The 72,089-nt window shown below is 41.8% G+C and overlaps 1 protein-coding gene, 1 long non-coding RNA gene and 1 pseudogene across 3 annotated transcripts; all 3 read right to left on the reverse strand.

Annotated features, from left to right (window-relative positions):
- Window positions 1-290: 290 nt before the first annotated feature.
- LOC117529776 (tripeptidyl-peptidase 2-like) lies at window positions 291-48,441 on the reverse strand. Of its 2 annotated transcripts, XM_034192635.1 has the most exons (29): window positions 48,187-48,441; window positions 41,234-41,362; window positions 40,884-40,979; window positions 31,974-32,078; window positions 31,741-31,865; window positions 31,460-31,623; window positions 27,217-27,371; window positions 27,002-27,078; window positions 25,459-25,586; window positions 24,952-25,200; window positions 24,723-24,838; window positions 22,353-22,524; window positions 22,057-22,214; window positions 21,897-21,973; window positions 21,704-21,810; window positions 21,415-21,569; window positions 19,403-19,519; window positions 19,210-19,310; window positions 19,038-19,134; window positions 18,806-18,943; window positions 18,438-18,682; window positions 15,347-15,425; window positions 8,720-8,758; window positions 8,126-8,277; window positions 6,815-6,911; window positions 5,904-6,034; window positions 5,383-5,632; window positions 2,725-2,844; window positions 291-2,460 (listed from the first exon to the last, which is right to left on the reverse strand). In XM_034192635.1, the coding sequence occupies exons 1-29, from the start codon at window positions 48,349-48,351 to the stop codon at window positions 2,371-2,373; spliced, it is 3,834 nt and encodes a 1,277-aa protein (XP_034048526.1). In that variant the 5' UTR covers window positions 48,352-48,441; the 3' UTR covers window positions 291-2,370. The 2 variants fall into 2 exon arrangements, with proteins under 2 accessions (XP_034048526.1, XP_034048533.1); XM_034192642.1 differs by lacking the exon at window positions 8,720-8,758.
- Window positions 48,442-57,582: 9,141 nt separating this feature from the next.
- The window catches only part of LOC117504088, a 25,700-nt pseudogene continuing 11,193 nt past the window's right edge, over window positions 57,583-72,089 (reverse strand).
- Window positions 65,317-69,397, reverse strand: LOC117529787. Its single transcript, XR_004566102.1, has 3 exons — window positions 69,260-69,397; window positions 65,697-65,803; window positions 65,317-65,391 (listed from the first exon to the last, which is right to left on the reverse strand). It is a non-coding gene; the product is annotated as an uncharacterized LOC117529787 (long non-coding RNA).

The raw sequence follows: 72,089 nt of genomic DNA on the forward strand, positions 1-72,089 counted from the left end.
TGACCCCTGTACAAACTGAAATGGACCTTTCTCACCATTTTTACCTCGTAACTCCACAGAATTTAGTCATTGATAGTCCAAACTATACCTTTTAGAAACCTTTATGATCAAACAAATAATGAGGTATGTTTTAATATGATTGGATCATTTTTAAATTTTGACCCCATGTAAATCTTCAACTGACCCCTATCTGGCTGCCTACTGAAAATTCAAGTGGACACCCTGCCTTTTCAAAGGAGTAATGTCTAAGGTGTATTTGTGCCAAATTTGGTGCTTGCATCACCATTTGAAGGATTACTCTGTAAATATTCTCTTACCTGCTGCACTAGTACAAATGGCCATTAAAGAGTTGTTTCAAACCAATCTGTTTTCAAAAACATGCGACTTCCACTTATAAGATCAGTAGAAGTAAAAGCAGAAGCTGCAGCTATTAAAATCTAAAGGGATGATTTGAAACCTATTCTTCTAGACTTTGTGATGGGTATATCACACCTGTTCTGTTATTTTTAAAAGGTGTTTTTTTTTTTATTTTGTTTCGTTAAGGAAATGATAAAGTGGGTAAATGCTCTGATACTGTTAAAAATTAATTAATGGCCCTCGTTTATTCAGCTCACATCTGTATATGTTGTCTGCAGAAAGAAAAACCCTAAAAATAACTAAGTGGTTCATTTGGGACAAAGGGTAACTGTATAAGATATCCTTGCAGGTCAAACAAAGTCCAACAAATGCACAGATGTGACAGGGACAAGTCCAGAATCTAAGAATGCCTTCAAGCAGAATTAAACTAAAGTCTGTTTCCAAGTAGAACTGTTTTCTTTCTAACCTACCAGACATGCATATATGCAAAATACATCAATTACAATATATGTTTTATATTATAAACCTACTGCATCTTAATTTTTTTTCTTATGTGTATGTACATTTTTACGACACTGTGTACAAACGCAATATTTTTCCGTGGTGCTGACAAACATTTCTGGCGCTGTGTGAAGTTTACACAATAAAACGTAAGCAACTTGAGTGAGGTCTGTCCGACGGTTTGCAGAGCTGAACGGTACGAGGCGAGCGACAGAGATGTGTGCTTTAGTCTTGGCGTCGCTGCCAGTCTGTGCGCGACGCGTGGATCCACCACACTGCTGAATTTTAAAAGCACGCAGACACCACAGGCTGACGACGGATGTGTGGAAGAGGCCGAGTGCACTTTTGCACGCTACCTACAAACCCATCAACCAATCACAAAAACAAAAAAGGGTACAAGTAGGAAGGCACCTCAACACTACAGAAAGAAAATCTGCCCGGTGCGCACAAACGCGCTGGCAGCGGCTGGAAAGTTAAGTCAATCCACTGATGTCTTGGCTGAGAGAGACAAAAACAAGTCTGCTGTTGCCAGCATGTGAGCAACACGATTCTCCCGTAGCAAAGGGAGTTGCAACTGAAGCCAATGGTCAAGCATTACACACGGCCTTTTAGCAGACGCACAACCAGCCCTTTGATATTGTGACCAAACAGAGACACGTGTGTGTGTGTTTGGGGGGGTGAACTTAACTTTTGCCTTCAACAATAAACAACATGAATCACTGCAGGTGGAGCCATGAAAGACTTTGTTTTGCCCCCTTAAGATCCACCGGTGCCTGAAACAATATATCTACTATCTTAGCTTAACTTAAAGAAATAAAGGAGGAAAAACAAGAGCTTCTAACTAAAATCGTCCTTTCAATCAAGAGTTCTCACACATCCCATCATCTCCATGTAGCAGCTCCTTCTCACTGGCAGTTTCTCCCTCAAAGGTAAGAGCAGGTGAGGTCACAGCTGTTTGAAGATTTGCGATTTTTTTTTTTTTTTTTTTTTTTAAGGTGTCTGGTATATACACGAGGAAAACAATTATACTGAAACAACATGGAGTTCAGAATGCTGGAGCCCGTTTAGTCTCCCCAAATGTTTAGATGATACTAAATGAAAAGAAAAGACACGAGTTAAAACAAAAATCTCTTCAGTGAGTACAGGATCAGTCCTGGTGGTGAAGTTAACAGTTTGTAGCTTCTCTGTCACATTCAGGACAGCAGAACCACTGAGGGCGTCTGACGTGTCAGAGTGGCGACACTCGCTCACAGAGGACCTGCTGCTTGCCGTGTAGCTCTGTGAGATGAGAGCAATCCTCAACTTGTTTTTTTTAAGGTGGCAAGTGCATCAAACCATTTACAGTCTGGTTCGTTTTTGGTAATCACGTGCACTGCATCAATCAAAATTTGCAGGAGACAGTCGCTTGGTCAGAAACGTAAACCATGTGACCATGAAGGACTCGCAGTCAAAGCGACCGTGTGATGGACTGAGTTTGACCGTGTCTTGTTTGTCCGGTTGCAGTGTCCCCGCCTAGAACGGCGTGTAGTCCGTAGGGTACATCACAGGAAGCCAGTTTTCACTGAAGGTGGCGCTGTGTGTCCATCTGAGGTGCCACATAAGCTGAAGAAGAGGGGGGTGTGGGGGGTGGGGCAAACGGTCACTTTGTTTAATTCAAAAGAATTTTGAGTTTTCTATTAAGAGCAAACACACAGTTATTTCTGTTCACCCCAAAAAGTGGGAGGTTTGATCCAAAAAGCACAATATTCTATGACGTCCAAATATAAATATTAAGCAGTATTCAAAACTGTCTTTTTATAATCACCCTTTGATCTCAAACCCAAATGTCTTCAATGTGCAGCAAAAACACAAGAATTGCTCATTTACCTGAATACAGTTTTTCATGTTCTCTTTGGTGGCCTTCTCCTCCATCATCTTTGAGGCGAATTTTAAGGCTCGGCCGTACATCTTGTTGGCCAAAGCGTGTTTGTATGAAAACATCAGCACCTGCGCAGGACACAAGAGACCAGATGAAGAAAAACAAGCATAATTCTAACTGTGTGGGTCCTAGTACTTCCTGTCTTGCTGTATGGTTGTGAGACGTGGACGCTAACCCGTGTTTGAATTCAATGACTGGATATTTTTGGGACTATGTGTCTTCAGAAGATCCTTGGGTGCCACTGGAATAACTTTGCATCAAATGAGTGGTTACTTAGAGAGACTAAGATGAGGAGTATCACTTGCATTGTGAGGGTGTGTCAGCTTCAACATTTTGGCTATGTGGCCTGTTACTCTGTGCATGAGCCAGAGAACAGATGCCTCAGTCTTGAGGACCCCAGTAGGTGGAGAAGGCCAAGGGGATGCCCACGCTGCAGCTGGCTGTAGCAAATAAATGGTTCCTTTAGACATGTGGGAATGGCTGCCTGAGTGGTTGCCGTGTTGAGGTAGTATGATGCCATGATCCCGAGCTAGCCAGATTCTAGCCATTGAAATTTGGCTGCCCCCAGCGTGCATATACATCTCAAAATCAAGATAATTCTTCTGCTGAATGCGGCTTTTTAGTGGAAATGTGACATTATCTGACCATCAGAGCCCCAAATCCACCGGAGACTGACGGATTAAGCGAAATTTACCTAGGGACAAATTACTTACTACTTTACTTCATCAGTCACAGAGTGACTGTGACGACACACACACCAACCTTCTCAGCATCAACAACACCATAGTCTGACTGTGCAACTGCTGCCATGATATTTTTTTTTTTCCCCAAACTGGAGCCGAGCTGACTAATGACTGTAGCCAAACAAACACTGGCATCATGTCACCCACACAGGCACACAGCTTTGTCCCTAATGCAAAAATCTAATAAATGTTGACATTGCAATAAATGCATAAGACAGCATGAAGTCGTACAGTGTGTATTGAAATTGCAATTATTATGACAAAATTGCAATGCGTGGCAGCTGTGTAACAGGGAAGTGCTTCACGCAGAAGGCAGAGCTTCACCTCACAGGTTTACACCCTTTATTCAGAGGACGTCTGTTTTGAAGCCAGACCACAAACGAAGGCAGAGTTTGGAATTGTACTATAAGAATGTTGTTGTTGAAGCCAGACTCTGTTCAGACCGAGTTTCTGCAATCTGCTTTACCTTCTGCTGACCGGCTCACACGGAGTGTTTTCAAACAGGAAGGAAAGAGTGAGTCCTAATTCCTTACTGAACAACAAACACGCTTCTACTGGCTCGTTTGCCTTTATAGTGTATATACGTCTACGACACATAGCTTACAACAAGTAACAATTAAAAAAAGAAAATATCTATATAGTTTGTGAACCAGGGCCAAATGAGGATTTATTTTTATTGATTTGGAAAGGTACATACCTGTCTACATATAAGGTCCTACAGTTGACAGTGCATGTCAGCACACAAACCAAGCATGAACTCAAAGGAATTGTCTGTAGACCTCAATACAGGATTGTCTCAAGGCACAAATCTGGGGAAGGGTACAGAAACATTTCTGCTGCTTTGAAGGTCCCAATGAGCAGAGTGGCCTCCATCATCCATAAATGGAAGAAGTTCAGATCCACCAGGACTTTTCCTAGAGTTGGCCGCCTGTCTAAACTGAGCGATCGGGGGAGAAGGGCCTTAGTCAGGGAGGTAACCAAGAACCCAATGGTCATTCTGTCAGAGCTCCAGCATTCCTCTGTCAAGAGAGGAGAAACTTCCAGAAGGACAACCATCTCTGCAGCAATCCGCCAATCAGGCCTGTATGGTAGAGTGGCCAGACAGAAGCCACTCCTTAGTAAAAGGCACATGGCAGCCTGCCTGGAGTTTGCCAAATGGCACCAGAAGGACTCTCAGACCATGAGAAACAAAATTCTGAGGAGACAAAGACTGAACTCGTTTGGCAACGGTTCCCTGAGCACACAGCCAAGATATCAAGGGAGTGGCTTCAGGACAACTCTGTGAATGTCCTTGAGTGGTCCAACCAGAGCCCAGACCTGAATCTGACTGAACATCTCTGGAGAGATCTGAAAATGGCTGTGCACCGATGCTCCCCATTCAACCTGATGGAGCTTGAGAGGTGCTGCAAAGAGGAATGGGCAAAACTGCCCAAAGATAGGTGCACCAAGCTTGTGGCATCATATTCAAGAAGACTTGAGGCTGTAACTGATGCCAAAGGTGCATCAACAAAGTACTGAGCAAAGGGTGTGAATACTTATGTACACGTGATTTCTTAGTTTATTTTTAATAAATATGCAATTTAAAAAAAAAAACTTTTTCATGTCATTATGGGGTGTTGTGAGAAGAATTTTCAGGGAAAAATGAATTTACTCCATTTTACAATAAGGCTATCGCGTAACAAAAAGTGGAAATAGGGAAGCGCTGTGAATAATTTCCTGATGCACCTGCACTGCTCACAGCCTGAATAAGTCGTGTTTCAAGTTGAAATCAGACTCTCCATTGGGGAAAAATGAGGCTAACTTTTTCCATGCTCCTGTCACTCTAAAATACAATCACTTTATCTGGTTTCCACATTTACTTACTTTGGAGTCAGTGAGCTCCGCCCACTTCTGCACTTCCCAGAATGTATCATTGAGAGATTTTGCTACATCTTGCAGGGAGTCATCAGAGCTGCTGGCGGCCTGCTCTCCAACCTCCTCTTCTGCTGCTTGTCCTGTGGCAACAGCACCAGCACCATCCTGTGGAGAAGGAACCAGCAGGAGCTGGTCAGCCAGGGCGCACCCTTTCCTACACAGCGCATCCAGCAGAGAGGTCTTTTGCTTTTCCATGTCACTGAAGCACAGTAAGACAAATCCACAATGTGTCAGAAGGATGTCTGTTGGGATGATCGACTATGTATTTTGTGTCAGACTTTCATTTTCCATGATAACTTTAAGCAAAATCCTCAAAATGCATTGTGCTGAGATCTGTCAAACCTCACAGATTTGTTGATTTATAACAAATACTTTTAGTCATGAGCTGCAAAAATTTACTTTCTGCAATTTATCTACTTTGGTGTTATCAGTAAAGATAGATGAGAAACAATCTACAGTGTGTGACATACATTTTGATGGAGGCGGCATCTGGTCGTGGGTCCGTCTTCATGGAGAGGAAGACGGCCAAGGTGGTTTGGTCAATGTGAGAAATGACCGTGTCAGCCATTGACACCACCTCTCTCAGATGTTTGACACGTTCCTAACACAAACACAGCACGAGCAGTCAGGAGTCTTCTGTTTCCTTCTACATTTCATACGCAAGTATTTCTGATATTCAGTCAATTTAACATACATTGAAGAAAAGAAAAAAAACACAGGGTTATACATGTTGAAATGACAGTTTAATTTGTTGATGTGTATGTGTGTGTGTGTGTGTGTGTGTGTGTGTGTGTGGGGAGGGGGACAACAATTGCAACCAAACACTTCTGCTCTCTCACGGTCTTTCAACCACTCTTCAATGCAGACCTACTGTAGTTTAGCAGGAGGGTTTTTAATCCTGAACCACACTTTTAACATTCTGTCACCTAGTCTCAAACCAGAACCATAACAAGACAGCTCCAATATATATATATATGTGTGTGTATGTGTGTGTGCCATTCAAATTCGGAGTCATTCAAAAGACTAGACTGATGACTGAACGTGGTCCTTTAGCATCTTCAGGTAGAGTACAGAATTTGTGTGCCCCTCACAACAGGCACCCCCAGACCCTGACACCAGAAAGCATTTCCACCACCATTCCAGTTATTCTTGCAATTTGCTACATTTGTAACAAAGAACAAGCATTTTCATCAAGGCCTATATGTTTCTATTGGATCGTTCTTTCACTTCTCTGATAACTTTTATAAACAGCAACTGCATATGACACTTGATTTGACTACTGGGAGCCAGTGGTTCCAGGACAGAACGCAATCATGAGCTTGAAAGTTAGCCTTTTCTGGAAAATTTTTTGTAATAATAATAATTTGAAAGACCAATTTACCTTTTCAGAGTCCAGCTGGTGCAGTCTCTGTACATGCAGTGGAAGGTATTCTGAATAGTTTTCCTTCAGTTCATCATAAATGGAGCTGGAATCCAGCCTGGGCAGCACAGAGAACACACCGCACATCATTAAGGAAAAATATCAATACTGAAGGCTGTTTTATGCTTCCTCTTCTGCATCTTGCAAAGGTGTACAGGGTATACTTCAAAATGTACAATGGCTCACACTTAGTATGCAAAACAAGATTAAAAAAAACTGGCTGTAATGCTCATGACAACTGTCAAACAAATGGCACTGCTACATTTATATTTTGTATCTGCATTTGCAGCACTTATGACATTTGTCTGAAGAGTGACACGACAAACATGACTTGCTGAACCCCAGTGCCATGTCTAGTTTTAACTGCACTGCGCTTTTTTGTCAACTAAGTTGCTGTGTCCGAGACATCGCCTAAAACCCGCTGGAGGTCACTGTGTCTGAAGCACAAGTTACACTGGATTCTAGCAAGGTTTAATTTAAACCATTCTGTTTGAAGGAAGAACTCTTCATACCCTCTGATCCTTAAAAATAAATAAGTCATCTACAAGTGGAAAAGCTTCCAGTGTACAGGATTCATTTAGGCCGTGATTATCAATGTTAAACTATTTAATGCCAAACTAATGTAACAAAATGGAATAAGAGTGTTTTTTTAATGTTTTGGTTTCCTGTTTCTTCAGCTTTGTACCTGTTAGAATGGACTAAGCAGAGGGTCACCCCTTTGAGTCTGGTCTGCTTGAGGTTTCTTCCTCAATATCAGAGGGTTTTTTTTTCCCTTACCACTGTCGCCTGTGTGCTTGCTCTAGGGGTTGGTAAGGTTAGACCTTACTCATGTGAAGCGACTTGAGGCAGCTTTGTTGTGATTTTGCGAGATATAAAATTAAATCAATTGGGGGGAAAAAAAACAAAAAAAACAAACGGAAATTGGAATGACATTTAAAAGGTATAACATTTTTCTCAATTCATTTTTGATGCTAGAACGTGAGATTTGTTTGTGTGGTTTAAGCTGAGCACACACTGAACTGAGCATGCAGCTGAGGACTCCCGAGACCAGCAGAGCAATAATTAATTTCTCTGGTACAATCAGGTGGAAAAGTGTAATTTGGGAGGTCAACACATAAATTAAAGAGACCTGCACCAACGCATGGTGCCATAGAGCCATAAACCTCCATTTTGTGCACAGCTCCAGGGGCATTTATGTGCACGTGCACAGAAGCATAAAACAGCCTTAGAGCACAAGCAACTCATTTTGAACACATGAGCATCTATGCACACTTTGTCATCCACTGAATCTTCAAATCTCTCAAGGCTTCTGCAAACTCCTCCATCACATCTTTCTCCTTGTCTCCTTCCTTGTCTTTCTCCTTCCCTCCGTTCTTTGTTTTGTTGGCAGCAGGAATTAAGTGGTAGATGACTGGAACAATGTCCTGTGTAAACACAAAAATGGGAGCAGTCTCAACACATTCACCAATACATCTGACATCATCCATGTTTTCAACAAAACGCCCGTGTCCCATGACTCCATATTGCAGTTGGTTTATGTCAGCCAACATGTTTTTTGTTTAAGATTTGTTTACTCATTATCTTACTAACAGGCATTATAATATATGCACTTGTTTTAAATAGCTCTTAAAGTTGATGAAAATATTTCTATTTTACTGACCACTACAAAACCTAAACTGTTTGCACAATACTCTATTCGAAGCAGTTACACATGTGAAGTCTGACATCTAAAGTGCTGCACATTTCAATAGTGGAATAGTGACATGCTTTGACAGAAGTAATAAGTTTATGTTCAAAATAAACCATTTGTATATGCTGAGATCTTTAAAAACTCTGTATTGTACAGTGATTCTATCTCATCAGTACCTTTTTAAACTTTCCTTGTCGTTTTGCAGAGGCCTGCCCCTAGTGGTCAGAATAACACAAAGTAAGGAAAAGACAACACAAACACACCAAAAAGGATTCTCGCCCTTCAGTTTCCTTTCAACCTGTACAAGACAGTCCACCGACCTTACATACAGTTGGATGCAAACGTTTGGGCACCCCTGATGATTTTCCTTTATAAATCATTGGTTGTTTGGATCAGCAACTTCAGTTAAATATGTATATCATATAGCAGACAAACACAGTGATATTTGAGAAATGAAATTAAGTTTGTAGGATTTACAGAAAGTGTGCAATAATTCTTTAAACAAAATTAGGCAGCTGCATAAATTTGGGCACCCCAACAGAAAAAAAAAAAAAACATCAATATTTAGTAGATCCTCCTTTTGCAGAAATAACCTCTAAACACTTCCTATAGCTTCATATGAGAGTCTGGATTCTGGTTGAAGGTATTCTGGACCATTTTTCTTTACAAAACATCTCCAGTTTGTTGGTTTCCGAGCATAGACAGCCTGCTTAAAGTCACACCACAGATTTTCAATTATATTCAGATCTGGGGACTGAGATGGCCAATCCAGATGTTGTACATGTTCCTCTGCATGAAAGCCTTAGTAGATTTTGAGCAGTGTTTAGGGTCGTTGTCTTGTTGAAAGATCCAACCCTGGCACAACTTCAACTTTGTCACTGATTCATGAACATTATTCTCAAGAATCTGCTGGTATTGACTGGAATCACCCTCAACTTTAACAAGATTCCCAGTACATGCATTGGCCACTCAACATGATGGAACCATCTCCAAATTTTACTGTAGGTAGCAAGTGTTTTTCTTGGAGTGCTGTATTCTTTCTCAGCCATGCATACCGCCCCTTGTTATGTCCAAATAACTCAATTTTAGTTTCATCAGTCCACAGCACCTTATTCCAAAATGAAGCTGGCTTGTCCAAATGTGCTTTAGCATACCGCAAGCGATTCAGTTTGTGGCGTGTACGCAGAAAAGGCTTCCTCTCCATTACAGCATCTCCTTGTGCAAAGTGCGCTGTATAGTTGAACAATGCACAGAGACACTATCTGCAGCAAGATCACGTTGTAGATCTTTGGAGCAGGTCTGTGGATTGACTATGACTGTTCTCAGCATCCTTCGCTTCAGCTTATCTGAGATTTTTCATGGCCTGCCACTCTGGGCCTTAAGTAGTAAGTACTGTGCCTGCGGTCTTCCATTTCCTCACTATGTTCCTCACAGTGGAAACTGACAGCTGAAATCTCTGAGATAGCTTTTTGTATCCTTCCCTAAACCATTATGTTGAACAATCTTTGTTTTCAGGTCATTTGAGAGTTGTTTAGAGGTTCCCATGTTGCCACTCATTAGAAGAGATGCAAAGAGGGGAAACATTTCCAAATCACCACCTTAAATACCCTTTCTCATGATTGGATTCACCTGTGTAAGGAGGTTAATTCAAATTAATAAAATGACAAGGGTGCCCAAATTTATGCACCTGCCCAATTGTGTTTAAATAACTACTGCACACTTTCTGTAAATACTAGAAACTTCATTTCACTTCTCAAGTATCAGTGTGTTTGTCTGCTATATGATATATTTAACTGACATTTCTGATCCAGACAACCAATTATTTATAAAGGAAAATCATGAAAATTATCAGGGATGCCCAAACTTTTGCATACAACTGTATACTTGAAAAAAAAATGCTGATGAAAAGTGACATTTGCTCAACACAAGCTTTGCAATTATTTATCTCCAACTCACATACACAAATAAATGAATACCCCCCACCACCACCACGACTTGGTGAAAAAAACCCACCCCTAAATACAACCCTGCCTTGCCACCACCACCAATGTTTAGCTTTCATACATTGAAACTTACTGTAAATAATACAGAGAACAGCATCAATGCAAAGATGAAGAACAAATTTTTAAAAACCTATTACAACCCCAATTCCAATGAAGTTGGGACGTTGTATAAAATGTAAAAATGTGTTGCTCCAAAACCTGGATGTACCTTTCAGCATTGATGGTGCTATAACAGATGTGTAAGTTGTCCATGCCATGGGCACTAACACACCCCCATACCATCACAGATGCTGGCTTTTGAACTTTACGCTGGTGACAATCTGGATGGTCTTTTTCCTCTTTTCTCCAGAGGACACAACGTCCATGATTTCCAAAAACAATTTGAAATGTCCATTTCGTCTGTCCATTTCAAATGAGCTTGGGCCCAGAGAAGACGGCGGCGTTTCTGGATGTTGTTGATGTATGGCTTTTGCTTTGCATGGTAGAGTTTTAACTTGCACTTGTAGATGTAGCGACGAACTGTGTTAACTGACAATAGCTTTCTGAAGTGTTTCTGAGCCCACACGGTAAGATCCTTTACACAATGATGTCGGTTTTTAATGCAGCCTGAGAATGTGATTTTTGGCCTTGCCACTTACGTGTAGAAAGTTCTTCAGATTCTCTGAATCTTCTGATTATATTATGGACTGTAGATGGTGGAATCCCTAAATTCCTTGCAACTGAACGTTGAGAAACTTTCTTAAACTGTTGGATTATTTTTTCACAATGTTGTTCACAAAGTGGTGATCCTTGGCCCATCTTTGCTTGTGAATGGCTGAGCCTTTTGGTGATGCTCCTTTTATACCCAATCATGACACTCACCTGTTTCCAATTACCCTGTTCACCTGTGGAATGTTCCAAACAGGTGTTCTTTGAGCATTCAACAACTTTCCCAGTCTAGTGTTGCCACTGTCCCAGCTTTTTTGAAATGTGTTGCAGGCATCCATTTCAAAATGAGCAAATATTTGCACAAAAACAATCCAGTTTATCAGTTTGAACATTAAATATCTTGTCATTGTAGTGTATTCAATTGAATACAGGTTGAAGAGGATTTTCAAATCATTGTATTCTGTTTTTATTTACATTTCACAAAACATCATTTCACACAGCTTCATTGGAATTGGAGTTGTACATTACACATGTTCAACTCCAGATGTATAACATACATGACACAATGAAAAACATTCAGACATTAGTATTTTAGACCAACACAAAACAAAGCAAAAAGAGAATAAAACCAAACATTCTCTTACAGCATGAACTGAAATGTATTTTTACATCCAGCCAAGGACGTAATAAAGTCATCGGGGTTTATTTATTGATTTGTTTGTCTGACTGACTTTTAGCAGGATTGCGTCTAAACTACTGCACGGATTTTAATAAAATTTTCACCACAGATAGATATGAGGGCATGGAAGACTCCACTGAATTTTGGAGGTGATCCAAATCCGGATTGGCGAATGTCAGAAATATGTGATTGCTCTTGTTTTCCCTCTGTACTCACCAACACAGATCATGTAAACTGACAGCTTATCATAGACCAGTTGTTGGTCTATATTAACAGTTTGCAGCTTGAAATTGACAGCCAGTGATAACACAGTTCAGATGCAAGAAACCAACTGACAGAACAAGGATGCATTCCAACTTGACCGTGTCAGTAACTACAAATAAGGTAAATGGTAAATGGGCTGCATTTATATGGTGCTTTTCCATCTGTATCAGACGCTCAAAGCGCTTTACAATAATGCCTCACATTCACCCCAATGTCAGGCTGCTGCCATACAAGGTGCTCACTACACACCAGGAACAACTAGGGGATTAAGGACCTTGCCCAAAGGCCCTTAGTGATTTTCCGGTCAGGCTGGGATTTGAACTGAGGATCCTCTGGTCTCAAGCCCAAAGCTTAACTACCAGACCATCACCTCCCCACCTAAATGATTTTGTTTAACAGTGGATAACTTGATGTTTGGCTTTCAGCTGCCCCCGTCTGTTCACGGTTGCTACAGCGGAACCAGTACAGATCCGCTTTGGGGTTTGGCACACGTTTTACACCAGACGCTCTCCCTGAGACAACTCAACCCCTGGTCTGCCTAAGTAAGGTCTCCCATCAAAATACTAACCAGGACCCACTCTGGTTAGCTTCTGAGCTCTGATGGGATCAGGCTTACACAGAGCAGACTAGCTGCTACATAGGATGACTTCATAATAAAAATACTAATAAAACAAAACACAAACATCTGATTTGTTCAGAGCTGACATGGACAATTCTTGGACTGCCAAAAGAAAAGGAACGCAACATAGAAAACCAAAGCTAAACTAAAAAAAAAATAAATAAATAAAACACCCACATGCATCAACCATAACACCATCAAACATTTGCCAAGCCAGAAAAATGCTGCCTGCCTTGAAAGTAGTGAAATACATAAACAGAACTTTAAAACTGTAAGTGCTAGAGTCACTGGAGCAGTCAGCATCAATCCTGATCCTCAGTTATGAACCCCGGCCATGTTGCTGTTGTCCTTTCAGCTGCTCTCATTTAGTTTGGCGTCAACACAGTGGACACAACCAGATCCACATTGGTATATGGCACAAGTTTTATGCCGGACGCATGTCAGGGGTGGTGGCCAAGTGGTTAATGCGCTTGGTTTCAGTTCAGAAGGTTCTGGGTTCAAATCCCACCCCTGCCACATTTCTCCATGTAATGTGGAGTTGCTTCAGGAAGGGCATCCGGCGTAAAACTTGTGCCAATTCAACATGCAGATCCATCTTGGATTTGCTGTGGCAACCCCGAGTGCAAACAAGGGAGCAGCCGAAGGGGCTTACTTTTTTAATGAAGCCCCAGCCATATTCAATTATAAATGGTTATTGAAAACAGATTTTGCACAACATGAGCTATGTCCAGTCTGTCAGTTAAAATCAGACTTCTATTTCAACATTGAATCCAGACTGATTTTTTAAAGTTTTATCAGCCCCCCCCCCCAAAAAAAGCACATTAGATTTTCACAAATCTGATTCAAATCACATTTGGAAATGGTTTGAAATATGATTTCTACAGATTTCTCTTAGTTTGAGTTCCCTGGAAACTGGAGTTGGATTTCAAGTGTCTTTTCCTGTCACTTACCACAGTCTGGGCTTTGCAGAGCACTTTGCCCAAGGGCCCTGAGTGAGCTCCTAGTCTGACAAGGATTTGAACAGAGGATCCTCTGGTCTTAAGTCCACTAGACCAGTGTTTCTCAAGCACTGAGGGCCAAGTAGTGGGCCAAGCATTAATGGGCCAAGTAGCTCCATCTTTTTTTAAGTTGAAGCTGAATTTTAGTATTGGATATTATTAATAACATTAATATTAATCTCATCTTTTAATTTAATCTATGAGGGAAATTAATGTTTTAAACACCATACAAAACCTATAAACAACAACTATTAAAATAATAAATAATACATGATTTGTTCAACTTCAAACATCACCAATTTGAGACTTGGCTTGATAAACTGACATTCTATGTTGTGAGGTAAGGATAGCCAATCTGGGGCTATGGTGGTGTGAAAATGTTGGAAGTTGTGCACCTTCAAGGTGTGTGGATTCTGTACCTTCATTCAGCTGCTCCCATTCAGGATTCAACAACAAAAACATCCATCTCCAACCCCACAAAAATTCAATGCAGCTACATAGTTAATGACACCTATGTAATAACCACAGCAATCCAGATGGATACACACCGTCAGCAAATGTGATGTCTATACGTACCAATCTAATTTGACCACTTGCAAATAAGTGTGGACAGTCTGTCACAAAAGACCTAATTTGATTTTTTTTGGGGGGGTCCAAATCTGATTTAAGCCTGGGTCCCACCGAATAATGAAGGATGAAGAAGGAGCCACGCAGCATGTTTTCTTTACTACGAGAGGGTTTCTTCAACTATCGTGGGAGTTTCATGGCTCTGAGTGGCTCTTAGAGGCATTATCGTCAGTTAACGAGGCTTAGAGGCATTATCGTCAGTTAACGAGGCTCCTCTCTGAGCGTGGCGCTAATTTCAAGAAGTTCAAAATTTAACAACAACAGCATGGCACAGTTTGTGTACGAGTTACTGCGACGGCTTAGAGGCAAGGCATTTGCGTGGTGATTACGAGTCTGCTAAAAGCCCATTATCTGTGCGCCTGGCAGTTACGCAGGACCTGAGAGGCTATTTTTGGAACGGCTCTATTGCGCACACAATTCCACCTGCTCTGTGCGCTGAGCTCTATATAAATAATGTAATCATTTTCTGCCAAACCTTGGATGCTGAAAACACCTCTAATCACTTCTGGAATCACAGAGGACTGTTTCATCTGGATGCTTTTTTTTTCCCTCTCTTTCCTGCTCCATGTGGGATATATTTTGAACAGCTTAAGGTAACTATTTTTAATGTTTTTATAGCTTGATAACATCACGCTACACAGCACTGCGTGGCTCATACGTGGCTTAGCATGGCTGATACGAGCCATTCGAGGCTCTAATGACCTGTTGGTCGGGGCTTCTACGTGGCACGTGCAGGGTACAGAGAGGCACCTTAGTAGTGGATATGTGTTAGATGAAAACGTGGGTCATTATTTGAATAATCACTCCACACCCATGCGTGGCTCATTATTCAGTGGGACCCAGGCTTTACCTGCAGTCTAAACATAGCCACGATTCCTTTAAAAGCAACATCAATCTGAACTCTTAGGATCAAGACTGACCATGACTTTGAATGACAGAAATGAACAACAAATAGGGAGACTTACTGCTTTCTTGCCATACTCGCTTTTGGGGACAACAAGTGAGCCTGAAAGATAGCATCCTGGACTTGTACCTTTAGGGATCCTAAGAAAGTATAAACCAGAGGGGACGACACAGACAGAGAGAAGAACAACTAAAATAATTACATACAAACAATTCACTGTGTCAACATACACTTATTAAACATGGCACTGATGTGGAGAGTGTCGAGTAAAGTACGTCAACAGTAATTTTCTTGCACTGTTATGGACAAAAGCCCTTTTTTAATTGTCCTATATATAGAGCACCTGTCTGTCTATTCCTCTGTGTGTGTGTGTGTGTGTGTGTGTGTGTCTGCAGTCCATATATTTGTAAAGAGGTGGAGCGTCCTAAGACGCGTCACCTGGGCAGAAGAAATTAAACCTAAGGGAGGTTCTCGTAACAGTTTTATTTTGGTGTGCCCGTTAAAAATTAGGACCCGCTTATTACCTCAGTAATCATAGATTAACTCGACCTAATGTCTTCAAGCTACTGTAAGAGTTGGAAATTCCCAATAACTGCTACAAATGCTAATGCCATTAGCATCTTAGCAACAAGCTCAACTAAAAGGCTAACCTCGATTCTGGGGACTGAGGGGTAGTTCTCATAATATAACGGATTTGCTTTGGTGTAGGCATTAAAACGAATAATCTGCTTATTTCCCCAGTAATAGTGGATTAATGACCTAATATCATGAAGCTATGGACAGCTGCTACAAATGCTAACACCATTAGTATCCAAAATTACATTACACAGTAATTTCACTGATGCCAATACTGGCACGCACATCTTAATGACTCATAAGCACAAATAAATAAATAAACAGACAGACATTCACTCAAAGCGGCTAAACCCCTAACGGGTTAACAGAACTGGGCTTTGTTGTATAGCGAACATGATAATGCACATGATGATTATGTCTGAAAAGCAATAAATATTTAAATTATATCACTGGATTTTATCTTTCATATATTTTGGTTTAAGAGCTTTTCATTTCTTCAACTTGTTTCTCGTTTCCCACAAAAAAAATGACAGCACCAGTATTTACAGTCTTTTTCAAACAATTCATTCTAATTTAATATGGGCACTGCATTTATTGTTATTTTTTGCATTATGCATCTTAGCCAACGGTTATTTCTGCTAGTTAGTATGTCAAATATGTTACTGAACATTATTAAAAAGTAGCATACTGCAGAGCCGTCATTTTCCAGCTGAGATCTCCAAATCAGATGGTAATGTTTTGTTCTGGTCTTCAGTGCCACAAATCCAGAAGGGTGCTTTAATTTCCCTGGTCAACGGCATCACTTATTTTGTGGCATCTTCTGGGCTGCACAGATATAAGCTAATGTCATGCTGGTCACATAATGCTCCACAAACTTTCTCGTTTGATGAACATGAAAGTTGATGATGTGGAACGCTTTGCTGTGTATTTTGAGGGCATTCTTCTACAGTCACGATGATGACGACTCCAACATCCATGACATCAGTGCCCCATATTTAGTCAGTATTGCCAATTTACACAAGAAAATACTTTCAGCAAATTAAAAATGTGATGAGAGCTGTGGGAGTATAAAGGCTTTCTGGCAATGACGGATATTTGCTTGGAATTAATTAAAGTTGGTGTAATGTCTGATTTTAAGAAAGATATGTTGTTTTGACAGACATCTGACAAGACTGTCATGGCTTCTCAGCTGTTCAACAAAAGATGAAGCATCAGACAAAACCCATACTTGTTTAAAATTCGACCACTTTTCTGTATGAAGTGCATCTGTAAAATGTGTGCATGTATAAAAGCAACACCTGTGAAGTGACACAGTGGGAGAACAACATATGAGCGCTTTCACAAAGCTTTACACCAAAAACTGGTCAAGGAGATCTCCAATGCACGTAAGGAGGATATTATCATCCATCCATCCATTTTCTTCCGCTTTATCCGGGGTCGGGTCGCAGGGGCAGCAGCTCAAGCAAAGCCGCCCAGACCTCCCGATCCACACACACCCCAAGGCGTTCCCAAGCCAGCCGAGAGATGTAGTCCCTCCAGCGTGTCCTGGGTCTTCCCCGGGGCCTCCTCCCGATGGGACGTGCCCGGAACACCTCTCCAGCGAGGCGTCCAGGGGGCATCCGGAAAAGATGTACGAGCCACCTCAACTGACTCCTTTCGACGTGGAGGAGCAGCGGCTCGACTCCGAGCTCCTCCCGAGTGACCGAGCTCCTCACCCTATTTCTAAGGGAGTGCCCAGCCACCCTGCGGAGGAAACTCATCTCGGCCGCTTGTACTCGCGATCTCGTTCTTTCGGTCATGAGCCAAATCTCATGACCATAGGTGAGAATCGGAACGTAGATCCATCGGTAAATCGAGAGCTTTGCCCCCCTACTCAGCTCTCTCTTCACCACGACAGTCCGATACAGCGATCGCATCACTGCAGATGCTGCACCGATCTGTCTATCGATCTCACGCTCCATCCATCCCTCACTCGTGAACAAGACCCCGAGATACTTAAACTCCTCCACTTGAGGCAAGGACACTCCACCGACCTGAAGAGGGCAAAGCACCTTTTTCCGGTCGAGAACCATGGCCTTGGATTTGGAGGTGCTGATTTTCATCCCGGACGCTTCACACTCGGCTGCAAACCGCCCCAGTGCACGCTGAAGGTCCTGATTTGACAAAGCCAACAGAACCACATCGTCCACAAACAGCAGAGACGAGATTCTGTGGTTCCCAAACCAGACCCCCTATACACCCTGGCTGCGCCTAGAAATTCTGTCCATAAAAATAATGAACAGAACTGGTGACAAAGGGCAGCCCTGGCGGAGGCCAACGCGCACTGGAAACAGGTTTGACTTACTACCGGCAATGCGAACCAAGCTCCTGCTGCGGTCGTACAGGGACCGGATAGCCCTTAGCATCCGGTATCATCTAATTATTATTAGATATTATCATCTCCAAATGAAAAGAAGGAAGACTGAAGTGGACATTTATGAACTGCACTCTGTTTCATGTTCTTTTGTTGGCGTCAATGTCTTTAATTTCATAACATAATCATCTATTGCCAGTGAAACATTTCTAACTTGACTTACTTGTCATCTGGCAAAGCCGTTATGTAGAAGGGCTGTGTCGACCCCGGGGACAACGTAACAGAGTTTGCCTTCTTCTTGCCTATGAGCGCAGCACGGTGCGTCTCATAGATGTCCAGATTCAGAGTAGAGGACAGCCGATGGGAAATCACAAATGGCAAGTCCTTAAGTCGCTCCAGCTCACTGGACTGCTCGTGGCGCACCTGCAGACGCACCGTGTAGTCCCCCTTTTCCAGCTTCAGAGAATACTAAAGTATTAAAACAGGATACAAAATTCAAACGTGCAAGAACACAATCTGATTTTGCAGGTGTTCCTCTGTAAAACAAACTCAGCTTCAGAGCTGGACTCTTCAGACGGGCTGTGGGTGTACCTGGTGTGGGTAGGCGTCTCCTGAGCCCAAGAGTCTCTTGTTCTGATCAAACAGCATCCACAGCTGACTGTCAAACTCAGATTCATACAGGAGCTCGCACAGCAGGGGGCAGCTGGGGGTCACCTCCCCACTCTTAGGCTGAAAATGGAGCAAAACAACGTTATACACAGACATGAATGAATGAGTGAGATCTTCAATAGGGTCTCAAATTGTTCCGACTGTGTGTGTGTACCTGGTGAAAGGTGTAGGTGAGAACAATCTCACTGATTTGTCTGTTGTTAGGTAAGATATCCCTCACTCCCAGGGCTTTTATTTTAGAACTCACAGGCCTACAACAAGAAACATTAAAGAAATACACCACAAAGACAGGGGACAACAGGATATGCAGGTGACTGTAGCCTCACCTGAGGGGCTGAACCCAAGACTTGAGGGTGATGGTGGGGGACACCTCCTCATACCTCAGAGGTGATGAGACTTCAAAACTCGTGACTCCATCTGAAGCGTGCTGTATTAGAGAACACAAAAACATTACAGACAGAAAACTAACACCATGCTAAAGCTGTACTTGCTGGATGCTCTTGTGTATCTTATACTTACTACATGCAGAGGAGAAGGAGAAGTGGACAGTCCATGGAATGAGATGCTGTAGTCCACCGTGATGTCATGAAGACTCGCCCACCAGCGTGCAATACAGAGCTCGACCATCTTACCTGACTAGAGTAGAGTGAAAGCACAGAAATAAACACTTTACCTCATTTTCATACATATGCATAAATGCAAGAAAATGTCAATAGTGCATCCGGAAAGTATTCACAGCGCTTCGCTTTTTCCACATTTTGTTATGTTACAGTCTTATTCCAAAATGGAGTAAATTCATTTCTCTCCTCAAAATTCTACTCACAACACCCCATAATGACAACATGAAAAAGTTTTTTTTGTTGCAATTTGTTAAAGATAAAAAAATAAGATATCACATGTACATATGTATTCACACCTTTTGTTCAATACTTTGTTGATGCACCTTTGGCAGCAATTACAGCCTCAAGTCTTCTTGAATATGATGCCACAAGCTTGGTGCACCTATCTTTGGGCAGTTTTGCCCATTCCTCTTGGATGGGGAGCCTCGGTGCGCAGACATTTTCAGATCCCTCCAGAGATGTTCAATCGCATTCAGGTCTGGGCTCTGGTTGGGCCACTCAAGGACATTCACAGAGTTGTCCCAAAGTCACTTCTTAGATATCTTAGCTATGTGCTTAGGGTCATTGTCCTGCTGAAAGATGAACGGTCACTCCAGTCTGAAGTTAAGAGCACTCTGGAGCAGGTTTTCATCACCTGCATTAATCTTTCCCTCAATCCTGACTAGTCTCCCAGTTCCTTTTGCTGAACAACATCCCCACAGCATGATCCTGCCACCACCATGCTTCACTGTAGGGATGGTACCTGGTTTCCTCCAAACATGAGCAGCAGAAGACTGCCCCTCCCTGAGCCTGGTTCTGCTGGAGGTTTCTTCCTGTTAAAAGGGAGTTTTTCCTTCCCACTGTAGCCAAGTGCTTGCTCACAGGGGGTTGTTTTGACCGTTGGGGTTTTACATAATTATTGTATGGCCTTGCCTTACAATATAAAGCGCCTTGGGGCAACTGTTTGTTGTGATTTGGCGCTATATAAAAAAATTGATTGATTGATTGATTGACATGACATATGGCATTCATGTTTATTATTAATGATAACAACACCAACAACAATAATAATAATAAGGCCCTGCGACAGACTTGCGTCCTGTCCAGGGTGTACCAGGGATAGTCTCCAGCCACCCGTAACCCTTAACTGGAGTAAGCGGGTATGGACAACAACAACTATTTCAAGATGGCTTTTGCAGGAATCAAAGCTCTAAAACAAATAAACTCCATTCAAAAGAAAAAATGCCAATAATAAATAGTACACTACAATAATGCACAAAAATCCTAAATTAAGAAGCTGATAATACAGAAAAAAAAAAAAAAAAAAGGTACGACATGTTGTCTTCCTCTTCAAGAGGCATTTTTTGACAGGTGTGACTTAAATAATATAGTACACGTGCTATATCATCATAGCAGAAACCCAACAGTCAAACATATTATTTTATTAATGATGGCCATTATCAAAGGCCAGCTTCATGTTGACTGACAGCTCTGATTGTACCTGCCACAAAACAGAATACACACACGACACGCTGCAGTTCAACAACATAGTTGCCATGCACATGCAGCACATCTGATGTGCAACAGGCAGCAAACCAACAGCGCAAAACAGGTTTTCAAACATCATAAATGAGAAGTGATTCATCCTTTCACCAAAAAAACAAAAAAAACAAATGAGCACAAAACACACACTATCACTTACAGCTTGTTAATGCATTAAGAACATGCATTAGAAACTTAAAGAATATATATATATATATATATATATATATATATATATACACATATACACACACACACACGTCACAGCTTGTGCTATTAAAAATAATGATAATTAAAAAAAAACCCTTTCCAACTGTGATTTTACATTTAAAACAATCTTTTAGCTATATCGCTCTATAATTAAAATCGCTGTAAGAGGAATTTACGCACCAGCACAGGAAATGCCTCGGTTAACAAGCCCCTTTCCAGCAATGAGGAGAACTTGTAGAATTCATTAGCTCTGTACGCTCGCTGTTTGACCAGGTGCACTGCATGGAGAACAAACTTTGAAGACACGTCCCCTGAATGCGATGTTAATGTGACCTCTGTAGGTGAAACACAAGAATAAAATCAAGAATAAAAGTCTTTGTGTTAAGCATTTCAAACCACATCCCTTCAGTTTTTTTTTTTTTTTTTTTTTTGTAAAACACGCAGTTATCACACACTCAGAGATTCTGACCTGCCCACGAGGCTCCCTGAGGGACACTGATGAAGTGGCGTCTGATCTGTCCAGGTCTGAAGTGGACGTCTGAGAAACACACCTCATGATTACGAGTGTTCGTCACTCTGTCGGAGGGAAGAGAGTGAGTGAGAGCTGTTAGAGAGAAGCAAACACAAACACCTTACTGGAAGCACTGTGACAAAACACTTACTTGGTGGGGATAATGACTGTGATGGGAACCCTGAAGAGCGGCCCACAACTGGGTGCTGCTGTGTCGTAACCACACACCTATAAAAAGCATTGACGGGGTGAGCATGAATGTGCACAATATGAAGGTCAACCTTTCCTCCTCCTCTCATTTGTGTCTGTACCTCACTGTAGTGCACGCCCTCTCTCAGGCCAACAGGATCGATGCGGACATTGACGTGTCGACACTGGTTCATCAGTGCTAAATGGGACGGACACTGCACCCACGGAGCAGCACAAGTAAGCGCCAAGTGGAGCTGCAAGGAGATTCGCTCAGAGTTTCCTTGTTACAGAACATGCATGAAATAAGAGAGTAGAAAGAGATGAAGAAAAGCTGTCGCTTAAAAATCACTTGCTGGAAAGAAGGACAGAACATACGGAAAGTGTTTGCGATGACTGTGTTAATGCGCACACTTTGCACCTGTGTTCTCTGGAAATATGGGTTCAATTCCAACTCCGTGATCTGACGGTGCAAGAATTTGGGACGGGTCCCTGAGGTAGATGCCTCTCTGTGATCCCACAGTAACCGAAAAGCCAAGGCGGCTTGTGGGTAGAGACGCGTGCTGAATGAGGTAGTCTAGTGCCCTGTCCACCTGAGATGAAGACAGGGAGAGATGCTGCAGATTACTACAAGTACAACAACACAAGAAAAATTACTGAAATAAAAGAGGATAAGGAAACTTTTGCCAGTCACCCTGGAAAAAGTAGACACCGCTGAACGCAGGGCAGATGAAATGACCTAAAATTATCATGGTATTTTTCACTGGACACTGGATTACTGCATAATACATACAACCCCTTTAATAATGATCTTTTTTGCGACAAAAGGTTTAACCTGGACTGTATTTATTTACAAATCTGTTGTTTCAAAGTTAAAATCTGCTTGAAAAATGTAATGATTCAAATATTTTTAATGTCTGTGAGTGTGTTAATTAAGGATTAGTAAGACATGAGTCAGCTGCATGATTATTGTGAAATTGTCAATTGTGTCTGTAGCATGGCCCAAGCAGAGGGTCACCCCTTTGAGTCTGGTCTGCTTGAGGTTTCTTCCTCAAATCATCAGAGGGAGTTTTTCCTTACCACTGTTGTCTGTGTGCTTGCTCTAGGGGTTGGTAAGGTTAGACCTTACTCGTGTGACACGCCTTGAGGCAACTTTGTTGTGATTTGGCACTATATAAATGAAAATAAATTGAATTTAAAATTACTTTGCATTGAGTTATGTCTGTATGAAAAGTATTTTCACTCAGCAGAACATTGTGGGGACGGGGTTTCCACCCACCCCTACTTTAATCTACCTGAGTATTTTGACAAAAATACATTTTCAAATTCATATATCCACACATCAACATATCTGTGCCAACACAAAAACCTTCCACACATTCTGAATATGAAATCTCTGTTCAAGTTTTCCCAAGTAATGAGTGTTGGGGAAAAATATTTAATATGCAAATATAAACTCCAAAGAATGACAATAAGCTAATGAACTCCTTACAGGGTATAAATGGTATAAATACCAAGCCTATACCATGTATTCTTACAGAACTGTGTTCACAGGAACATGTGCAAGCACACACACACACACACACACACACACACACACACACACACACACACACACACACACACGAAAGACAACATAATGTAGCACAGAAACTACACACTGTGCTTTAGCCCCTTTCACACCAGGGCCAACATAGAGCTGCGTATTGGGGCGGAGGGACACGCGAGATGGACGCAAAAAATTAAACCCATTCAACTTTTTCTGCGTAGAGCACTGGACACAGAAAGTGCGCAGTTTTTAAGCAAGCCTACACAACATTTCACAACTATATGTAAATCTACACAACTGTACACCAAGCCTCCGCAATTCTACACAACACTATGCCAGGGTGAAAAAAAAAAAAATCCTTTTAGGTTTTTTCAGTACATACGTGGATTGATAGATTTTATTCATCCCGCTGGACTTCGCTGGCAGTGAAGCTTCAAAACCACAGAAGAAGAAGAGGCAGGCCAAGCTTTCACTTTCAGAGGACATGTCCACATCAACTCCTTATGGACAGATCGCCAGCAAGAGGACATGTCTACGTCCACTGTTCACTCCTCATGGATGGATCTTCCACGCCATCACTGCTGTAGTGCTGCACCTTTCTTTTACCTCCAAGTTCTCTCCAGATTGTGGCAAGTTATATGAAGTCCATTAACTCCTGCTCACAGACCAATCGCCAGCGAGAGGTCATGTCCACCATACACTCCTCATGGACAGAACGCGTGCAATTGCTGTCTGCTGTTCCGCTGCACTTTCACCTGCTTAAGTTCTCTCATGACTATGGCATGTTAATAAATCCATGCCCAGACAGTCTAAACAGCCAAGCATTTCCCCTCTGTGCGCAAGATGATTCTCTCTCTCTCTATCTCACTGCAACTATGCAGCCATGACGAAACAGCAACTTGAGTCCCGCTGTACATCAGTGCCATTTTGAGAACAGAGCCCATTTCCAGAATGCCAAATAAATAAATAAATAAATAAAAATAGGCAGGAGTGGAGTGTGAGAGGCAGCAACATAGCGGTGAGGGCTACATACGTGGCAGTAAGCAACCATATGCAACTGTAACCAAGACTAGGAATGCAACCATACGCCACGATACACCAGCATACATAGGGACTACGCCAAATCTGTGCAATTTTCCAGTGTACTCCGTACGCATCACAGTGCAACTGTATGTAAGCCCGGTGTGAATGGGGCTTTTGACATGAAAAGATAATACCTTTGAGTAGCAACAGTCCACCTACCTGAATTATTCCATTGCCCTGTGCAAACACTTCTATGTCATCAACCTTCAGAGCCGTGTTTTCCAGCGCTCTCCTCACAGCATGAACAGAGGGGTGCATATCATTCTGCTTCAGCCCTTAACAAGAATAAACACAATGATATGCTTGCATCAGCAAAACCAGAAGGTCTACATTTTCACATCCTTTACAGCCACACATGCAATGTATCCATGAGCTGAAACCCACACACCTGAGAGGATTAGCGCGATGCCTCCGCAGGCATTGGGAGATGACATGGATGTGCCATTCATCAACTGGGTTCCACGAAGGGTCCAATTAGGTACAGACGCAATGGCGCCACCTGGGGCATTGATGCTGACTCCCAGTGCTCCATCTGTACTGGGACCTCTGGATGACCAAGTATACTGGTTAGGAGGCAACTTTTCCCTCAGGGAATACTCTGCCACCATCATGTCAGGGGTCACATATGCTCCAACGCCTGAAGGGACAAGGTAACAGGACTGTTAGTAAAACTGGCTAAAAATTAACGTCTTATCTGAGTTTTTTTTTTTTAACCAACACTGCATCATTCAAGTTTTTTCACCTTGTAAATTTGTGTAACTTTTCCTCATACATTTTTGACTTTAACTCCCTCCCCATCTCAGTTTTTTAAAACCTACTATTGCCCAAATACACCACTGTAATTTTCTTCCTGTAATTAAACTACATTAATAGCAAATGATCAGTTGTGCTGTACCGATCACACTACTTGTAGTTCCTCCAGGGCAACCAACTGTAGACAGACATGGCCCGTTGTTTCCTGCACTTGAAACAAATATCACGTTGTGTTTCTGCACAGCCTCTGTGATCACCTCACAAATCCTCCTGAAGAACAAAGGGAAAACACTGAGAACACTCGACTACTCAACACGAACATACGAGGGCTGTCAATAAAGTATAGGTCCTTTTTATTTTTTTCAAAAACTATATGGATTTCATTCATATGTTTTTACGTCAGACATGCTTGAACCCTTGTGCGCATGCGTGAGTTTTTCCACGCCTGTCGGTGACGTCATTCGCCTGTGAGCACTCCTTGTGGGAGGAGTCGTCCAGCCCCTCGTCGGAATTCCTTTGTCTGAGAAGTTGCTGAGAGACTGGCGCTTTGTTTGATCAAAATTTTTTCTAAACCTGTGAGACACATCGAAGTGGACACGGTTCGAAAAATTAAGATGGTTTTCGGTGAAAATTTTAACGGCTAATGAGAGATTTTGAGGTGATACTGTCGCTTTAAGGACTTCCCACGGAACGAGACGTCGTGCAGCACTCCCAGGCGCCGTCATCAGCCTGTTTCAAGCTGAAAACCTCCACATTTCAGGCTCTATTGATCCAGGACGTCGTGAGAGAACAGAGAAGTTTCAGAAGAAGACGGTTTCAGCATTTTATCTGGATATTCCACTGTTAAAGGAGATTTTTTTAATGAAAGACGTGCGGACGGGTCCGCGCGTCGGGACGCAGCCGGCGCTGTGCGGCGGCACAGGAAAAACACCTCCGTGTTGATAACCATTTGTAAAATCCAGGCGGCTTTTGATGGCTTTCAGTGGAGTGAGTATATGAGAAATTGTTTAACAGCTGGACATGTTCCAACAGAGGTGTTTTTCCTGTGGGATGGAGTGTCGCGGCGGCTGCGTTCCGACGCGCGGACCCGTCCGCACATCTTTCATTAAAAAAATCTCCTTTAACAGTGGAATATCCGGATAAAATGCTGAAACCGACTTCTTCTGAAACTTCTCTGTTCTCTCACAACGTCCTGGATCAATAGAGCCTGAAATGTGGAGGTTTTCAGCTTGAAACAGGCTGACGACAGCGCCTGAGAGCGCTGCACGACGTCTCGTTCCGTGGGAAGTCCTTAAAGCGACAGTATCACCTCAAAATCTCTCATCAGCCATTAAAATTTTCACCGAAAACCAGCTTAATTTTTCCAACCGTGTCCACTTCGATGTGTCTCACAGATTTAGAAAAAATTTTGATCAAACAAAGCGCCAGTCTCTCAGCAACTTCTCAGACAAAGGCATTCCGACGAGGGGCTGGACGACTCCTCCCATAAGGAGTGCTCACAGGCGAATGACGTCACCGACACGCGTGGAAAAACTCACGCATGCGCACAAGGGTTCAAGTATGTCTGACGTAAAAACATATGAATGAAATCCATATAGTTTTTGAAAAAAATAAAAAGGACCTATACTTTATTGACAGACCTCGTATATGACTATGCCTACGTTCAACAATGACACGATACTTACCCTGAATTGGGCCAGTGGGTGGCCTCCCCGTAACTATAATTAACCAGGTCACACTTATGGTTGATGACCTCAATCATCTTTGAGTAAAAGACACATGAGAAAATAACCATTCAACATGATGAAACAGTAAGTGTTCACTCAAAAAGGAAAATTAAAATGGTGAATGTCAACTATTAACGCTAATCCTGCAATATGAAAGAGTCTGCAAGGAATACCGCACGGATGAGTCCTGTGCCTGTTTCCATAGTGCTGAGGCGTGTGTCACCAATCTTCAGAGCCAGGATTTGGGCACCAGGGGCGACACCATTGCGCTCTGGCTCCTCAGGAAAGTATCCTGCTGCAATACTTGCTACATGTGTCCCGTGAGCCCCTGTAAAACAAACAAACACAAAAGAATGTCACACCGGATCGTACAAGAGGTTCAGCGGAAATTTAACACATTAACACTAATGTAGCAGTCGCCAACACTGCAACTGGAGACCTTGTCTTGCATATTTTCCGTCGGACCTACTCTCCTCATGTCGCTGGCAGGCATCAGACTGAACTAATCAGGTGTGAACTGAGCAGTAACGGAAGAATAAATAAAGGTGCAGGTGATCACCAGGATCAGGTTAGTGACTTCTGCACAAATTCATAGCTTGGTAATTGAGTGACCACAGACCGTATTACATGCCTTCTTTAACGTACAGTCAATAACCACAAAATGTCGAGTTTCCTCCCGTGACATAGCTTGCCAGATAATTACTGCAGCCTCCTTCAGTTGCTGCTTGATTTGGGGAATTTATGCCTTCGGTTTTGTCTTCATTATATGAAAAGCACAATCTATTTGGTTGAGCTCAGGTGACTGACTTGGCCATGGAAGAATATTCCAATCCTTTGCCTTGTGCCGCTCTTGTGCTACTTTTGTAATATATTTTGAATCATTATCCATCTGTACTTTGAAGCTTCATCCTCACAATTTTCAGCATTTGGCTGACTGAGCAGACACTTGAGACTTACACACATCAGAAGTCATTATGCTGCACTCATCAGCAGTGCTATCATCAATAAACCCCAGTGACCCAGTTCCACTGACAGCCATCCATGCCCATGTCATAACACTGCCTCCCCCTATGTTAAACAATGACGTGGTGTAGTTTGGATCATGAGCTGTTCTTTTCCTTCTTGATAATTTTCTCTTCCCATCATTCTAATACAGGTTAATCTTTATATTATTTGTCCAAACAATCTTGTTCCAGAAGGGGGCAGGCTTTTTTCTTTTTTTAAAGATGTTTCCTAATGTTATCTAATCCTGTTCTTCTGCATTCCAAAAATAGTTGACACCAGGCTTACTTTAAGAACAAAACAAATGTGACTGGATGACTTATGGCTCTACCAGGTCAGCCAAAGGGGAATTCCCTACTACAGGGCTTGACATAAACCAATTTGCCCCACTGGCCCACAGGGCCAGTAGAATTTAGAAGTTAGTGGCCCACAGTGTAGGAGCACTGGCCCATGGTTTTGTGCGCGAGAGTTCATGATATTCCACCCTGAAATCCTGCAAATAAAACTGCCTATATAATATAAACCAATCCAGAAAAAAAACATAAAATAGTCTAGGAACCATGAAGTTAAATAAAACAGAATTTTTCAGAGGGCATTCTCAAGTGTAAAAAATAAAGTCACTCCCATAAAATTTAGAGGGCATTTTTTAGGAACCCTCAGAGTTGGCTAACTCAGTCAGAAATGTAAAATACAGATGTAGGTCCATATCAAAACTAAAAAGTATGCCTTGTCTGGACTGGAGTTATAGATCTAAAAATTAAAAAAAAAAAAAAAAAAAAAATTATGCTTGGCTCCTTTGCTAATGTTGTCACCGTGGGGTTTCCACAAAGAACAGCTGGTTAGACTTTTAAACTAGCATCAAAACAGCCAGGGTCTACCAGGACCAAGCATATACTTTACTTACTTGTCAGCATACGATGGATAGACCCTGCAGATTTGGCAGAAATCCTCATTCTTCTCTTAGTCATGACTAGGGAAGGGTATTGATAAGTTTTTATCGATATTGATGCCATTATCGATTCTGCTTATCGATCCGATTCCCTATCGATTCCCTTATCGATACCTCTTGTTAATTTTGTACTAAAAGTAGGCTTTACAGGTTTTCTATGTATTTCATTGAGTCTTAAAGTAAATAAATATGAAATTGGTCACTGTACCCTTGATCTGGACATAAATAACAATAAACAAAACGGTGTTTCGCTTTGAAGTTATTAATTCAGACTGGATTCTATCATTCTAACTTGACTCATCAGACAGCCGCGCAGCGTTTGGAGCTGTGTGAACAGAACGGAGGACGATTCTTGTTTCTTTCTTGCAACAAGACAGGAGTCCCAGTTAGTAACTTTAATCCGCACAAACGTGAGTCACGATTGACATATTCAGGGATGAAAGTGGTGAAAAACAAAAAAAAGCTGAAACCCAAAATTACCCCCCAACACCACCTGCACGAAAATGTTTGAATTCTAGAAGCTCTGAAATGTAATCTGGGACTATTCCAGACGATAAACTGCAGTGAGTGCAGCATCCATTTAGTGAGGAAAAAAAAAAATACAACTTTCCTTATTCAAATTCATTCCAGTAGTATTCTGCTCTTATAGGATGCAGCAGTTTTCTAGTTTGGCAGATAGTTCTGGAGGAAATCACTGAAAAAATTAACACATTGAAAATATGGTTTGACCGAAACAAACTGTCATTAAACTTAAATAAGACAGGGATGAAATGGAGGTGTAAGAGTCACTCAGTGTTCACAGGAAACATTTATTTCTGTATGTATGTATGTATTTATTTATTTATTTATGTTCATTAGTTGCTATTATATATTTTCTGTTGTGTTTCTATTCGGGTTCTTTTTGTCTCTTTCTCTAAAATTGTATATAATAATAATAATAATTAGATTATTAATATATAAACAAAAATAAATTTAAGAAATATTACAATTTGAAAACAAATGCACCCAAACGTGATGACAGCTGGAGCTGCGTAGTGCTAACTTTTGACATTGAAAATGCCGTAGACATGCTAACATGTTAGCATCGCTCCCGTTTTTAAGTTATAAAATACATCTATCAACTGTTTCAGAAGACCATAACAGGTCGGTTTAACATAGAAAAGGTAAATAATACTCACAGACGTATGCTCTTTAGGGTGTTAGCGGGGGAAAATTAAGCGAAAGAAAGAAAGTATAAACGAAGCAACAGATCGAAGCATTGCTTCAATCTGCGAACCACTGCTTCGATTGGTTCAAGGTACAGAGCAAAGCCGCACTGCAGAAAAGTTGATCACGGACCCGCTACAGGGTCTGTAATCAATGTAGAGAAGTGATAATTTTCCTGACAAACACCCCCAAAACAACGGCCACTCTGAAGGACCGATAACAGAATCTTTAAGCACAAAGCTTATTGATGTCGGTGGATCGAATCATTTCTTAACGATACCCGAAAGGAACCGGTTCTCGATACCCATCCCTAGTCATGACCAAGCCACGGCCATTTCTGCGGCCAGGTCAGGACAAAACCTCTCTTCCTCTTGTTTCTTTCATATAGCCTGTCTCTCTCTCCCTTAACTCATCATCACTAAGCTTCCTCTTCTGGCCAATTCCTTTAGCAAAACTCTTTCCTGGTTGTTGACCGGGTTTTGGTACCTGTAGTTTAAACATATTTCAATTCGAATTTCAAAGCGTTCTGTTAGATTTGCGTCTTGTTCGTCTTCGTTTCCTGCAGCTTCCCGCGTATTTAAAGATGCTAAAGAACATTGCTGAAGATGGGTGACGGAAACGGTCGAACACACACTTCACGCATCGACAACATACATTTCAATGTGCGCGAGATTCTGCGGGAGCATAGACCGTGGTGTGAGACCAAAACAAACATGGCAGACTCGGTGAAGTTTGATGACACGGAGATGTGAAAAAATTCGACTTTGCCACTGCAAAATATGGTAAAATAAATAGAATTTTGCATATTTTTGTATTGGTCCAAGCGGGCCATCATTTGATAAACTGTACTGGCCCGTAGTGGCCTGAAAGTGGGCAAATTTGCCAGTGGGCAAATGGCTGTCGAGCCCTGCACTAGCCAAGCTAGCAGGAACATCTTTTCAATCTGGACTTCACCTTGCTACATATTTTCCCACCATTTTTGACTTCGTCCCGAGAACACAGGTGCATTTAAGCATGTTCTGTGACCACCCAGTCAATTGCCACATCCTGCCAACAATGCTAGTTTGTGACCTGATGACCTTTCTTTGCAGCAGGGATGGCGGTGGAATTTGAACACCGGACTGCTCGAACTTGAAACCAAGACTCTACTACGTCTGCCAAACGGAAATTTCCCGCTAGCCAAGCTAGCAGGAACATCTTTTCAATCTGGACTTCTTCTTGCACCATAAACATTGCTTACATGCTGCAGGACAGCTCACCTCCACTGGTGACGATGCACAGTGTATTTCCCTCATCATAAATGTTGATAGAGTAGTGAAGCATCTCAGCATTTCCTAGGGAGCCATACTCTTGGTTTTCTCTGTACGAGGTCAGCACAGTGCACTGTGACAACTCTCCACATTCTGACGTGTCCACTACAGCTCTTAAGGGGACACACAACATAAGAAAACATGGATAAACAGTCATGCATAAATATCCACAAAGGAGAAACAGCCGGCCTTAGCATTTTTAGAAAAAGGGGGTAGAATGCAATTCTCACCTCCAAGTGACATCGTCATGCCAAAGCACACAATCATACACTGGACCAGGATCACTGTACTTCTTTTCTAGTGATACCAGCAGCTCTGACTGACTCTGCAACTCTTCTTTCTGCAACTTCTCCAGCTTTACACAAGACAAAAGAGAAGCAATGAACCACAAGAATGATCAGGACACAGTAAAACACAACAGCAGCTTTTGCAATAGATGAGTAGACAAATTTTATGGTCCGACCTGTGAGGGTGTTGGATGAGACGAATCAAACTCTTCTAACTTGCGACAGACCTCAGAGACTGCTGCTCTGTGTGATGGGTCCCACAGCTTCTCTTTTCGCTCTTTCTAGTAGAAAATATAGCAGCACCTTAACCGTGTTCAGACTGCCCAGCAGTGATGGACTATACTTTCATACAAAGAACCCTAAAAAGGTACATTACAGATTTCAACTAGTTCAACATGAACAGAAAAAGCATCACTTTAAATTGGAAAACAAGCAGGGCAGGTGATCTCCGGGAGCAGGGTTGGTGATCCCTGCTGTACAGCAAGGACACAGCTTAAATTTATGATTTTTACCTACAAGCTGAGACACACTAACCTGTGGCTGAATGGATCCAGCTACAAGGTAACCTCCCAGCTAAACATGAAGGTTTATTAGGAATTAGGATTAGAATTAGGATGTCTGAGATCTGATCACTAGTCTTGAAGTGGTTTGGTGTCCCAATCTATTTGCTGGACTATAAGTCATATTTGTTCTTGAAACATATATTTCACAAGAATTGAAGAAAGAAAAAAAAGATTTGTAACAACTGGGAAAGACTTTTCACTCACACACTGGCCTAAAGAACACCTAATGCCTAATTCAAATCCATTCAATTAAGCCTTCATTGTCATTGCATACTGGACACATCGAAACTGCACGTGTCCCTTGGTGCTACAAAAACAAATACAAATATTTAAATAAAAGTATAGAATAAAATCTCAGAATTTGTATGTATGATACTGTTTTACATTCAGCTGGTCTTAAACAGTCATAATGGATACTGCACACAGTCAGGTTTACACAGCATTGAGTGTCATTATGCTTTGCTATAAAAAGTATTTTTTTAATCCATTATTCTGAGTTTTTATTGTTCTCAACCGTTTGCCTGAGGGCAGCAGGCTCAAACGGTGAGTGCCCAGGATGGGCACAGTCTTGTAAAATGTTGTGGGCTCTTCTCCTCAATAATATGGGCACCAAGAATACAGAAGTTGGAGACCCTCTCCACCAAGTCCCCAGCTGAATGTCCATCTTTTTCCTCCTGTAGCCAAAGATCAGCTCCTTGGACTTGGTTGTGTTCAGCAGCAAGTTATTTTCTGTGCACCACAAAGACAGCTGTTCCACCTTGTCCCATATGCAGACTCATGCCCCCTTGAGATGAGCCCCACCACAGTGATGTCATCAGCAACCTTGATGATGCCATTGCTGGAGTGAACCGGTGTGCAGCTGTGAGTGTGCAGGGTGTAGAGCAGGGGGCTCAGCACACAGGCAGGGGGGATCCAGTGCTGAGGCTGACTCTCACTCTCTGGCAGTGATTAGACAAGGAAACCTTGATTCCAGAGCAGACCGAGTGAGACAGTCCCGGGTCTGACAGTTTGGCCACCAGGCTCTGAGTGAAGATGGTGTTAAAAGCATAGCTGACGACAACAAAAAGAAGCCGTACGTAGCTCCGCCGCTGCTTCAGGTGGGTCCGAGCAGTGTTGGCGTCTTCTGTTGACCTGTACACTCTGTAGGCAAACTGATGTGGGTCAACTCTGGCTGGGAGACTTGAAATGATGTGTGTATGGACCAGTTTTCAAAGGACTTTATGATGACTGGTGAAAGTACCACTGAATAGTAGTCATTCATACTGCTAATGGTGGACTTCTTTGGGAGAGGTATGATCACAGAGGACTTCAGGCAGGGTGGGAAAATGGACTAGGATAGACACTGGTAAAGACTACAGCTAGCTGGTCTGCACAGTCCTGAAGCACCCCTCCAGAGATGCCGTCAGGTCCAGTCAGGTCAGAGTCAGTCACACCGCCTTGAAGCAACTCTGTTGTGATTTGGTGCTATATAAATGAAAATAAATTGAAAATTGGATCCTGATGACTTTACCTCGAAGAGTGCAAAGAAGCAGTTGAGCTCCTCAGCCAGAGAGGCGTCACCATCAACAGCCATGGGGTTGCTGGATCTGTAGTTGGTAATGTGCTGGACTACTTGTCACACCTGCCTTGTGTCATTGCTGTTGAAGCTGGATTGTTAATGCTGTTTTTCTTGTTTTGATTGTACTGAAAATGTACAGAACTGCGATTTTTTTAAACCCTATTTTATTTTGCGTCCGAATATATGTTGCAGAACTTCCCAAACTTGGAAAAAAAACCCCTGTACCTTAATAGTTTCGAAAATGTGGTACATCAAAACAGGTTGACCATTGAAAAAAATGTAAATGATATTTTTTGTGTGACACCGTTTGTGTGAAGCATGTCATGATCTGACTATTGACTCATATACAGTGAGGAAAATGAGTATTTGAACACCCTGCGATTTTGCAAGTTCTCCCACTTAGAAATCATGGAAGTGTCTGAAATTTTCATCTTAGGTGCACGTCCACTGTGAGCAGTGATGCCGGTAACGTGTTATTTAGTAACGCATTACTCTAATCTAACCACTTTTTTTTTTAGTAACGAGTAATCTAACGTGTTAATCTTTCCAAATCAGTAATCAGATTAAAGTTACTTCTCCAAGTCACTGTGTGTTACTATTATTTTTGCATTGTGGGTCGATAGCAGCATTAATCTTGGTCCGTGTGCAGGGGGTCGGGGTTCGACTGAACTGCCCACTTTCAGCGAGCTGTGAGCTTTTCATCCGCGGTTTTCTGCAGCACCTATGACTCGTCCTCAGCTCTTAAAGCACGATGACAACACCACACCTGCACTGAGCTTTACAAAGACATTTTTATGCTTTTTTTCTCCTTTATTTAGAATTCTGAGCTGAGCCGCTCCGTACCTGCTTGCTAAAAACAGCTGATCCTCCGCGACGCATCAACAACTAACACTATTTTCCACTCAAATGCACCTAAACTCTCTTTCTGAGGACCACATGATGTGAAAACGCAATAAAACTTTCTTACCTGTAAATCTGGTCATGTTTTCTGCATAAATAAATGTTATCCATTTTTTGTGCTCAGACGCCAAAGCAGGGGCGAATCCAGAAGCAATGGGGGCGTGGGGCAGGGATGTGCTCCCCCCCCCCCCCAAACAACACCCCTAGATTAAATGTCCAGTTTTGAAGCCTTTTTTACAACTACTAATACTACTTATAATAATAATAACTGAGACAAGTAAAATGTTTAGAGAGAATTTAAATGTTAGAAAAATGTTAGAAAGAATTTTATAGTTACATTTATAAACAATGTAGGTTACAAATTGCAAGTTTTACTGTTACAGTGCTGTCAACAGTTAAATATGAGGTCAAGAAAGAGGTCTTTATTTTACTTTTTATAAAACAAGTATTTATTTTCACTAAAGTCAAGAAAGGGTGACTATAAAGTGAGTTTTGGCAAAACAGGTATCGTTGTCATGTTGAGGTGGCAGAGTTGTTGTCGGCAGCTGGGGAAAGTAACTAAAAAAGTAACTAGTAATCTAACTTAGTTACTTTTACAACTGAGTAATCAGTAAAGTAACTAAGTTACTTTTTCAAGGAGTAATCAGTAATTGGATTACTTTTTCAAAGTAACTGTGGCAACACTGACTGTGAGAGACATAATCAAAAAAAAAATCAAAAAAAATCCAGAAATCACAATGTATGATTTTTTTTAAATAATTTATTTGTATGTTACTGCTGCAAATAAGTATTTGAACACCTACCAACCAGCAAGAATTCTGGCTCACACAGACCTGTTAATTTTTCTTTAAGAAGCCCTCTTATTCTGCACTCTTTACCTGTATTAACTGCACCTGTTTGAACCTGTTACCTGTATAAAAGACACCTGTTCACACACTCAATCATACTCCAACCCGTCCACCATGGCCAAGACCAAAAAGCTGTCTAAGGACACCAGGGACAAAACTGTAGACCTGCACAAGGCTGGGATGGACTACAGGACAAGAGGCAAGCAGTTTGGTAGAAGACAACTGTTACGATTATTTATCAGAAAGTGGAAGAAACATAAAATGACTGTCAATCTCCATCAGTCTGGGATTCCATGCAAGATCTCACTTTGTGGTGTATGGATGATTCTGAGAAAGCTCAGAACTACACAGGAGGACCTGGTCAATAACCTGAAGAGAGCTGGGACCACAGTCACAAAGATTACATTAGTAACTCATGATGTTGTCATGGTTTAAAATCCTGCAGGGCAGCAAGGTCCCCCTGCTCAAGCCAGCACATGTCCAGGCCCATTTCAACCCATTCAAACCCAGGCCCATTCAAACCACCCGCTGCGGTGGTTTGAATCATATTTATCTAATAAATTACAATTTGTTCATGTAAATGGGGAATCTTCTTCACAGACTAAGGTTAATTATGGAGTCCCACAAGGTTCTGTGCTAGGACCAATTTTATTCACTTTATACATGCTTCCCTTAGGCAGTATTATTAGACAGCATTGCTTAAATTTTCATTGTTACGCAGATGATACTCAGCTTTATCTATCCATGAAGCCAGAGGACACACACCAATTAGCTAAACTGCAGGATTGTCTTACAGACATAAAGACATGGATGACCTCTAATTTCCTGCTTTTAAACTCAGATAAAACTGAAGTTATTGTACTTGGCCCCACAAATCTTAGAAACATGGTGTCTAATACTGTGAGAAATCTTGGAGTCATTTTTGATCAGGGTATGTCATTCAATGCGCATATTAAACAAATATGTAGGACTGCTTTTTTGCATTTGCGCAATATCTCTAAAATTAGAAAGGTCTCATCTCAGAGTGATGCTGAAAAACTAATTCATGCATTTATTTCCTCTAGGCTGGACTATTGTAATTCATTATTATCAGGTTGTCCTAAAAGTTCCCTGAAAAGCCTTCAGTTAATTCAAAATGCTGCAGCTAGAGTACTGACAGGGACTAGAAGGAGAGAGCATATCTCACCCATATTGGCCTCTCTTCATTGGCTTCCTGTTAATTCTAGAATAGAATTTAAAATTCTTCTTCTTACTTATAAGGTTTTGAATAATCAGGTCCCATCTTATCTTAGGGACCTCATAGTACCATATCACCCCAATAGAGCGCTTCGCTCTCAGACTGCAGGCTTACTTGTAGTTCCTAGGATTTGTAAGAGTAGAATGGGAGGCAGAGCCTTCAGCTTTCAGGCTCCTCTCCTCTGGAACCAGCTCCCAATTCGGATCAGGGAGACAGACACCCTCTCTACTTTTAAGATTAGGCTTAAAACTTTCCTTTTTGCTAAAGCTTATAGTTAGGGCTGGATCGGGTGACCCTGAACCATCCCTTAGTTATGCTACTATAGACTTAGACTGCTGGGGGGTTCCCATGATGCACTGAGTGTTTCTTTCTCATTTTGCTCTGTATGCACCACTTTGCATTTAATCATTAGTGATTGATCTCTGCTCTCTTCCACAGCATGTCTTTTTCCTGGTTCGCTCCCTCAGCCCCAACCAGTCCCAGCAGAAGACTGCCCCTCCCTGAGCCTGGTTCTGCTGGAGGTTTCTTCCTGTTAAAAGGGAGTTTTTCCTTCCCACTGTCACCAAGTGCTTGCTCACAGGGGGTCGTTTTGACAGTTGGGGTTTTTCTGTAATTATTGTATGGCTTTGCCTTACAATATGAAGCGCCTTGGGGCAACTGTTTGTTGTGATTTGGCGCTATATAAATGAAATTGATTTTGATTTGATTTGAAGTTCATCAGTGACCATCTGGATCATCCAGAGGAGGCATGGGAGGTCATGTGGTCAGATGAGACCTGAATAGAGCTTTTTGGAATCAACTCCACTTACCATTTTTAGAGGATGAGAACAACCCCAAGAAAACCATCCCAACCGTGAAGCATGGGGGTGGAAACATCATACTCTGGGGGTGCTCTTCTGCAAAGGGACGACTGCACCGTATTGAAGGGAGGATGGATGGGGTCATGTATTGCGAGATTTTGGCAAACAACCTCCTTCCCTCAGTAAGAGCATTGAAGATGGGTCATGGCTGGGTCTTCCAGCATGACAATGACCCCAAACACACAGCCAGGGCAACTAAGGAGGGGCTCCGTAAGAAGTATTTCAAGGTCCTGGAGTGGTCTGGCCAGTCTCCAGACCTGAACTCAATAGAAAATCTTTGGAGGGAGGTGAAACTCCAAACCTGAAAGATTTGGAGAAGATCTGTATGGAGGAGTGGACCAAAATCCCTGCTGCAGTGTGCAAACCTAGTGAAAAACTACAGGAAACATTTGACCTCTGTAATTGCAAGCAAAGGCTACTGTACCAAATATTAACATTGATTTTCACAGGTGTTGACATACTTATTTGCAGCAGTAACATACAAATAAATTATTTTAAAAAAATCATACATTGTGATTTCTGGATATTTTTTTTTAGATTATGTCTCTCACAGTGGACATGCTGTGTGTGTGTATATACACACACACACACACACATATACATATATATATATATATATATATATATATATATATATATATATATATACACACACACACACACACACACACACACATATATATATATATATACACACACACACACACACACACACACACACACACATATATATATATATACACACACACACACACACACACATATATATATATATACACACACACACACACATATATATATATATATACACACACACACACACACACACACACACATATATATATATATATACACACACACACACACACACACACATATATATATATATACACACACACACACACACACACACACACATATATATATATATATACACACACACACACACACACATATATATATATATACACACACACACACACACACATATATATATATACACACACACACACACACACACACATATATATATATATACACACACACACACACACACACACATATATATATATATATATATACACACACACACACACACACACACATATATATATATATATACACACACACACACACACACACACACATATATATATATATACACACACACACACACACACACACATATATATATATATATACACACACACACACACACACACATATATATATATATATACACACACACACACACATATATATATATATATACACACACACACACACATATATATATATATATACACACACACACACACATATATATATATATACACACACACACACACATATATATATATATATATATATATATATATATATATATATATACACACACACACACACATATATATATATATATATATATATATATATATATATATATATATATATATATATATATATATATATATACACACACACACACACATATATATATATATATATATATATATATATATATATATATATACACACACACACACACATATATATATATATATATATATATACACACACACACACATATATATATATATATATATATATATATATATATATATACACACACACACACATATATATATATATATATATATATATATATATATATATATACACACACACACACACGAGGGCTGTCCATAAAGTATAGGTCCTTTTTATTTTTTTCAAAAACTATATGGATTTCATTCATATGTTTTTACGTCAGACATGCTTGAACCCTCGTGCGCATGCGTGAGTTTTTCCACGCCTGTCGGTGACGTCATTCGCCTGTGAGCACTCCTCGTGGGAGGAGTCGTCCAGCCCCTCGTCGGAATTCCTTTGTCTGAGAAGTTGCTGAGAGACTGGCGCTTTGTTTGATCAAAATTTTTTCTAAACCTGTGAGACACATCGAAGTGGACATGGTTCGAAAAATTAAGCTGGTTTTCGGTAAAAATTTTAACAGCTGATGAGAGATTTTGAGGTGATACTGTCGCTTTAAGGACTTCCCACGGTGCGAGACGTCGCGCACCGCTCTCAGGCGCCGTCATCAGCCTGTTTCAAGCTTAAAACCTCCACATTTCAGGCTCTATTGGATCCAGGACGTCGTGAGAGAACAGATAAGTTTCAGAAGAAGTCGGTTTCAGCATTTTATCTGGATATTCCACTGTTAAAGGAGATTTTTTTAATGAAAGACATGCGGGCGGATTGCAGCGTCGGCTCGCAGCCGCCGCGACACTCCGCCACAGGAAAAACACCTCTGTTGGAAGCCTTAAGGACAAGTTGGAACATGTCCAGCTGTTAAACAATTTCTCATATACTCACTCCACTGAAAGCCATCAAAAGCCGCCTGGATTTTACAAATGGTTATCAACACAGAGGTGTTTTTCCTGTGCCGTCCGCACGTCTTTCATTAAAAAAAAATCTCCTTTAACAGTGGAATAACCGGATAAAATGCTGAAACCGACTTCTTCTGAAACTTCTCTGTTCTCTCACAACGTCCTGGATCAATAGAGCCTGAAATGTGGAGGTTTTAAGCTTGAAACAGGCTGACGACGGCACCTGTGAGCGTTGCGCAACGTCTCGCACCGTGGGAAGTCCTTAAAGCGACAGTATCACCTCAAAATCTCTCATCAGCTGTTAAACTTTTTACCGAAAACCAGCTTAATTTTTCGAACCATGTCCACTTCGATGTGTCTCACAGGTTTAGAAAACATTTTGATCAAACAAAGCGCCAGTCTCTCAGCAACTTCTCAGACAAAGGAATTCCGACGAGGGGCTGGACGACTCCTCCCACAAGGAGTGCTCACAGGTGAATGACGTCACCGACAGGCGTGGAAAAACTCATGCACGCGCACGAGGGTTCAAGCATGTCTGACGTAAAACATATGAATGAAATCCATATAGTTTTTGAAAAAAATAAAAAGGACCTATACTTTATTGACAGCCCTCGTATATATATATATATATATATATATATATATATATATATATATATATATATATATAGCCACTGTACACTTGACACTGAGCTGTATAAATATGACAACCTTAATAAAAATGTCACGCTTCTACCTGGATTCTTTCTTTAAGAGCCTTGGGGAAGAACTCGTAGCCATTTTTAACTCCAATGTGATACTTCCCTGATGGATTGACCCAAGCAGGAGGAATCTAAATGGAAAGAAAGGTGAGGACACAGACTGCACCATGAAACAAATACAAAGAAATTTAAGCTCTAAAGACCTACTCAACTACTGTTAAAGATAAAAGTCCAGCACATACGCAATGAATGGAGTTAATACCCACCACCTCCGAATGTTATGCCAGTATAATACTGGTTATGGACTCTATCAGGGTCAACAACCACATTAACTTTATTATTATTATTATTATTAACTGTAATGATCAAAAAGGTGCTCTCAGACCTTAAGTGTTCTACCAGAGAGGCCAGTGATTGTCCCATCTTTAGGTTCCACCACTATGCTCGTGTTCACGTCTCCGCTGCCCGTCGTGTCAATGATGTCAATGAGTTTTGGTTTCCCCTCACTTGTGACCTGAATAAAGCAATCAGTACCCAGTTAGGTACATCAGACTGGAATGGTCAAACAGCAAATATTCCATATCCATATGAAAAGCCTCATCTCAGATGTCACTTAGTAAAGCCTTTAGATTGTCCTGCAAGCAGTCTATTGCATTGGGGGAAAAGCATTCTTTGTACACAGTGTTTCAAACAAACTGTACTTTGTAAAACTGTCAAACGTAGCCATCTTCAAAGAAAGGCTAATATTACACAATGGGCTGGTGGATTTCTGCATTCTTCCCATCATTATTATCATTCATCAGTTTGGTGATGAGTCACCTTCTTGCATAAAATAAAGTGAACCACTTCCAAACAATGATGAAATGCTAAACAAAAAGAAGAAAAAAGTGTCTCAATGATGCTAGTGCACAGGTGACTATTTAGCAGGGGATTGGTGTAGCTGTTGAAGGTTTGTGTGCAGGAGTTACAAATTTTAAGTCAGTGCATTGAACCAGAAGTTTTTCCCAACTGGTTGGTTCCAAACAGAAACATAATTTTAACATTTCTGGTTTTGGATTCCACCTCAAAATTGACGTTCCTGAAATGTTAGAGAGAGAGAAGAAAAAAAAAATTATTCCCGAACTGGTTAGTAACATTCCATGTCAGTTGTGGGACACTGAAAACCTGATGTGTATTACCGTACTTGTCTTCAATTACAGTGGTGGTGATGCTTTTTACACAGCAAATGTTTTTCCTGTGCCTCTGAAAAAACACTTAACACTTGGGCCACAAGCTATTTATGAAAAGAATTTCATGCGGTGAAAAATAAACATGTATAAAAACAAGCACAGTAGCATATTAAATAAATGCTCCAAAGGAGGAGGAGGGAACCAACTAGCGTCATAAATGGCTTGTATCTGTGTGAGCCAATCATAAGCACACTGTGCAAAGAGCTTTCCAGCTAATTGACATGGATTAAATAGCTGCTGATTATGCGCCGGTCACAATTCACTGTGCGTTTTTTTTCCACCGTACGTTTTCTGCGGATGCCATGGCCACTACATTTTTGTGAAAACATAAAGCAGTAGCAAGAGGAGGGAGGGAGTACGTTCAACGCACGTCTCTAGGAGTGTAATAATAAAGAGAGTTGACAATAAAGCAGTGTGTGTGTGTGTGGGGTCGGCTTTTCTTTTGATATGTGTGTTATGAGCGGGACCGGAGCGGCAGGTGTTTTTCGGCGTCGGCGATGCATGAGCATGTCCAGCCTGCAGCGGTCATTTGTACGAGTGTTTACTTGCCTCGAAAAGTTACAGCTAGTTATCAGACTGAAGCTGTGGAGTGTGTGTGTTGCTGAAGTTTGGAAATAAGGTCCAAGTTCAAGTGAGAAGCTGCATCGTGCAAGTCTGTCAGCCTCCCCACATCAGAGTTAGTGAAAAGTCACACAAGGTGTGAAACTGACAGAGGAATATATTCACTACACACCTGATTACCAGCTTTTTAAATTTCAACTTAATTCTAATTTATATATGTCTATCACAATCCTCAAGATCTGATACCTACAATTTAATTCCATAGTATGTGGTGAGTAGCCTACTGCCTCTGTACGCATTTGGTTAATTCAACAGTAATTGAATGGAAATGTGCTGCTTTGAATCTGTACGGAGGCAGTACTCACAACGTGCGTCATCTGTACTGCTGGTGAATCCGCAGCCTGACCGCTGCGAAAGTTCTGCATGCACTAAAACCTCTACGGCGTGTCTGCGTGCTCCTAAATTCGTACTGAGGCAGTACTTACGACGTACGGATCTCCAAATTTAGCCCACGTTTTTGCAAGTAGACTGCACACGCGTGCAAGTACGGCGGGTTGTGACCATGGCTTTACCGGCCTTCTTTTCCGTCGTAGTGGAGTAGGTGGGAACCATGCTGAGTCCGTGCAGGTTTTATGCCAGATGGCCTTTCTGGAGGAACTCCAGATGTACATGGAGAATGGAGTAGGTGTGGTCTCGAAAGATGGACTGTCTCTTTGGAAGGCAAGCATAACAACTACCGATGCAACCTTGCTTGTATTTACAATACCGTGCAAAAAATCAGTGACATTACAACTTGTATAAAATACAGTGGGGTCCTGTCATCAGTCGCTCAACAGGAAATCATTTACGGTTCTACATTCTATTCCAACAAGATGAAATCAAGTCATCAAGTCTGGGAGCATGCACTGGTGTTGCTACATCCACAACACCATGGAACCATCAAGGGTCCTGGATGGCAACCATCTAAGGCCTATAATTGGTTCATCCTCACTTCTCGAAAATAAGCTGCCACAGCCAGGTGAAACCTGGGCATCCCCAGTGCCCTTCACCAAAACCAACGTGCTGAATCATGTACGCAAAATTTCACAACTGGCACTCACAGTGTAAGTGATACTCATCTGAGTCTCCCCAAGATACTGCTCATTTGACACAATCTCATTTCAACAGGACCCAAGGATCCCCCAGAGAGACCTAGTACATACATGCAGTCATTGTCTTAGGATGCCACTTAGTGAGTCGGAGTCTGGTCTGCTTGAGGTTTCTTCCTCAACATTATCAGAGGGAGTTTTAGGGGAGGTGATGGTCTAATAGTTAAGCGTTGAGCTTGAGACCAGAGGATCCTTGGTTCAAATCCCATCCTAACTGGAAAAATCACTAAGGGCGCTTGGGCAAGGTCCTTAATCCCCTAGTTTCTCCCAGTGTGTAGTGAGCGCCTTGTATGACAGCATTCTGATGTCGGGGTGAATGTGGGGCATTACTGTAAAGCGCTTTGAGCATCTGATGCAGATGGAAAAGTGCTATATAAATGCAGTCCATTTACCATTTTCCTTACCACTGTCACCTGTGTGCTTGCTCAGGAGGGTTGGTAAGGTTTGACCTTACTTGTGTAAAGCACGTTGAGGCAGCTTTGTTGTGATTTGGTGCTATATAAACTAAATAAATTTAATTGAAATTAGTGGCTAAGTCTCACAACAAGTAGGATACTTTTATAAATTATTATTCATTAAAAAAATAATTCATATCAAATTACAAACCCCATGGTCAAAAACAAAACAAAGAGCTTTTCATATGAAGTAGTGGGTTAGAGGTTGACCTGCAGTTCAGACAGGGGCCACAGGGCAGGTCAAAAAGTGACAAAGCAGAGTTCCTGCTCAGTAATTAATAATTTACAGATATATTACACACTCTGTAAATGGCATACAAAAGGCTCAATGTGATGCGCGCCAAAGAGCGCGCTCTGCTTGATGTGCTGCTCTCATGTCGGCAGGTAGGTGACGACGCCTGCTACATTTGGGTTCCAGCTGCTGTTTGTTGTGTGTGATGTGAGCATGGAGTTGACAGACTCCACTCCAGTGAATGTTTCCTTTTCCACTCGCTCGGCAGCAGCACAACGAACCGCTACAGCGCAAAAATGCAACAGATCTGTTTTGATGGATGTCAGGGCCGAAATGTAACTGAACAGCCAATCAGATCATCTTTAATGAGACTGCCATGTCCTGTCACCATGAATATTAACACCACAGCGCACTAACCCATTGTAGATGCAAGTAAAAAAACAAACAAACAAACAAAAAAAAACTGTGGACTAAAACAGCAATAAAAAAGTAGCAAAACTTTTGAAGATACATCTAACCTTGTCTCCATGTGGAAGAGCGCTAAATTTCTCGCTTCTCTCTCTTCCCCCACACACACCGCAACAAACGAGTGCAGGATGGAAAAAAAAACATAGTGTGTAGGAAGTCCGGAGTGATCCTTTTTCTAACACCACAGACAATAATTTACTTCACTGAAAGACACAGAGGGTGGCACGATGGCTGAGTGGTTAGCACTGTTGCATCACAGTAAGAAGGTCCTGGGATCACTTCCCACCTGGTCCTTACTCTGTGAAATTTGCATGTTTTCCCTATGCTCTGGTGGGTTCCACCCAAGACCTCCAGCTTCCTCTCCTACTTCTACAGACATGCAGGTTAAGTGGAGTGGAAACTTTAAACTGGCCGTAGATGTGTGTGCAAGTGTGAATCAGTTTGTCTGTCAGTATGTGGCCCTGCGACAGACTGGCGTCCTGTCCAGGGTGCACACTGACTCTCACCCTATGAATGCTGGGATAGGCTCCAGACCCCCCGTGACCGGTTGCCCCCCCCCCCTTTTTTTTGTTGTTTTAATTTTTTTTCTTTTTTTTTTTCTATTTGTTTGTGTGCATTCATCTCGGTTAATATATTCAATCAGAATTGAAATGAAAAAGGGTTGTAATTTTCTATTGAAAACTCAATAAAACATTTGTGGAAAAAAAAAATACCATGTTTTGCACAGTATAACCGAGCATGCACTCTATGCTTCAAGATAAAGTCTCTTTAAACACCATAACCTAGATCTCACAAATTGTTGAAATATTAATTAGAATACTTTTAAAGGCTGGCAGTCATCAGTTTTGGTGAAGAAAAACTGCAGGCTTTTTTTTTTTTTAAGATGCCAGATGTCACGATTTTACGCATGCACACGTTTGTGTGTGTGGGTAAGAGAGTGTGTGTGCACATGTGAGAGACAGAGTCAGAGTGTGCATGTACATGGTCTCCAGTGTTGGGTTTGGGTCATAAACCACTGCATACATTTGTGGGTTGGGCAGTACAGATTGGTCCTTATAATAGTTCAGGTGTGGACAGGTGTTAAAAAACCCTGACCCGTGCATCACTACTTTGTAGATATCCTGCCCTATATTGGCAACAATGTAGTTAAATATAACCCAATTTTAACAATAACTGGCAGGAGATCACCGAATAGAAATGCATCAGTTTTCTACCTTAAAAGCATCATAGAAAAGGTGACAGGAGGTCATACATGTTGCTTATTTAAAAATGTTGGTTATGTAGCAGCTTTTCATTATTTGAAAAAGGTTTAGGTACTTCAAAATATACTCAAATGTATGAAATTGCAAATTGTGGATCCTCAATTAGCACAATTTATACATTTGACAAAAAAATATGTATTTTTGGAAAAAGAACATCATCTTTTGCTGCCATTCAATGTCAGGCACTAATGCAACGGGTTTAAATAGAGAACTGATTGACTGATCTTATTTCTCCAAGAACAATAGTATAAAGATATTACATTAGAATACAGTTAGACTAAATTTATAAAAACATCTCTTTGCAGGTCCCTGAGGTGGCCCACAGACTGTATTACGTGGTCTGACCAGGTCATGTCAAGTCTGGGAGCATGCATCCACAACACTGTGGAGCTGCCTTGGGTCCTAGATGGCAACCACCTAGGCAGTCCATTCCCACATCTCTAAAATAGCCACCCATCTGCCACAGCCAGGTGAAACATGGACGTCCCCTTGGCCTTCTCCAGGTCCTGGGATCCTCAACATTCAGGCACCTGCATGCTGGATCATGCAGAGAGAAATGGGCCAAAATGTCACAGTTGACATTTGCTCACAATGCAAATGATACTACTTATCCATGTCTCTCTTAGTAACCGGTTGTTTGATACAGTTATTCCAACAGTACCTAAGGATCCTTCTGAGACACGTGGTACCAAAGACATTCAGTCATCACCTTAGGTCACTGGTTAACGCCCGAGTCTCACAACCATACAGTAAGACAGGCAGCAGCAGGGCCCTAAAGACGCAGACCTTCATTTGTCTGCAAAGATATCATCAACAACAAACACCTCTGTCTGGTGACCTCATGACTCCACAAGCTCTTCCCAGGCTCCTCTCAATCTCAAAGGCTGAGGACTCAGAGACATGTATGGCACTGCCAAGATAAGTAAATGTCTCCACAAGTTCAGCCCTTTCACTACATACAGATACACTTCTGATGGCCAAGTCCAGTAAGTCATTAAAACCTGAATCTTTGGAGTCTTGATAAAGAACAATTGCAAACCCAGACTCTGTAATTCCTCACTCAGCTTCTCAAGTGCTATTCAAACACAGCATCAACTGCAAAGTCAAGGTCAGTAAATGATTCTTCACCAACAAAAGCACCCAAGTCAGTGGTTTCCACAACCCTACCCAACACCAAGTCCAAGCAGGCATTGAACCGTGTAGATGACAGTATGTTATAATATGGTCTGAGAGGGTCTACATGAGTCATGGATAAACCACAATGAGTCAAACGCACAGGTGCTGGAATCAGCACATGTTTGTTTACAGTGTTTTAGCACTTTCCACATGTGCTCAGTCATAATTCAGTGTACTGGTGCCACAAAGTAAATCAATCCACAGTTGTGTGGAAAAAACAGGCAACGTCTCGTTCAACTGCTACGTGAAAAAACATGATCCCAGAGCGCACGTAGCCTTCCTAAATAGCAACTAACTAACCCCTATCATAAATCATATTACAACCTTTATTAACAAGGACTTAAATTAGCATAACCCAAGTTTTCCCAAACGAGATGAGTCACGTCATTTTTTTTTAAAAATTGACACCCGACATTGCGCTAACACAGCATCTGTACTTAGCTAACATACACGCTAAACATGTTTATAAAGGTTACGCTGGTATGACACCGAAACACAAAGCAAAGCATGTTTCACACATTATATATCCTGTAACTATTTTCGTTCGTCACGTAAGCTGTACTGTAGTAAGACGTTGTTGAACTTCGCTAGCAAGCTAATGCTAGCAGGCCGTACGCTCGCGGCCAACGTGTGTCAGCAGAGCCAGAATCAGGACGTGGCTTGGACTTTGATGAAAGTCACACATTTTCCACACTTTACATCAGTATGACGTCTTTTTCCCCCTTGATAAGACACTGACGGGACTGTTCATATGTTGTAAATTCCACCCGTAACACTTGTGAACGACAGTGACTATGGTCCTGGTACCTGCATGCCGGGGGCCCCAGGGTCCACGCCGGTGTCCAGGATCGCGATGAGCACCCCTCGCCCATCGTAGTCCGGGAACCTGGTGAGGTAAGACGCGGCGCCGGTCTCTTTTTTGGGGAGCAGCCCGTGGAAGGGGAACGGCTCTTCAGTACAGTTAGCAGCCATGATCACGAGAGGTGGGAATGAAAATAAAACAGCGAAATGGGGAAGCGAGCAACGAGGAGAGGCGCTTAAAGGGAGAGTACCACATTTCTCTGGAGGGCTCATACCAGACACCTTTCCAGCAAGCAGGAAAATCACTGGTCCAAGTATGTAGACCAGGGATTATGGAATTCTGAAGGAAATTAAGATGTCATGCTTTGGTATTTGGCTGTCCCACAGGAAACAGGTGGTCATCAATGGCAAAAGATCAAATTGGCTCAAATAACCAATGGGGTACCACAGGGCTCACTGTTAGGCCCCTGTTCGTCTTTCGTGCTCCTGGTCTGGCAGGGTTTTCAAATTTATCAGTGACACAAAAATTCTAAGAAGGGTGGGTAAAGCTGAAGAATCCTTTACTCTTCAGGAGCATTTTCATATACTGTACTGTGGAGTTTGTTTCAGACTGGGTCTGTTTAGTCATCTCCGGGTCCACCGTCCTGTCAGGGAATTTATGAAGAGATGATCTTCCTCTCCACCAAAGGATTGCCACCATATTGATGGCATGGGGGTTTGAGTTAATTTACATTTGCTTTACAGTTAAAAACTTAATCAGTTTAGTGCCTTTAGTGGTTAGCACTGATGCTTCACAGCAAGAAGGTTGTTGGATCGCTTCCCAGCCAATCTGTGTGGAGTTTGCATGTTCTCCCCATGTCTGTGTGGGTTTCCTCTGGGCACTCAGATTTCCTCCCACAATCAAAAACATGCTTATTTAGGGTCTGCTCCTTTCTCTGCCCTTGACTAAAGGCAAAGTCTATACATCTGGAGTTGCTTCTCGGGTGCTAGACTGTGGGTGCCCACTGCTCCTAGTTGTTGAATTGCGTCCAACTGTTAAATGCAGAGGACAAGTTTCATTGTATATATGTATATGTACAATGACAATAAAAAGGCTATATATTACAATGACAAATTATAATCAAGAGTTGTAGTTGCTTTTTAACATCTAGAAATGTAGTGCAGTGTAAGTTCTGCCAGAGAACTCACAATTCAGTTTCTTGAAAGCAGCTAATTGGCTCCTGCCACATACATAATTCTAAACAGGTGTTAACATTAATCATCACCACAAACTAATAGGATGCAGGCACATTCTTAAAGGCTTCAATGTTTCACTCATCTCTTGCTGTTTTTCACTTCTACGCCTGACACGCTCTCAAATGTTTCACTTCTACGCCTGACACGCTCTCGAATGTCTGTGATATCAGTTGTTCCTGTCCACTGTGGGGAATGGGCTCCGCCCCCTCCCTCCTCCATCGGCAGGATTCAAGAACATTTTGGCTCATCCCACTGCTGTGATGGGGACTGAAGCCAAACAAAATTTAGAATTCTGTACTTACCTATGTAATAAATCTTTTTTCTTTAACCTGCCAAGTCTTCTGGTAAAAACGCAAAGTAATGCATATCAGTGTCAGAAATTCAAATTACAACTAGAAGCACTCAAAGTGCAAACCTCCACCAAGGCCACGTCACTGACGCCATAACATCTACATGCCGTGGAATCATTGAACCTAAAAAAGTCTAACAATGATGTTTGCTCAGTAGTAAAAAAAAGTTCCATCTGCTGTGACTGGATAGCATGTATCCTTAGCGCTTGGCATCACAGTTTATTGCAACTTGCACCTTTCCCAGAAGCTACTGTCATGTGAGCACTGATATTGCATGTGCTTATAGACAAAAACAAATGAGACAAAATTCAATTTATTATTCAACTAAACTGCAAATATATGAATTTTTTTAACATTTATGAAACACTTCTCTAAACAAGGCCATAGGGTCACTGACCCTAAAGAGTCCCTTCTTGGCACAGTGATCTATTTATTTTTGTCGCTTTCTCTAAAATTGTATATAATAATCATTGGATTATTAATATATAAACAAAAATAAATTTAAGAAATATTACAATTTGAAAACAAATGCACCCGACAGCTGCAACTGCTTAATGCTAACTTTTAACACTGAAAAGGCCATAGACATGCTAACGTGTTAGCATCGGGATCCGGATCGTGATCCGGATCACCACTAAAATTTAATCACTTGTTCCTCTTGTCATTTCTAACCACTCCACGAAATTTAATTCATTCAAAACTTTTTGAGTTATCCTGCTGACAGACAGACAAACAAATGTGACCGAAAACATAACCTCCTTGGCGGAGGTAACTATTTTATGGGGAAGAACATATACATAGATACCAGTGACGAGGAGGATTTGGCAGTGTACTGTACCTGAAGGATACACTGACGCCCAGTAGTCATCTGGCTTACATTCTCAAGAAGGTACTCCAGGAACTCACTAAAATCTGGCTGGACCTTAACACTGTGCAGTTGCGATCTCATTAACATTTGGTAGTCAAAGTTGACTGAGGATCAGCCACAAGAACCCCGGCACTGGAGATGTTTAACATCTCAGCAGCAGGAACAGTCTTACACAACTGCTCAAAGTAAACCGTGCAGCAGTCAAGATGCCTGTTGGTATGTGTAGTCTAACATAAAAGGACCATGTTGTTAATTAAGAGAACTCTTTTGGACACTTTTGTTACTTTTGATACATGCACGTGTGAAACAAAAATGCACAGAGCCTACCAATGCAGCGGCACACTACAGAAATATGGTACACACATAAAATCATTAACAAATGACTGACACAAAATTTGGCATTAATGTTGTTTTAATTATTCAAGATAAGAACAACACATTTTCATTCATCCAACTGTTTTATGTACACATAGACTAATTTTAATACTTTTTAAATATTTGTACAAAATACACCATTCTCCCTTTATAATATGCTTATTTGAGGAGGCATATTACTGCACAGAGGTCAGCAGATGTGTATTGTTAATTTGTCACAAATTGGTGGCTTTATTCGAGAGTTTGTTGATATTATTGCATGCTGTAAGTGAAACACAATTATTGCATAAGTCTTTGTGGGCTTCAGAGTGCAGGAGTTCCTACTACTAAAACTGTCATTACCTAACCAACTCAGCTTATATTTCAACAAAGGCTTAGCAAAAATGATAATAAATATGATTTTCAACTTAGAGCTAAATTGACAGTATTATAGTTTGTATACTTCAGCCTGAGACTACTCAGTTTTGGCAAAAAAAACAGTGAGCCTGACCAATGAGAGCAAATAGAAATATTTTCAAAAGTTCATTTCATGGGCAACACGGTGGCTTAGTAGTTAGCACTGTTGCCTCACAGCATGGGATCATGGGATCGATTCCCACCTGTAGCCTTTCTGTGTGGAGATTGCGTGTTCTCCCCGCATTTGCGCGGGTTTCCTCCGGGTGCTACGGCTTCCTCCCACATAACAAAGGCATGCAGGTTAGGTGGACTGGAAACTTTAAATTGTCCGTAGGTGTGCACGTAGGTTTGACTGTGTTTGTTTGTCTATATGTGGTCCTGCAACAGACTGGCGTCCTGTCCAGGGTGTATTTCGCCTCATGCCCTATGACTACTGGGTTAACCTCCAGCTCCAAGACACATTGATTAAATTGTTGTTAATTTTGATTGGCCACACCAACACAAAAAGTAAATTTGATTTGCTTGTGTAATATATCACATGCCTTTCTGCCACCTGCTGGACATGTTTGGGATTGTTACAGGGAAAAATGTTTTATCATCATGCGCATGATGGAAGTGAACAGGTTTTGACCTTATCGTTACCACTTGAAAGGACACTTACAATCCAGCCTCACTGTACCATGGCCTATACAAAAATGTATGATAACCATCCCAGAGTGGTACTTATAACTAGGTAGGGGTCAATGAAGGGTTACACAGAAGTCAAAATGTAAAAATGCTCCAATCATGCTGAAAAATATACTGCATTATTTGTCTGATCATAACAATTCCAAAAATGTATAGTCTGGACTATCTATGAACATACAACATTGAACATTGAACATACAATATTTTACTCACAGTTGTACAGGTGTGGCCATTTATTAGTGGAACTTTGATCATGTTAAACTTGAAACATAAACAAATTTCAAGATGAGTTTTTGCATAATATAATGCTTCTCCCTTCCATATTTGATATTGATTTCTTTTTCCTTACACATTATTTTTGTGAGGATATATTAGTAAAAGGTTCCTTAAAATGGAGCAGTGGTTCTATGCAGGGTGTTAAGTGGAGATACAGTATCAGGCCTGAGCAGAGCCGTGTTTCTGCAGTCCAACTACACTGTAGTTACAGGCAACATTTTATTCACTTGTTTTTTTTTTATTATTATTATTATTTATTTTTACATCATCAGGGTGTCTGGCATTCCTAACCTAAAACACTGGGTTTCAATTGGCAACGTGTCAAATTATATCACTCGGTCACTCACATCTTTAGGAAACGCACAAACAGACCCACATACATAAAAATACAACTCAGCCATTCAGCTCAGATACATAGCAACGGTTCTAGAAAAAAGTCACCTACAACTTGAGAACTTCCTTTTTGTTCCCTTAAAAACATATTCAACAAAGAAAAGATGTCATTGGAATCATTTTTTAAACAGTAAGGTTTGCAATATATATTAATAATAAAAAAAACCATCTAACAATGCTTTTATTTCCTGTATGTAGGAATTATAGAAAAGTGATGACTGGCACCATTTGGGGTCCTGTTATATCAGGTTTTCCTGTCAGACTACATCATTCTTCCTTTTTTTTCAAAAAGGTAAAGATGTTTTTCAGTCACCTGCTCATACAGTAATGACCGTCGATGCTACCATCGCTGACAGCTACACATGCATGGATTCAGTGACAGTGAGTGGTGATGAATGTCAATGCTGGCCAGAGTGGAAACTGTAGAACAACACAGCACAGTGGGTTAACAACGATAAGTCCTGTACCTTCAACTGACTCTGAGGTGCTGACCAGTAAGATTCACAGCTGGTATGTTCTCAAAGAAATGCAAAAAGGGGGTGGTTTTAAATAACAGAATGCTTCCCCAAAATGCACAAAATGGAAGGAAAAATGAATGATGCAGCCAACAGGGCAAAACAATCAGTAACACAATCACACAGTCCAATTCACCCTCAGAACTTTAGATAAGAGTGGTTTAAAATGTTAGTATACAGGTTAACTAGATGTCAAGCAAAAAACTAAACAAAACAAAAAATTCTTAAGGGGGTTTCCACCTTTACGATATTCAACACAACATGCACCAAACTCTAACTCAATCCAAGGCTTGGTGATTGCTACTAAAGTTGGGCGCCGCCTTTCTGTGCTGTAACGCATCGTCACTGGACGGACGGTCCTGCAACGCACCATGACATTTTTGGAAAAGTTTAAACCTATCCTGACCTATCATGTCACATGATGAAGTATTGGCGCATCCTGTTGATGCCTTGCTGAGTCAATGTGAGGGGACAAATGGCCATGAACCAGCAAGACACTGTCATAAATGCAAAACGAAGCCAAAAAGACATCGTTCAGCAACCGCCACCATGGTGGTGTCTAGTGACACTGCTGTGTTGTGGTAGTGTTTTAGACATGTCTTCACTTAGTCCATGGGCCAAGCAGGTTTTCTGTACCATTTAAGGTGACGAAATTACACTTAGAATCCAGCCTCAGTGTACCATGGCCAACAAAAAATGTATGATAACCAGTGGTGGGCACAGCTAACCAAAAAGTTAGCTTTGATAACCTCTAATCCGCTAACTGAAAAGTTAACTTTTATAACGCTAAACCAATAAACCGCAAAAAAAAAATTTTTTGCAGAAGTTATAGCTAACCGCTAATTTTTAGCAATGTCAGCTACTGATAAGCCAATTTAGATTTTAAGCACTGCAGAGGCTTCTGAGTAAAATGAAAAGCCATCACAAACCCAAAAACGAACAACGAGCCAGAGCTTCTGTCTTACGTAGTCAGGCGGCTGTGAGCTCAGTCCTCCTTCAGCAGAAGCAAGTGGAGCAAGATGGCTGCTGTTACCCAAAGGGGGGGGGTATTTACTTTCAACATGCAAAAAGAGAGTGCGTGGTTGAGACATGAAGCGCAACACACTTTTCACTCATGGTTTTACTCATAAACAACTAATTCTGGACAGTTTGTCGATATTAACGGTAACTGTGTCATTTTTACAGAGAGAAAATATCACACATATGACATATCTTTTAAAGGAATGCACTAAATTCTGAAGGTTTGAGCTGTAACAGACACACTTGCAGAAAGGCATTATGGGAAAAAATGTCTCCTCCACTGATTGGTTTATTTATTTGTAAAAACCAACACACAAGTTACTGTAACGTGTGTTGGTTTTTACAAATAAATGTGTATTTGAATTATGGCATTTTTCATTTGTAAACAAGGCATTTGCAAAACTGAAAATTCTGTTTGTGAAGTGTAATTCACAACCAACACGGGCTGCTATTCACACTCCCATCCAGTAGATGGCAGTGTTCGATGCATTTTGACCAGGGGGGATGATTGAAAGAGACAAAGAGACATTTTAATTTCCAATAATGCCTTTTGGCACATGTGTCTGTTAAAAGCTTGAACCTTCAGAATTTAGCACATTCCTTTGAAAGATATGTCATATGTGTGATATTTTCTCTTTGTAAAAATGACAAGAGGTACCGTTAATATCAATAAACTGTCCGGAATTAGTTGTTCATGAGCAAAATCATGAGTGAAAAGTGTGCTGCGCTTCCTGTCTCCTCCACACTGTCTTTTTGCATGTTGAAAGTAATTTTTTTCTTCTTTTGCGGCAACAGTAGCTGGCTCGCTCTGCTCTCTTCTGCTGAGGGAGGACTGAGCTCACAGCCATCTGACTTGCAAAACACGCAACAGGTGAGTACTAAAATGTAAGATTTTGATTCACTATGCCAGCAAAAAAAAAAGTTAGCGGACTGAAAGTTAGCAGAGCTAAATTTAGTGGAAGGTAAGTGGTCCGCTGATGGTTTTCAAAATTATCTGAAAAGATAATCCGCTAACAAAAAAGTCAGCTTCACTAATTAGTGGATTAGTGTTACTGTTCCCACCACTGATGATAACCATCCCAGGGTGGTAGCTGTAGCCAGCAATGAAGAATTACACAGAGGTCAAAATGTAAAAAAATGCTCCAATCATGTTAAAAATTTTCATCTTTTTTTTTTTTTTGTGAAATTGGAGCAACTTTAACTTTTGACCCCTGTACAAACTGAAACTGACCCTGACCTGTTTTTATCCCATAACTCCAGAGCATTCAGTCATAGTCTAAACTATACCTTTTTGGAATCATTATAATCAGACAAATAATGTAGTTTATCTGTAATAATAGTAATAGTAGTAATAGTTTTCAACACGATGGGAGCATTTTTACATTTTGACCTCTGTGTAATTCTTCATTGACCCCTAGCTGGCTACAGCTACCACCCTGAGATGGTTATCATACATTTTTGTATAGGCTGTGGTACACTGAGGCTGGATTCTAAGTGTCGTTACATCACCTTACATGGTACAAATTAGATCAAAATTGATGACTGGCTCATAGACTATATCACAGACGGCGCACTGTTCAAGCCAAATAGCCAAGGACTGTCATCGTCGGCATACAGCTTGACAATTCGTGAAAGTGGAAACCCCATTTTAGTGAGCTGGGAGGTCAGCTGAACGAGCACATAGTAATAGCCATGTGACAGTTTGGTTTAAATATTTTTTTTCAATTTTATCCAGACTGAAACAAACTCCAGATCTTCTATCTTACATGTCTGCATGGACTTTGAGGATTCTTAAATGGTGATTGTAGCTGTTGGCATCCATGTATGAACTCCTTACGGCAGTAGTAAATATTTGGCAACTTTGGATTTGTTAAAGTTTTGGTTAACTATGTAAAACAGTAATTTGGTATTACTGTTAGATGAATCATGACAATGCACACTGCTGTTTGTGCAGGCAACAATACACAGGCAGGAGAAACCAGTGGCATGGACAAGCTCAGGCTGAGGCATGTGGCAAGTTTAGAGGAGGTTTGTTTAATCAGGGATGAATGAGACTTTGCTTCCCAGTAACATTCATATTTCTGGTAGGATAGTGATGTAAGTTAACTATGCACTGATGAACGCTGGGGTAAAGCTGTGTGCCACATTTCAAAGAGGTGTATTAAACAGGAACAAAGTGGCAAATATTTATGCACAATAGGAAAAAAAAAGGTTTACATGTTTTTAAAACCCCAAGAACCTTTGTGGTTCTGATCTAAAAAAATATAAAAATCCTAATTAAAATTAAGAGTGCACTGGCCCAGTGCATGCAAACATCCATGAGTTTGTCTGAGTCTGGACAACAAGAAAATATTAAATTTATTAAAACTATACAATTCCTTTTGGTTGTACACAGGTATAGTATCCAAACACAACAGAAAAACGCATCAAATGAAAATGGAGGAAAAAACTGCACAATGATGATGATGATAATGGTTACAAATAAAGAATGATACTTGTCAGTGTAATGAGTTTGATAAGTAACACTAAGCTGCTGTGGGCTGCATTTGGTCCTCACAGTCCTTTTTGTGCCCTTGATCTTCACAGCCTTCCTGAAGTGGCTGGGAATAAACAAGAAAACGAAAACAACAACAACAAAAACCAGCTACATGACATCAACTGATCAAGTTGGGAAATTATGGTCCTTCCTTTTACAGACTGGTCTGACTTAAAATACAAAGGAAGAGTTCAGCAATCATTAAAATAAAGTACAAATCAAACATTAAAAAAAGCTTTTCAAAAGTGTGCTGTAAGACTTGTTCATCCATAGGTTCCAAGGCGATTAAAGTGCGTGTTTTCACGACAAAACTGTCCTGTGAAAATGTTTGTTCTCTTATCACATCACAGAAAGGAGGCCCAAAAGATGAACATATGATTCGCTCTTCACTCAAATCCATCCTGAACCCAACAACCATTTCTGCTCTGAGGTCTGTCTCTGATAACTTAAAAGAAGCTGCAAAATTACATCTATATAGCTCATTCAGTCCGGTATTGATGCCTAAAATCTTATTTTCTTTAAAACACCTGAGCTAATCAGTTATTACGATGTTTCTGACGAGACTTCACCGGTTTGCAAAATTTTCTTCAAATACACGAGCGTCCTAAATAATATAAAATATACTTCATTCATTGAAGAAAGGCCTATAGGTGCGTAGACTTGCTTTTAAAACAAGTCAATTTAACTTGTTTCAAGGGAAAATACATTTAAAACTCATTACCTGACACAAAGCATATTTTAGATGAATTCTTTTTTCACGGTAAAGAAATCAATGCTGGTTCTGGGTTGCATGGACTCAATACATTGGCCCATGGCTAGATAGAATAGGTAGAGATCTCAGACTGCTGGCGGATGTAGCACTGAAAACTCTTGTCTCCAATTGGATGTTCCCTGTAGAGAGAAGAGGAAAAAAAAAGTCATCTTCATTTGTTGGCAAAAGGTTACTATCTTTGTCTGAAGGGACAGAGGTAGTGATGGACCATGTCTTATTGTGATCAACATACCAATATAAATTTTCCCCATAGTAGGATTTTGTTGTGTCACCATATAAAAGATAATGCTGATAATGTCTTTTTCATGTGCTGCATGTGGGCAGCTCATGCATAATTGATGGTGAAAGGCAGAGTTCAAAGTGAGTGAAGAAAACTTAAGCTCACCATATACTACACGATGATACAATATAATACTGCCATGTGATAAATGTACCAGCATGATGAAAAGTAGTTTACAGAACAACAGACTCATGTGCTGTATGCGCTCCTCTCTGAACAGGGTGCAGTAAGAGTGGACTGTGCAGCAATTTGGCCCCGTTTGTTCTGCAGATGTACTGATTGAGAGCATATATGTGTGTGTCTGTGTGTGTATACACATACACACAGTCAAAGGGTTGGACACACTTTCTCAGTTGAATATAGCGGCCTATTAGTGTAAAAAATAAAATATATAGTGTTATGGGTACCGTAGCTAACCTGGATGATACAAGACATCACAGTTTCAGCTGGAAAAGTGGGCATGACCAAATTCCAAAGTTCGTATCAAGGGCAACATTTAAAAAATCTTAAAAACATGTCAGATTTTTTTTTGTAGCCACCTCCTAGCTACCCCTGTACGAAATTTCAGCTCAGTATCTTTAAAAACTGCTGACCAATGGCTCTAGGTGGCATTTTCAACATGGCCACCATGGTAGCCATAAATCAGACCAAAACCTGAAATCAAAACCTGTCAGATATGTCTTTAGGATTGCTGACTGCTACCCATGTAACAAATTTCAGCTCAGTTAGTGCATAAATGGCTGTATATGAGATTTTCATAATAGGTGGTGAAGGCAGATGAGTTTAAGTACTTGGGGTCAACTGTTCAAAGTATTGGAAAGTGTGGTAGAGAGGTGAAGAAGAGAGTGCAGGCAGAGTGGAGTGGGTGGAGAAAGGTGGCAGGAGTGTTTTTTGACATAAGAATATCAGCAAGAGTGAAGGGGAAAGTCTGCAAGACAGTAGTGAGACCAGTTATGTTGTACTGCTTAGAGACGGTGGCGCTAACAAAAAGACAGGAGGCAGAAATGAAGATGTTGCAATTCTGTTTATGGACAGGATTAGGAATGAACATATCAGATGGACAGCTCAGGTGGGACGGTTTGGAAACAAAGGCAGAGAGGTGAGATTGAGATGGTTTGGACATGTGCAGAGGAGGGACCCAGGGTATATAGGGAGAAGGATGCTGAGGATGGAGCCACCAGGCAGGAGGAGAAGACGGAGGCCAAAGCGGTTTATGGATGTGCTGAGGGAGGACATGCAGGTGATTGGTGTGACAGAGAAGGATACAGAGGACAGAGTGAGATGGAAACAATTGATCTGCTGTGGCGACCCCTAACGAGAGCAGCTGAAAGGAGAAGAAGTCTGGCAACCACAGTTGCTTACTGTAATTTAACAGGGGGACAGTACTGCAATCTTTTTACAGTAAATAGACTATTGTATGTTACAGTACACATGCTGTCCAGCAGTACAGTAACACTGGAAAATATCAGTACAGTAACACTGTAGAATAACACTACCCTACTGGCAACTCTAGCTGCCAGTAGGGCACTATAAACTAAAATTTGTTACGGTGCACTTTATGCAAGCAAGATCCAATTTACTTCCATGATGTGATTAATTAGTGTATACACTTAATTAATTTGTGGGCCGCGCTGAGTGGAGTGCACACACTGTGTGCAAAATTGAGAGTGACAGAGTGAGATATATTATTGTGCATTTATCTGAATAACAAAGAAAACTGCATTTATTGAGTGCAGAATAGATTTTGTTTGCTCAGAGATACGTGCATGCAGAGAAATGAATGTCTTGGCTGTATGCCCTGACACATTTGTTTCATTACTTATTTACCTTATGCACACAAATTTCTCAAATCAAATCAAACCAAACCATGGGAACAGGTTTATGTTGTGCACACACATAGCACATTAAGCCATACTTTTTTTTTGTATATATTCCTCTCCATGGACCCTCTGTTCTTCGTGCATGTGTTACATGTTCAAGTACACACTGTAGTAAACAGGTCCTCTAAATTGTGCAATTTTTTCTTTCTTTCAGCTGTTCCCGTTTAGGATTTTCCACAGCAGAAACATTCATCCCTAATTCACACACATTCTTTATGAAAGCCTGGTGGATTCTGGCCAATGGATAAGTGTAAGGAATCGTACTATCCATCCATCCATTTTCTTCCGCTTTATCCGGAGTTGGGTCGCGGGGCAGCAGCACAAGCAAAGCCGCCCAGACCTCCCGATCCACACACACCTCCTCCAGCTCCTTCAGGGGAACCCCAAGGCGTTCCCAAGCCTTCCGAGAGACGTAGTTCTTCCAGCGTGTCCTGGGTCTTCCCCGGGGCCTCCTCCCGATGGGACGTGCCCGGAACACCTCTCCAACGAGGCGTCCAGGGGGCATCCGGAAAAGATGCCTGAGCCACCTCAACTGGCTCCTTTCGACATGGAGGAGCAGCGGCTCGACTCCGAGCTCCTCCCGAGTGACCAAGCTCCTCACCCTATCTCTCAGGGAGCGCCCAGCCACCTGTGGAGGAAACTCATCTCGGCCGCTTGTACTCGCGATCCCGTTCTTTCGGTCTCATGACCATAGGTGAAGATCAGAACGTAGATCGATCGGTAAATCGAGAGCTTTGCCCCCCTACTCAGCTCTCTCTTCACCACGACGGTCTGATACAGTGACCGCATGACTGCAGATGCTGCACCGATCCGTCTGTCGATCTCACGCTCCATCCGTCCCTCACTCTTGAACAAGACCCCGAGATACTTAAAGTCTTCCACTTGAAGCAAGGACACACCACCGACCTGAAGAGGGCAAAGCACCTTTTTCCGGTTGAGAACCATGGCCTCGGATTTGGAGGTGCTGATTTTCACCCCGATGCTTCACACTCGGCTGCAAACCACCCCAGTGCACTCTGAAGGTCCTGATTTGACAAAGCCAACAGAACCACATCATCCACAAACAGCAGAGACGAGATTCTGTGGTTCCCAAACCAGACCCCCTCTACACCCTGGCTGCGCCTAGAAATTCTGTCCATAAAGATAATGAACAGAACTGGTGACAAAGGGCAGCCCTGGTGGAGGCCAACGTGCACCGGAAACAGGTTTGACTTACTACTGGCAATGCGAACCAAGCTCCTGCTGCAGTTGTACAGGGACCGGATAGCCCTTAGCAAAGGACCCCGTACTCCCGGAGCACCCCCCACAGGGTACCCCGAGGGACACGGTCGAACGCCTTCTCCAGATCTACAAAGCACATGTGGACTGGTTGGGTGAACTCCCATGAACCCTTGAGCACCTGATGGAGCATGTAGAGCTGGTCCAGTGTGCCGCGACCAGGACGAAAACCACACTGCTCCTCCTGAATCCGAGGTTCGACCATCGGTCGAATTCTCCTCTCCAGTACTCTGGAAAAGACCTTACCAGGGAGGCTGAGGAGTGTGATTCCCCTGTAGTTGGAACACACCCTCCGGTCCCCCTTCTTAAATAGAGGGACCACCACCCCGGTCTGCCAATCCAGAGGCACTGTCCCCGACCGCCACGCGATGTTGCAGAGGCATGTCAGCCAAGACAACCCCACAACATCCAGAGACTTAAGGTACTCAGGACGGATTTCATCCACCCAGGAGCCTTGCCACCGAGGAGCTTTCTAACCACCCTCGGTGACTTCGGCCTTGGTAATGGATGAGTCTGCCTCTGAGTCCCCAGTCTCTGCTTCCTCTTTGGAAAACGTGACGATGGGATTGAGTAGATCCTCGAAGTATTCCTTCCACCGCCCAACAACATCTCCAGTCAGGGTCAACAGCTCCCCACCTGCACCATAGACAGTGCTGGTGGAGAGCTGCTTCCGCCTCCTGAGGCGTCGGACAGTTTGGCAGAATTTCTTCGAGGCCGACCGATAGTCCTCCTTCATGGCCTCCCCGAACTCCTCCCAGACCCAGGTTTTTGCCTCTGCGACCACACAGGCTGCGGCACGCTTGGCCTGCCGGTACCTGTCAGCTGCCTCCAGAGTCCCGACTGCCAACAAAGACAAGTAGGACTCCTTCTTCAGCTTGACGGCATCCCTTACTTCCAGCATCCACCACCGGGTTCGGGGACTGCCGCCGCGACAGGCACCAGAGACCTTGTGACCACAGCTATGAGCGGCCGCATCGAGAATGGAGGTGGAGAACATGGTCCACTTGGATTCCATGTCTCCAACCTCCCCCGGGATCTGGGAGAAGATCTCCTAGAGGTGGGAGTTGAAGACCTCGCTGACAGAGGGTTCCTCCAGTCATTCCCAGCAGATCCTCACGATACGTTTGGGCCTGCCAGGTCTGACTGGCTTCCTCCCCTCCCAGCAGATCCAACTCACCACCAGGTGGTGATCGGTCGACAGCTCAGCCCCTCTCTTCACTCGAGTGTCCGAGACACGTGGTCGAAGGCCAGATAATATGACTACAAAGTCGATCATTGACGTCCGGCTCAGGGTGTCCTGGTGCCACGTGCACTTATGGACACCCTTGTGCTCGAACATGGTGTTCATGATGGACAAACTGTGACTAGCACAGAAGTCCAACAACTGAACACCACTCGGGTTCAGATCGGGAAGGCCGTGCTTCCCGATCACCCCCCCTCCAGGTCTCACTGTCGCCGTCCACATGGACATTGAAATCCCCCAGGAGAACAATGGAGTCCCCAGTTGGAGCGCTATCTAGTACCCCTCCCAGGGACTCCAAAAAGGTCGGGTACTTTGCACTACCGCTCGGCCCGTAGGCCGAGACAAAAGTGAGATACCTGTCCCCGACCTGAAGGTGTAGGGACGCGACCCTCTTGTTCACCAGAGTGAACTCCAACACATGGCGACTGAGCTGGGGAACAATAAGCAATGCGACCCCAGCTCTCCGCCTCTCCCCGTGGGCAATGCCAGAAAAGTGGAGCATCCAGCCCCTCTCCAGGAGTTGGGTACCAGAGCCCAAGCTGTGCGTGGAGGCGAGCCCGACTCTCTCTAGTCGGTATCTCTCAACCTCCCGCACAAGCTCAGGCTCCTTCCCCCCCAGCGAGGTGACATTCCACGTCCCAACAGCCAGGGGCTGTGAGCGCAGACCGGGCTGCCGGGCCACCCGCCCTCGACCGCCACCCAATCCTCTCTGCACCTGACCCCCATGGCCCCCTCTGCAGGTGGTGAACCCACAGGAGGGCGGGCCCACGTCACTCTTTCTGGCTGAGCCCCCGACCACCAGGCGCTCGCGCGAGCCCCAACCCCAGGCCTGGCTCCAGGGTGGGGCCCCGGCTCCGCCATACCGGGCAATGTCTCGGTCCTTGATTTTTTACTGGTCATGGGAGCTTCTGAACTACCCTTAGTCTGACCCGTCACCTAGGACCTTACAAGGGGCACAAAGCCCCCGACAACATAGCTCCTAGGATCATCTGGGTACGCAAACCCCCCCACCACGATAAGGTGGCAGCTAGAGGGGGAGGAAGCATGAAAAAAAAAAAGAACTAGGAGACAGAGATGTTGGAAAAGGAACTAGTGTGGCATGAACAACATCCTCCACTGCTTCCCTTCAGGAAGCTTTGGTGGCTGCTCTTACAAATGATCAGTTTCAAGTACATGACACTCTTAAGTCAATGACAGATGACAGTCTGATTAGTTTATTTCATTTTACACTCAAAACACACTTAATAATTATTTACGAGACTAAACACAACCCGTTTGTGCCCTCTGTCTTACTTTGTGCTCAGATACGTGCTATGCAAATTGGAAAGTGGAATTGCACCGGCTCCAAAATGCACCTGTGTTCTGTACTTGGTAAATGGATAGAATGGACTGCATTATGCGTTAGTAACTTGTACAAAAATAAGAAGAAATGTGCAGGAATTCTGCTGGATAGTTATTTTATTACAACTAACTAACTATTTTCTTTCATTTGTTATGTAATTTACCCATTATTAGTAAAAGCAAATTTTATTTGGCTTTGAATGGGTGGTTAACATTGTCTTGTAAATCTTAACAAATTACAGGTTGTACTTTTAAGATATTAAATATCAATGTACTGCCGTGTGTTAAATTAAGTGACCCAGCCAAACAATACTGAATCTGGGCTACATATAAATACAGATAACAAACACGTACTGGCTTCCTATCTTTGTCTTCTTGAACTTGTCACGTTTGTACTTGGTGTGCTGCTGCTCCAAAGTCTGTACTGCAGAAAACAATCTGCTTCAGCGTTTTGTAGGTCTCCTGGGGATCATCGATGACAAAGCTAGAGTACTCCTCTTGCTCGGGTCCATCGTACACAGACTTACTGCCGCAGGCCTCTGCAGGACCAGACACACAGCACAGTGAGCGACACAACAACACAGGAGGATAAACAGATAATGAACTTGAAGCCCGGCACATATAATGTGTATGTAAAAACCCTTGTGTCAGAGTCTGACCTTGCATCTTGAACAGTTTGGCCATATACACACTGAATAGGGAATAGATCCTCTCCGTCTCTCTGTCCCCGTCAACGTCAAGCTGGATGTTGGCTGGAAGGCCACTGAAAGCACATATGGGAGTACCAATAAGAGAGGACAAAGGAAGAAAGAAAAAGAGACTGATGCTGGATTGATTTTCCGTAAGGTTACGTACCCAGTGCAGGGCGTACACCCAGGGGCAGTGTCCGCGGAGAGTTTGCAGCAAAGCCAGTGGCCGTTGAGGTAGGCCTGAAGGATGGTACGTACTTAGGCGCTTGCGGTTACACTGGCTGACTTTGGTTAGGATGTCAATCCAGTCACGTGCCTCGACACAGTTGTTAGCTTGGATGTAGAGTGCCCTCTCTGCTGAATGACCTGGAACATCTGGGGACAGACAAACACACACATGTTTACAAAGAAAACATTAAATAGAAACGAGTGATTTGGGCCCCAAAGCTCTTTTGCCATGCACACACACGCACACAAACACACACACATATACGGTTTTCATGACATATCAGGATGTATGACAGAAATGTGAAAATGGGGGTCCTAGAGGCCTGGGAATCAAACTCATTCTGATGCATGATTACAGGAACATGTCCATCTGTTGAGGTTTAGGCTGGGGCTATATTTTGGTCAAACCTGATTTTTATGTGACATATGAAGACACTATGTGACTTATGAGTACAATAACATCACACTGACAGTGTGTGAAAAGTGTGTTAAATTCCAAAACTGGCCACTAGGCAGTTAAACTGAAGCTGAGCAAAAACGATAGACATATTTTCCAAAAATTATGATATTTTAGTACAGCTGAGATTTTTGATATTGAAGGTGTTATCATAAAAATGTCCTGAATTGTCATGAAAACAAGTGCACGCACATACATATACACACACCCACACACACACACACCACACACACACACACACACACACACACACACACACACACACATCCACACGCGCGTGCACGCAAATTGCTTGTGTGAGTTCTTTACATTTTCATTTTGAATGATTCCTCCTCCAACCTCTCTACAGCCAAAATGTTCTCTATGGGAATGCTGCACAGAGTTCCCTCACCTGGAGATAAAGCGAAATTGAATCCAGAGCAGTGACAAAGTGCAGGAACGGGAGGAAACTGAAAATTTCTGAAAAGTGTTAACAAAATGTCTGTGAAGTGAGTGAGCTGTTTGGGTTCAGAAGAAAAAAAAAACAGAACCTGCTTAACAACTTCAACATATTTTCATTACAAAATATGGTCAGGGTAAATCTGCACACAGCTGTTTTGTTGCTGTCATTGCAACACTCACACTGATGATACCAGAAACATATAATCATAGAAACAATTTGCTGAAAATGTAAAGATTTCCTGTGAGTTCCTGTACCTTTTGTTTTGTGATAGGTGAACTCGTGGTTGGTGAGGCGAAACCATCGCTTTTTGAAGTTCTTCATTCCAAACCGGTTTCTCCCCTGTGCTCGCTTTATCATAAATCTTAAGAAAAATTATATGACAGAATAGTCGTCAAACTTTCACCCACACAAAATACAGTATACGAGGTCTGTTAGAAAAGTATCCGACCTTTTTATTTTTTTTCAAAAACCATATGGATTTGAATCATGTGCGCTTGCATCAGCCAAGCTTGACCTTCGTGCACATGCGTGAGTTTTTTTCACACCTGTCGGTTGCGTCATTCACCTGTGGGCAGGCTTTGAGTGAGCACTGGTCCACGTGCGGAGGAATTTGCGTGTCGGGACGGAGTCGCAATGGCGCACAACAAAAAGCACGTCCGTGTTGGAAGTCTCACAGGACAAGTTGTGGACATGCCCAGCTGTTACACAATTTCTCAGATATTCACTCGACTGAAAAGCCCAGTGGAAGCCGTCTGAATCTTCCGAATGGTTTTCCAACACGACGTGCTTTGTGTTATGCGCCATTGCGGCGCCGTCCCGACCCGCGAATTCCTCCGCACGTCTTTCATTACAAAATCTCCTGTAACAGTGGAATGTGCTGCAAAAGTGCTGATGTCCACGCTTCTGCAATTTCTCTGGTAGTCAGACGACATCCCGGATCAACACAGCGTTCACTTTGGAATGATCTGGTCGTTTCAGCCTGTCGATGGCTGCTCGGAGCGCGGCACGCCCTCCGCCGCTGTGGGCCATCTTTAATCCGGTTGTAATGCTCCTTAATCTGTGTGACGCCCAGAGTATCCTCACCGAAAGCCATCTGAATCTTCCGAATGGTTCCACCTGGCTGTCCTCCACCAGTTTATGGAAAAATTTGATTCAGCGCTGCTCCAATTGCTCAGCCATTTCCCTGACAATGAAAATCCGACGAGGGGGGTGGACCAGTGCTCACTCAAAGCCTGCCCACAGGCGAATGACGCAACCGAAGGCGTGAAAAAACTCACGCATGCGCACGAAGGTTCAAGCTTGGCAGAGAGCAAGCGCACGATTCAAATCCATATAGTTTTTGAAAAAAATAAAAAGGTCGGATACTTTTCTAACAGACCTCGTATTTAAATCTTTGCCATTATTCATATATTAAGTTAAAGCTGTCAATATCTTGTATGTTTATAAGTAAAGAGCAAAATTACTTTCCACAAAATACTAATTACCCAGAATTATGGAAATGTCTACATTTAACGAGGATGTCTTGAGCTATTAATATTCTGTTTACATGCGTATATTGCCATTCTGTTTTACTGCTGTACAAGACAATGGTGCATCATCAGTCATATAACAGGCTGTGGCTATGTTCACATTAGAGGATAAAGTGACCTGGATCGCTCAAACACATGTGGCACAGATCTAGTCTTATGTTAATCACTATGTGGTCCCAGACCTGATTTGACTTTGATCTGCGGTGGTGTGACTGATGTGAGAACAACTGGATACACGTCACTTAGAAATATGGAAATAATAACAATAATAAACAAAAATCTGTACTAAAATCTAATACAGGTCACTTCGGCCAGTAATGTGAAGGTACCCTTAGTGTCAAAGAGCAGACAGGTCAGCAATTCAAAGGTACCATGTGCAAAAACTCTATCATTACAATTATTTTCCAGTTCATAACATGAGATTGTGTATGATTCCCTATATTCCAGGCAGCCAGTGTTTCTTTTAAGTTCACTTGAATTTGAGTAATACACCGATCAATCAACCATAACACTGTGATCACTAATAGGTGAAGTGAATAACACTAATTATGTCATTACAATGGCACTTGTCAGTGAGAAGGAGATATATTTGGCAACAATTTAACATTTTGTCCTCAAAGTTGATATGTGGGGCAGCAAGAAAAATGGGGGCACATTAACAACTGAGTGACTCTGACAAGGGCGAAACTGTGATAGTGAGAACTGGAGACTGAAGACTGGGCATCTCCAAAACCACAGCTCTTGTGGGATGTTGACAGTCTGTAGTGGTCAGTACCTATCAAAAATGCTCCAAGGAAGGGAAACCGGTGAAACCAGTGATAGGGTCATGTGGGATATGCTGGACAAAGAAGTTTGATCCATGATGGCCCCACCTCGCAACTTCCATGATGTAAAGGATCTGCTGTTAATGTATTGGTGCTAGATACCACAGCACACCTATGCAAGTCTACTGGAGTCCATACCTCAGCGGGCTAGGGCTGTTTTGGTGACAAAAGTGGAACCTACACAGTATTAGGCAGGTCATCACAATGTTATGGATGATCAGTGTACATTACCTTGAACAATTATTCGTGTTTATTTTATGTGAAAGTTACACGAGAAAAATCTTTCTTTGGCAAAAAAAAAAAATGCAACAAGAACAAGTCGAACGTTGAGGTCTGACAGCCAAACAGTAACCTTTATAATGTGTGAAAAGTCACATGATCATTTTTTAAACATTCATCTTTGACATATGTTCACGAATGCAACTTCGCTCAGAAACCAACTGTCACGTTTAAGAAGTTGTGAGTTTGCTCGAGTACAGCAATACTGAAGTGTATTGAAAAGGATCCATGCTTGTAACTGTGTAATGACACAAATATAGCATAGCACTGACAACCCAAACCAATTTAAAAGGCCAAATAATGAATAAAATGGATCTGAAATGAACAAGGATCTCAAGCAAGTTTCACTGTTCTGAAAGTATATCATTTTCTAGTCAAGTAACAGAAAAGGATTGGCTGCTTGGAGGATGGAAAACAATCTGAAAATTATGATATGCTTTGGAAAATGCTTAGTGGTTTTACACTGTTTGCTGCTAATGAGGTAAAACATACATATGGACCTTTAAAGACAAGAAAAGAAGGGGAGGTTTGTAATACAGGGTTCCTACAGTTTAGGGGGATTTAAGCCTTAAGACTTTTTAAGGATCCGTGGGAACCCTGTAATAGAGAAACAGAGCTACCACGGTTACAAACACCAAAGTTACTACTCTCCCACAGGGAAACTTGTACCCTTTTTCACAGTGCTGAGCCAACTGGCACATTTACAAAAAATACCAATAAAATCCAGTACAGTAGCAATATGGTCCCAGACTGGACAAAGGGTATCAATGATCATGATGTGGACAGATATGAGATCCCAGAATTGTCTGTACGACAACCAAGCTCAGCACTACCGTTACACCAAGCATGTCTTAGAACTATTCGTACTCACAAGGCTTTAGAGGTAAGAAGGCCTGATGATGAACACTTTACTTTATACCATTAGAATCACTGCCATTTGTCATGTGATGATAATAATAATAATAATAATAAGTGTATTAAGTTACCAGGTGATGTCTTGAATGCTGCTAAGGTTTACTTCCAAATGCTGTTTTACACTGAGTGGCCAGATATAAAGTAAAGTGCAGCAGCATCTTACAACAGCAGTGTGATGTCGGTGAGGAGAAAATGGCTGGTTTTAGGGTTTTACAGTGCAAACACAGGAGGTCATGAGGTCACAAGGCCTTCACACACAGAAGCTCTTACCTGCCCTTTGTGCCTTTTGACCCCTTCCCATCAACCCTCTTTATAGTGACTTTTACACTCCTATGCCCGATTGCAGAAACAAAAGGGGGCGAGGAGGCCGATAAGTGAGGCACTGGTACACACACCGTCAACTACCCCCCCCCCCCCCCCCACACACACACACACACACTTTCACAGCCTCATCACAAATATTACAACAACAGCCCATATGTGAGGAGAAAGGCCTCAGCTGACGACGGCCTGAACTTTAGAGGTCTGCTGTTAAAAAGCAGAGAAACGCGTTACACCACAAGATGCTTCCACCGGTTTTCTGGGCTGGCTGCATCAAACTTATTTTGGCATTAAATTATTCCTAACATACAAATCCATTGTGATTTAAATTCTGTCATGTTTATCTCTGTTATGCCTGTGACAAATATACAGCAGTCAATTTCAGGAACAAAGGTTCCATTTAAAGAAATGTGTTCAAATGCCAACAATTCATTATCTAAAAACCAACTGACATCATCAGTAAACCAGCAATTCAGGATCAACAGCATAATGATGTGCAAACATTGAAAGACTTGTGGAATATTGAGCACTATGCATAATATACTACTCATCAACATTTTTTTTTTTTTTTTTTTTTGATGAGCTTCATGAAGATATCTCAAAAGAACATGAACAGATTTCAGTGGAATACAGTGGGGAGGTTGCCCTGAGTAAAACAACAACAACAACAACAACAAAAAAACCATAAATTTTGTTGTTGCTCCAGATTAAGGGGTCTACCCGACCTGTGATTGTTAATCTATGAGATCTGGTCCTGATTCCTTTGATCTCTGATTTCTCATTCTTTTGACCAGGTCAGATCTGCACAGTGTCACCAGCATGCACCATGTCACCACATCCATCGTACGACGGAACTGCCCTGAGTTCTGGATAGCAACAACCCAGGCTGGTCATCCACATCGCTTGAAAGTGTCAATCTGGCTTCCACAGCCAATGCGGGTGTCCCCTTGGCTTTCTACAACCACTGGGGTTCTCAACACAGAGGCACCTATGTGATGATCATGACCACAGAAATACTCCATTGGCCAAAATCTCATAGTTGATGTTCCCTCACAATACCCAATACTGACCCCTGTGGGGGTCAGTATTGGGTCCAAAACTGTTTCTAATTTATATAAATGATATTGTCAATGTTTCCAAAATATTAAAATTAGTATTATTTGCAGATGACACAAGCATTTTTTGTTCAGGGGGGGATTTGCAGGAGTTACTGAGGAGGATCAGTATAGAAATGGGAAAATTGAAAATATGGTTTGACAGAAATAAATTATCATTAAACTTAAGTAAAACAAAATACATGTTATTTGGCTATTGTAATACAGACATACAGGTTCAGTTACAAGTCGAGGGGGTAGATATTGAAAGGGTACATGAAAATAAGTTTCTGGGGGTGATAATAGATGATAAGATAAACTGGAAGACTCATATAAAACATATACAAGTAAACTGTCAAGAAGCATTTCAGTTCTAAACAAAGCGAAACATATCTGGACCACAACTCACTCCGCATTCTTTACTGCTCACTGGTTTTACCATATTTACAGTACTGTACCAGAGGTATGGGGTAATACTTATAAAGGTACAACACAATCACTATCAGTAATGCAGAAAAGAGCTATAAGAATTATTCATAATACTGGCTATAGAGATCATACAAATCCACTATTTTTACAATCCAAATTCTTAAAATTCACAGACTTGGTTCATTTTCAAACAGTACAAATTGTGTATAAAGCAATAAACAATTTACTTCCAGCAATTTTAAAAATATGTTTTTTAACAGATCAGGGGATTACAGTCTGAGGGGGAAATTTAATTAAAGCATCAGTGGGCACGAACAACATTAAAGGTTTCTGTATTTCTGTCTGTGGGGTGAGGATGTGCAACAGATTGGGAGTGGGGCTCAAGCAATGTCCAAGCATGAACCCGTTCAAACAGCGGTACAAAAATATGTTTTTTTCTGGGTATAGGGAGGAGGAAGGGTAATGAGGGTTAGGGTGTTTTGTTTTTGCTTCGGCTTGTAAATATATAGTATTTTGTATGTAAGTAGGTATGTGTAGTGTATATTTATGTTTGTGTATATATATGTGTATATATGTATATGTGTATATATGGGTATGTATATGTGTGTGTGTATGTGTGTGTGTGTGTGTATATATGTATATATATATATATTGATATCGGTTAGGTGTGTAGGAATTTATGTGTATATGTGGCAAAGGGTATTACTGGTTGTGGGGAAGAAGGGGTAGGGATAAATAAGCTGATGCTTCACCCTACCCCTTTTCGGACATGTTGGGTACACAGTAGGAACTTTTTTGTTGTTGTCTTTACTGATCTATCTTGTAATTGTTGTTGTATCAAATGTTCGAACTAAACAGTTTTCATCATTCATTCATACAAGTGATACCCCTCATCTTAGTCTCCCTAATCAGGATTTCCCAAAATGACATGGGCCCAACTCGAACGATATGATAATATGCGTATTACCAACTATAACAAGGACTTGTACCAAGTTTCATAAAATTCCTCCTAAAATGTGAGGAGTTGATTTCAGAACATTATATCCTTTTTGAAATGGACGTATAGACAGACAGAAAGAAAAGGCCATGACATAATCCCCCTTTGGGTGTTTGGCCAGCAAAGGATTAAAAACTGCCCTCAAGCCAGATATACCATGATGGCATCCAAAATGGGTACTAAAATATGACATTTTTATTAATGCTACTTTTTTGTTGCTATGATGTATTTTATGGGCATTTTAATGTGAGACAGTCAT

The sequence above is a fragment of the Thalassophryne amazonica genome, chromosome 2 (assembly GCF_902500255.1).
Source record: "Thalassophryne amazonica chromosome 2, fThaAma1.1, whole genome shotgun sequence".
Taxonomy (NCBI): domain Eukaryota; kingdom Metazoa; phylum Chordata; class Actinopteri; order Batrachoidiformes; family Batrachoididae; genus Thalassophryne; species Thalassophryne amazonica.

Coding starts and splice junctions, on each gene's coding strand:
- LOC117529776 (XM_034192635.1), bottom strand. CDS start 48,351: ATGGCTGCTAACTGTACTGAAGAGCCGTTCCCCTTCCACGGGCTGCTC. Junction 32,079..40,883: donor CTCTTAAAGAAAGAATCCAG/GTAGAAGCGTGA, acceptor ATTTTCTACTAG/AAAGAGCGAAAAGAGAAGCT. Junction 31,624..31,740: donor CATGACGATGTCACTTGGAG/GTGAGAATTGCA, acceptor TGTCCCCTTAAG/AGCTGTAGTGGACACGTCAG.